This window comes from Nycticebus coucang, chromosome 11, assembly GCF_027406575.1.
Source record: "Nycticebus coucang isolate mNycCou1 chromosome 11, mNycCou1.pri, whole genome shotgun sequence".
Classification (NCBI taxonomy): domain Eukaryota; kingdom Metazoa; phylum Chordata; class Mammalia; order Primates; family Lorisidae; genus Nycticebus; species Nycticebus coucang.
The window spans coordinates 54,162,926-54,234,106 of NC_069790.1; the positions used below are offsets into that span (position 1 = coordinate 54,162,926).

The window sequence follows — 71,181 nt, forward strand, 5'->3', positions numbered from 1 at the left end:
TGAACTAGTGTCTCTGTCCTCAGGCACCTTCTAGAGCCCTTCAGTCGGTGAATTCCCAGCTTTCCTGGCCAGGAAGCCGCTAGGCTGCAAAGGGGGTAGGGGTAGAAAGAAGAAAGAATCAAGCAGCCTCAGTGGCATTTGCGTAATAAAGGAGGTTAGTTGTTGGACATTTTGGTAAGCGCGCGGGCTTGGTGCGAGTGGGAGTGGAAGCCTGCCTCCAATACTCAGTCGAGTTAGGTCTGGGGTCTGCCGCGAAGTAGCGTGGTGCGGGTGCCCGGAGCGCGCCGGGTGGGGGTAGGGGGTTGGGGAGCTGCAGCCCGCCTGGGAAGAGCTAGCCGAGAGCTTTGCGGTTTATCCAAGGCATTTCCAAAAACAAAAAGCCATTTAAAGGTAGAGAAGGGTTGCTGAGAGGTCGCGTTGTAGGAGAATTCTTTTTTCCTTTCTCTATGGGTGCCTAAAATGTGTCTTCCCCCTCCCCCCTCCTCCTTTTTAGTCCATCTTGAAACTTACTTGGACTGTTTAAGAGGTTTAGTGAACTTGGGCGGTATGAGAGAGGCATGAGGTCAGGTTTGATCTCTTCCCACTAGCACATTAATAATCCTGCTAATATTAGCATCCCCTCCTCTGGCAGACCACAGTGCTCATCCTCCACCCTTCTTCTCCCAGAAGCTCAACACACATACATGCGTACACACACCCTGGAGGCGTTCTCTACCCAGTCCTGGTATGTGGTACTTGGAGGGGGGGGACTTGTGGCCCCAGGACATGTTTGTAAAACAAGCCTTCAGAAACTCTCCGCCCCATCCCTCCCCCACACCCCTACTCGAGACAGTAAGAAATTCGTCCTGTCTTGCCACCCCTTTCCTACGAAAACACCCCACTGCCACTGATTCCTTTTCAATGTGTAACTCTCGATGAATTTTGAAAGAGAGCCCGGGGGTGGGGTGTATTCGTTTCTTTCACTGTCTCTGCATTTCGTGCATAAGTGGAAGATTTTTTTCTTTTGGCCAAGAACATATTAAGTCTATTTGCAAAAGAAACCAGACACATCTGTGCCCTCGCAGATCTGCAGCGAGATTATGGGGGCTGCATAATCGGCCCTCTGTCTGCGGCCGCCGCGACCGCTTGCTGCTGAAGTGAAGGAGCATAGTTTGCTTGTGGGTCTTTGAACTTTGGAGACCTCGGTTAACGTCTTCCCTGCCCATGCGTCTGGTCTCTGCGGGCGCCCGAACAGACGCCGACAGAAGCGGGGTCACGGCCTGGGGCCTCCCCCTGGAAGCCCCGGGAGAGGTTGGCTGTTCTTGTGTCCTAGAAATGCCAAGAGCACAGAGTGGGCCTAAAAACAAGTCCAGGATAAGTTGGAACGCCCGCAAGTTCTGAATCTCGGACACTGAGATGAAAACTGTGTTATAGGAAGGGCTTTGCACAAATTTACCTGAATGAACAGAGTGGGAATTCAATAACCACCCGCTTTTCCATGCTTCTGGGGAGGGGACATATAGCTCTGGGTCTTGAAAAGCAAAGGTGACAATATGGAGAAAGTGTGAAGACTGCATGTTAAGAAACTCAAGGATTGTATTTGAGACCTTTCTGCAAAAGGGCCATTGTCTGATTACAAGCTCTAACCAAGTCTGTTTCGATTATTTAGAGAAAGAAGTGGCTGAGCCCGAGGTGAGGATGGTGAATGGCAAACCAAAGAAAGTTCGTAAACCCAGGACTATTTATTCCAGCTTTCAGCTGGCTGCATTACAGAGAAGGTTTCAGAAGACTCAGTACCTCGCCCTTCCAGAACGAGCCGAGCTGGCCGCCTCGCTGGGACTGACACAAACACAGGTAAATCCAGCCGCGGCAGTGCACGGGTCCCGCCTAGGCTGCAAGCCTGGCTGGGCTGGGGTTTGGTCCCGACTGCCTGGTGCCGATTCGTTAGTACCCAAGAGAAACTAACAGTCACTAGCCTCTGCGCCCTTTTTTTCATGAGTCAGGCCTTGTGTCGCTGTCATGTGACTGTGACAGTGGAAATGGGATTCATCGTTTGTCTGCAGATGTTCCCACATCGGGCCTCCGGGGGCGGGGTGCTAGTATGTAAGGTTGGAAACAAGGGGAGGCTCATTTCTAGAATGGTCTCGCAGCCTTAAGAAAAGTATCTGGATCCCTTCACAATGCGCAGCCTCCCCGTGGAGAACATGGCCGGGAGGCCTAGAAGCGGTCCTAGGTCAGCAAAGGCTGAACACGTTGCCTCAGCCCGGAGAAACTGTAGGGTAGTGCCCTAGGCCTTCGGGAGTTTCGGGCCCCAGCAGCCTGAGGGTCGCGAGGTGAGGGGCGCTGGTGTATGGGGCAATCTTCCCGGATTGTTCCTTTACTCCTCCAACCCAGCCGGGCCTATAGTAGCATAAAGAATGTACTAGTCACCGCCCTGAGCTTCAGGGGAAATTTGGCCTCACAGAGCTGGGGAAGGAGTGAGTGGAGTCGTGAAGAAGGTTGGGGTCTCTCTTTTTCCTGATCCCCACGCCCCCTCCCCGCCAGGCTCCGGCCATTGTTTTGGAGACCGTCATTGCGCCGAGTTCTGAGCGCCCTGCACAGGCCTACATGTGCTCATAGGCCGCCGCCGACCCTCGGGCTCCCACTTACCGCGCTCACGCCTCCCTCCCCCAAACCCAACAAAAGACAAAAGCTTTGGGGTCATGCCCTTGCAGTAGCCGGTGGGCACAGAGCTGGGCAGGGCGCCCTGTGAGGCCAGCACTCTACCGTTTGCCTCGGGCCCAGCTTGTTGGCCGCAGGGCCAGGCTGCCTGGGGGCCCGAGGATGCTTCCAGTAGCCACCCCAGGGAGGCGCGGGCGACCTCTGAGTGTCCCGGTAACATGTGCCTTTGTTCCCCCACCCAGGTGAAAATTTGGTTTCAGAACAAAAGATCCAAGATCAAGAAGATCATGAAAAACGGGGAGATGCCCCCGGAGCACAGTCCCAGCTCCAGCGACCCAATGGCGTGTAACTCGCCGCAGTCTCCGGCTGTGTGGGAGCCCCAGGGCTCGTCCCGCTCGCTCAGCCACCACCCTCATGCCCACCCTCCGACCTCCAATCAGTCCCCCGCATCCAGCTACCTGGAGAACTCCGCTTCCTGGTACCCAAGCACAGCCAGCTCAATCAATTCCCATCTGCCACCGCCCGGCTCCTTACAGCACCCGCTGGCGCTGGCCTCCGGGACACTCTATTAGATGGGCCGCTCTCTCTTGCTCACTTTTTTGGGACTACTGTGTTTTGCTGTTTTAGAATATCATAAAGAAAGGAATTCATAAGGGGAAGTTTGGAAAACGGAAACAAAAAAGATTCATGTGTAAAGCTTTTTTGCATGTAAGTTATTGCATTTCAAAGGACTCTCTCCTCCCCCCCCCTTTTTTACAGATGAACTTTTTTGCGCAACTGTGGACACTATCAATGGTGCCTTGAAATCTATGACCTCAACTTTTCAAAAGACTTTTTTCAATGTTATTTTAACCATGTAAATAAGTGTAGATAGAGGAATTAAACTGTATATTCTGGATAAATAAAATTATTTCAACCATGACAGCAGAATGTTTCTGAAAAATACTTCTTTTTGCCCCCCGATAACTAGCTAGTAAAGTTTTATGGAGGCAATTAAAGAAAGACAAGCTCTTCAGAGATCTAACAAGGCAAAAGAAAACAGAAGTCAGGAGCTATACGCATGCAGACCAAGTATGTGTACGTATTGGATGCTGTATTTGTGTGTCTATATACATATGTAGAATGTTTATAGTACTGCTGTATCATATATATATTTAGGTGGTTTTCAGCCTAGCCACACACACAAAAACAACAACACAAAACTTTAGATAATTTTAGTTTAAATTCAAATTGTTTCAGGTAGAAAGTAATGCTGAAAGTAATCAAAATACCTCCCTCCCACTCTGTGTGTCTGTGAGAAGGCAGCAGAAATCCCTCAATAACTCCTCTGAATTCTAAGCTCAAAGCAATTATCTTGGAGAACTGCCCCCCACCCCCACCCCTTCAGCCTCTGCATAGTGCCAGAACAATTAGACAAATTACCCTTCAAAGGGTTCGTCCAGAGATGAAAAAATAAAAAGAAAGGGAAAAAAATAATCTTCCCTCATTCCTATTATATTTTTTTAAAAATCTGAAATGTTTGGGGCTGGTAAATGGTATAGCCTTGAACTCCTTAAGGGCATGATTATACATTTGTCTGAGGTCTTTCAGAGAGAGGAAAATGTCCTGGAGACTGAGAACAATGACAGACCTAAATCAGTAGGCCACGCAGGGCATGTGATGGTGGTGGTAGAAGGGCATTATTTCTCTCTTCAAGAGAAGAAATCGGCAAGAAAGTGAACCTAGGGGGTGAGGAGGGGAGGAAGAAGTTGTGGTGCCTTATTAATTTCATTTGCATAAGGTAATATTCTTAATATAAATGTTTTTCTTCCATCCTCTTAGCTACTATAGCTTTTTCAGGAAGGAGCTTCCTCTGTTTTGCTTTTACATAAAACAGTGAGAAAGCAAGTTCCAAACAATGAGAAATGGAATCTGTTTCTAGGAGATTCCTCCTTTGTGAAGCCTCCTTTGGGGCAGAGAGGATGCACTTGCAGAAACAGTGCCCTGTGACCCTTCCTTCTTCTTGCACTCCTGCGTGAAATTACCAACAGTGTGACCAGAGCTACACCTAGGCCTGACTTGTAGGTGTCTTTTCTGGTTGTCTGCCCTTTGGTCCACCTGACTTTATTTTCTTAGGATACCAAGGGAAATCCTGTGTTGGAAATTACAAGATGTGTGTGAAATATTTTACAGCAAGGAAGTCAGCAGCAATAAATGTGACAAAAGAGCTTTCTTAAAGGAGGGGGGGATTAGAGCGTAAAATTATATCCTGTCATCTGAGGATTTCTGAGAAGACTCTTCCAGGGTTGGTAGACTAAACCTGAAAAGGCATGCTGTGTGCCCTGAGGGGAATTTACCAGAGCTTCTCTCCTTCACCTGCTCTCTCCTGCCCTCCCAGCTGCCCGTCTTCTCCATCCCTCCGATTTTTCTTTCTCTTCCTTCTTTCTTTCCAGAAGTGATACCAGGCTCCAGTTTGGAATGGCTTGGGCCTTAGAGGATTCAAGGGTTTGACGCATAGTTAGACATAGCCCTGCCTGGCCACGGAGCAGCACACCGCAGCCTTCTGAGCTGTGGACCTCTCCTGCTCGGCTCCGACACCCCGAAGCCAAGCAGTGCACCTCACAGTTCTCCTTCCTGCCCTTTCTTTCTCCTGCCGACCCTTCTCCGAAGAAGCGTTGGATGGGATGGGGGTTCGGCAGGCAAATGTTGTTCCAGTTTGCTTTCTGTGCTCACGGAGAATAGGGGGGTGGGGGAAGAAATGGAGGTATCTACTTCCTGCTTTACTTTATTTGCTAGTAAGGATTTGGGGAGTTTCCATTACACGAAAAGCTAATATTTTATTTCTAGCGACACTGGCTGGGAGAAACCCGCGGCCACGCTTTGCCAAGGGCGCCTGGCTTTCCCTGCAAGGGCGCCTCTCCCTGCCCGGGGGTGCTGGCTTGGGAAGAGGGGCGCACCAGTATACTCCTCTAACGTTTCCTACCTATTGGCTGCTTGAAAGTGGCAAGAATGCGCTTGGAATATGTTTTTTCTCTTTCTGCACATTATGAGGGCCGATATTTTTTCCCGTGTCTCGTCATACCCCACCCCCATTGCAGGTGTGAAAAAAAAGAGGAATCCTTTTATCACCCCCCAATCAGTAGTCAAGGTCACGCAGAGGGAAGGGTGGATTCGGACTCTTCTAGAGAAAAAAGAGGGAAGTTCTTTTTTAAATAATTACTCCTCCACTCCTAGATTTGACGCTGCTTGTTGTTAAGGACATTAAAGCCTCATTGCGAGGTGGCCAGGCCCAATGCCTGGGGTGGGGGGTGGATACACACTTGGTTTTAAGATTCCTCCCCTTGTGCTAACCTCACTTCTTCCACTAGCAATGGTCTCTTCTCTCGCGCGTTTTTTTTTTTTCTTTTTAACTTGGTCAGGGAGCCATGGACAAAAATATTCTGGTAAACCAGTCTGCAGCGGGCTTTCCCTGGCACCATAGGGATTCTCCCCGGGGAATTTAACTCCCTGCAGTCCCGCGCCCAAAGATAAAAATAACAGATCCTCAGCAAAGTCTAAAAATATCTATGTGATGTTTCTCTCCCTCACGCCTCTTCCACCTTCCTCTCTATTGTTTATTCCTGCGTCTAATATAAACGTATACCATTCCCCAGCCTATTCTGGGACAGAGACCCCACACTCCGGGAGTTTGCGCTGCCTGTCCGTTCTCCCGGCCCCTTCCGGTCCCCAGTTGCCTAGCTCTCTCAGTCTAGGGCTCCCAAGACGAATCAAGCCCATCTCAAGATTAATTTTCTTTTCTGTGGGTCTCTCTCTCTCTCACACACACACACACAGAAATGCTTCCAATCCTTTGCCCCCATCTTTAGAGTTTCTCACAAAGCCCCGGAGGCTTGGGGCATGCCGGCAGGGCCAGTGCCGTCCCTCAGTGCCCTGCCAGCCTCCTGGTCCCTCCTGTAAGAGATCAGTAAAATTGGCCTTTGTTTGAAGCTCGGGTTGGGCTAGGCGGATTTCTGCCCTTTCCCCCCCTTTTTCCTGGCGGCCACCTCCATGTGGGACAAGGAGCGGCCTGGGGATCCGAGAGAAGCCGCATTCCTGTGGGTGCCAGGCGGCTCCAGTGCTGAGCCACAGGGCCTGAGACACACACACACACAGAGGAACCCACAGACCTCACTGCCCTTGATCTCTCTTCTCTCTCTCCCTCTCTCTCTCCCCTTCCCGTCGGGGCATCCACCCGGGAGCCTGTCCAGCCACACTTGGATCCACCCAGGACTCTGCCTCGGGCTGCAGCGCGATGACCCGCACAAAGACACGCGCACACAGCCCCTCCCGGTGACACAGGCCAGGCCAGGATCCCCGCCCATGCCAGTCCTCTCTCTCCCGCCCCTTATCCCACAATCCCAGACGCGCCGGCTGGCCTCCTCTGGCTCCTTTGATCCCACCGGACGCCCCACGGCTCGCGGCGTCCTGGCCGCGCCGTCCTGGGAGTCACCCACAGTGCGCCAAAGCCAGGCCGCTGTCGCCTCCTCCCAGCCTGCCCTATAGCTCACTTCGGCCTTGACACCGCTCAGTCTCCTGAGCCCCGGCCCGAAGCACAGGAGATGCCTGCTAGAACACTGCTCCCGCCTCTCGGCTACTCCGCCTCGGCGCTCCACTGTATTAGGGAAGAGGGATCTTTAGGGCTACCCCACCACCTCCTCCTCCTCTTCCCATCTCCGCAACCCCTGGGATCGCACGCCTCCCACTGGCCGCTGGGATCTCGCCAACCAAGCGTTCTCCAGCCCTCCCCGGAGGCACACCCTGAGGGCAGACGCCCTCGGGCACCTCCGGGAAGCGCGCCACGCCGGCAGATCCGCCTGCGGTCACCGCTCCTCTCCGCCCTGAAGCACCCCCTCCCACAAAAGCTGGGTGGAGGAGGCTCTCGCCGCCCAGGACTTGGGGAGGGGGCGCTGCTGCGGCTGCTTTCGCCGGCTCGCGTTCCCAGGTTGCCCGCGGTCTTTACAAACAGTACTTAGTGTTTTTTCAACCCTGGCCCAGTCACAGAGAACTCTGGGCCTCAAATAGCCAAAATAGTGGCGGCATATGTCGGATTTGTTAAATACTTTTTTACGCAGCCAGACTCTTCCCCCCACCCTCAGCGTTTTCTTTTGCATGTGACAGGTTTAGATTTCTCAGTGGTGCAAGGTAAAAAGTGTACACGATATCTACTGCAGCGGCCGAGAGTGTTGGGTGGCGGGAGGAGGGGACCAGAGGGGAGAGGCTTGCCTTTCAATCATCCAGAGCTGCCGGCAGTAATGTAATAACCTGTTTTATAGGTCGAGCTCTAACCGTGAAGATAGGAACTAGGGGAATTTACATGAATCTCTCTTTAAAGGAGATGAGAGTCCTGTTTTGCTGCAATTAAGTGTTTCTGCTCTTTTGTTCGCTTGGACTTATTTACTTCGGATTTATGGGGGTCTGAAGGAGACTCTTTGCCAAAAGCGCATGTATTATTGAGTCTGTTCCACATCCTAAACCAAGATTTATATAAAACCATGAAATACCACACATTACGACCTTTCACCACAGGAAGGGAAAAAATGGCTTCATAACACCATTACACACACACACTCCATCCCTCCTTCCCAGTTTCAGTAAGGATTCTCTGTAGAATCTTCACCGGCATAAGCAATCAAGAGTAATTTTTTCTAAAGAAGTGTGTGGGGGTGAAGGGCAGTAAATAGTTTCCAAGCTACGATTATTTTAACGTTTTTTTTTTTTTTCCGGGCTAGGCTAGAAGACAGAAATCTGCCACTGGAAGCTTATTGTCATCCAAGGACTATTTCTGCCGCTTGTCTTTTGCAAGGTGGGGAAAGAGGGGCGTGGAGGAAGAGGCTGGATATGGACTCAGCTTTCATCTATAAACAGGGGTCACTAAACAGGGGATATTTCATTATTGCCCTTAAATTCCCAGGAGCTAGGAAGCCAGTTTGCCACCATGCACGGTGGCCTTGGCTGGGCATCTCCTGGGTCTGTGAAGTGGTGGAAGGAGGGGACAGTCAACTCACACTGGCCTAGAGGCTGAAAAAGATGCCATGGAAATTCTCTGTGCTCATAGTGGAAAAATGGAGCTCCTGGATGTAAGGGCTTTAGATATCCTTGACTGACAGGTTCCCACCAAGAACCAATAGGGACTCCAGAATCCTCAACCAGGGCAGGGTTCATCCTCCTGGAAGCAACAGCTTGAACCCCCAGAGAGATTTGACTCTGTGACCTGCACAGTCCCTCCGTCTCTCTCCAGCCTCTCTTGCTCTAACTTCTCCAACCCCCTCTCTCTTTTGTCTTCCCTTATTTTAAGGAGACTGACTTTGCTCATTTTGGCGTATCAGTGATGTGACAAAAGCAGCAGCTGGACTGGTTATTTGGGGGGGGTGTTAATTAATAAAAGATAATGATGGGATTAAAACCAAAAGCTAGATGAGCTGACTGGAGAAGACAGTTTCCCAGCTAGCTATATTTAATTAGCAGCAATTAATACACTTTGGGCGTATATCCAGTAGGACTCTTAATGATTTAGTTCAATATGAAAGAGAATGGAGACAGAGCACTGGAACACCACTTACAAGTGTCCAGGGTATATTGCTCTGGTAACAAGAGAAATCGCAAATTCATTTAAGAAAATGATCACAAACCAGTGACTGGCATACTCTGAGGCCACTTTGGAGGAAATATTGGTGAAACACAGTTCTGTGTGTGTGTTGAGGAAGAGGTGCTTTTTTTAAAAAAAAAAAGCAGAGACACACATTAGGTAAAAAGAAAAACAAATAGAAGGTTGAAAAGAAAAAAAGATACTTCAGACCCCAGGCAGCAGCAGACACAGCAGCCCTTACAAACACATCAGCCCTGCACTATTGAAGATTTGGACACATAATGCTTCAGGCCACTGATTTGCTATTTTCTTAATTCCTGCTCTTCTTTTTCCATATGAATCAAACAGTCTTTTGTCCTTCAGGGTTTGATTTGATCGCTACTGTTCACATTTCACTTTTGTATTTTCCTCTTCCTATACCATTACTCATTGAGTGCCCCGTGAAATTACAATCGTACATTTTCAACTCAGCAACCCATTTGCAGTGCAAAAATAGGGTCTAAATAATGGCTGAATTAGCCCTACTGGACAGTTTCAGATGTAACACTCTGTAATAATTATATTGCAGGCTGGATTAGGATGCTATTATCATAATCTGGACGTTTACAATTATCTGTAATTTGCAAAGATGCGCCAGGTCTTGATTACAGCAGTTTTTTTTTTTTTTGTATCACGCTAACCATCACTAAACAGTGACAGTAATAACAGCTAATTTTGCTGGCAATATAAGAGGTGCTGGGGTGTGCAAACAATTTCACACCTGGATGTGCTCACTCAACCAAGAATATAGAGAAAGAGCTTCTGCCCTGAGACTCAGAAAAATATTCTCCTCTGCTTCGGTTCAGTATAGATTTCTAGACCCTGATCATTGCTTAAGAGATATTCACTGGGGGTAAGTTTTTATTTCTTAAATACTTCAAGGCACAACTCATGTTTCTCTGCTTACACTTCCAACCTATATGTGTTGCTGTTGTAATTTATCATGGGCTACAACTTTGCTGTATAGGTTTTTCAATTCTGACCTTTTATCCCCCTTTAACAGTAAAGGGGTTGGTTGTTCTGGTCAGTAAAAGGATTTGGGTGAGTGTGGAATACTTAAGAACTGGACTTGTCTTTCTTGCTTTCTATGTTGTTAATGTATGTATTTGGTGTAACTAGAGATTGCAGAAAGGACCAGTTTTCTAGAAGGTGTGGAGGGAGCTAGTTGGAGAATCCAAGATGAAATCTATGAAAATTGTTACAGCTAATCTAACTGAATCCATTGAGGTCTTTACATGTGGGCATGACAAGGTTTTGAGGCATCAAGAAGTCTAACGGAGCTGGTGATGGGGCTCCGTTAGAATCACAGGTATGCGGACATTTGCAAGGACAGGTGCAGACTGAATCTATCGCTTGTGCAGCCCTTTCTAACTGGCCTCTGAAACCGTTCAAGGCTGCTTTTCGTGGCCTTCTCCTCGAGTCAGTGTTTTGGGCGGTGAGGGAAGGGTAGGATAAGGCGGATCTCGGAGCTATTGCCCGCGGAGCCCAAATGCTGAGACCTTGGGGTTGGAAGGGCGAGATTGTTTGAGGCACAGCACGGAGCTGCGGTTTAGGAAAGCACCAACACTCCAACAAGAAGCAGTGCTATTCTATCTATAGATGACGCTGTTTCCTGACCTTGTAGACTTTATAAGCAACTGGAGATGTTAAGTGCAAGACCCTGAGAAATCTTTGGCTTCCCCACTCCAGAACATAAAGGGCTTTCTCTGGTGGTGGAAGCCTTCTGGCTAAGTTGTGTCAAAAGATGAGATGCTTTTTAGCGCAAAAGAGAAATGGTCCTGGTCAATCCCCCCATTGTGTTCTCCCTCTCTCTGTCTCTCAAATAGGAATATGGTCAGAACTAGGCTCAAGAACTCGAACTCTACAACCTCTGGGGAAGTTTGAACGTGGGGAGGCGTAGTAGTCACTGCCACTAGGCGAAGCTTTCGCTCACGCCCCTCCTACCAATCCCTCCCTCAGGAATAGGCTTACTATGGGGTCAATAAATTCTAAGGAGTGAAAATATTAACCCTTGAGGTTCAAAGAATCCAAAGGAAGCCCAGTTCCAAGGAAAGTCTGGGGGTACTCCCTGGCAGAATTCAATTAATCTGATGTTAAGTGGCAAAAAATTGATATAAGATGCATCATGACTGCACTTCTGATATATTAACATGCATTTGCTGGGTTTCAATATTCCTTGCACTCACAGTGGTTTGGCATGTATCTGGTGAATTTTTTTTTAAAGAAAAATTAGTGTTGGTTTCGATGTATGGTAGCTTTCTAACGTAATTTGAATAATTCAGCAAAGCCCCACTACCAGCTGTACTTCTGCAGCCTCTTCCATTCTTTTCAGCATTATAATTTTGGTTAATTTTCAATTTTAGGTCCTACGTCTCTGCAATTTGTGTATGAATAACAGAATAATTTCCCTCTTTTGTTTCGCCTTTCCTGTTCCTGAATCTAAATAAAGATGGCTTTTTAGTATTAAAAGTGGAAGAAAATTACAGGTAATTATCTTTGACGGTAAAAACGCTGTAATCAGCGGGCTACATGAAAAATTACTCTAATTATGGCTGCATTTAAGAGAATGGAAAAAAACCTTCTTGTGGATAAAAACCTTAAATTGTCCCCAATGTCTGCTTCAAATTGGATGGCACTGCAGCTGGAGGCTTTGTTCAGAATTGATCCTGGGGAGCTACGAACCCAAAGTTTCACAGTAGGAAGGGGGAAAAAAGAAAAGAAAACATTTTTCCTAATGTAACAATGCGAATGCTAGAAAATGACAAGACTGATCAGTTTTAAACCATTCTGAAGACTGACTGAGAGTGGAAGTTGCTCAACAAAAAAAGGAACGGGTATATTGGTAAGTAGTCTTTGCTTTGTGTCTAATTATAGTGACTGTCCTTTTGCACAACTGTATGTCGCTGTCATTATATGGAGCACTCTGAGTATCTCTATTGACTTCTGATAAATGGCTCAGTGGTTTCAAGGTTCATAATTTGAAGGATGCCCAGGTCTGTAGCCATTAATTCTCCCAGTATGGGGCTTCCTGCTTCTATGACGAAAGGACTTTTCATTTTCATTATTTCTGTGCTTTCCCCAAGATCGGAAGGATGTATTTTATCCAGGATAGTGCTTTTCCTACCTAGCTAACTGGCAATGGGTCTTGAACATTAAGTAGGCATAATTGTGCATTCTACTTTCTGGGATTTTTTTCTTTTATTCTTGCTTCTTTTTGTTAAAACAAACAAAAAAAAAAACAAAAAAAACCTGCTTCCAAACAAAGACAAATATGCCTGTATTTTTTTCAGCTGGGAAAAGGGAAAGGAGAATACTCAGTTTCAGCATTAGAAACTACTGGAGGTTTAGAGGTTAACTTGAGGATGGGGCATTCTAATGTTTAAAAAAATAAATGTGTAGAGATTACAATAAAAACTGAATACGTAAAGAAAGCTGAGGAAACGTCTGTGGTTAAAGTACTTAAGACAAAGGCTGGTGGTGCAAAGTGACATCTCTGCAAGCACTTGATATTTATATATAGGACTTCCCATATTAGGAAATAGAAATTCTTTTAAGAGTAATAGAAAATATAATGGGAGGGAGAGGAAGAGATGGGGGGGAAGGAAGAGAGAGACAGAGGCACACAGAGAGAAATACGCAAGACACTCTCAGCGTTTCGTGGCTTTTACTCCATATATGAAAGAAGACAAAAACATACAAAGTATATGTACAACTAAAATTCAACAATATATACAGAAATGTTTCTTGATATAAACGTCCCTATTAGCTTAGTGAATGCCACCAATTCACTTAGTAAAGGTGTCAAAGCAATAGAATGGTGATTTTGGTTGTTTCCTCTTTCCTTATTCCAGTTCAGGGTTTGTGGGTGGGGTGGGGAAAGAGCGGTTTTTTTGTTTGTTTGTTTTAATCAATCATCATTCCTGGTCATTTCATTTTGATAAAACATGCAGCGTTTCCTTTGATGCAATGTTCTAATCTTACAGCCGATTTTTCCTTTTTCTTTAGAAAAAAGACTTATGTGAGGGTTTTTCTTTTTCTTTCTTTCTTTCCTTTTTTTTTTTTTTTTTTTGTCAGTCTGGGATTGGTAAATAAAAATGCAGGAGTCCAAAATGCTTCCCTTTCATCATGTAATGTCTTAAGCTTATTAAACAAGTAAAAACGCTGCCATGTTTGTGCAGATTCTTCTGGTGGTGGTGGGGAAATGTCCATTAAAAAAGTCATTTTGATGCATACTCCCAAAGAGAAGAGAAGGCTCAAAGCCTGGATCCCAAGGGGTAAAGGAAAATATCCTTACAGTAAGGGGTTTCAGGAGTGATGCCATAGAAACCAGTCTCCCCTCCTCTCTCTCTCTCTGACATACAGTATCAATTACTGAGGTTGCTCAAGGGAGAAGGCAAATGAGAAGAAAAAAAGAAAGAGAAAAAGGAAAAAATGATAGAAAGGAAAAGGAAGGATGAAAATAAAAGAGAGGGAAGAAGAGCTGAAAAGAAAGGAAGGAGAAAGAGGGCGAGGGGGAGGGTAATGGGGGAAGAGAGAGAGAGAGACACACACACACAATTGCCCAGGTGGCTTCTAGCCACACATACAAAGTTCTCTCGAGCCTGCTCCTTTGGCTCGGTTTGGCAGATGCAAGCAGGTCCCAGATCCTTCTTGCCTTATTCAGATGTTTCCCTAGGGTGTTCCCTTGGACAACTCACATCATCTGTGGTCTCTGCATCGTGTCCTGGTGTGGAGAGGAGTACCAGTGCGAATAGCCAGGCATGTAGCTGTTGGGGGGCATACTGACACCCTTGGCTGAGGCTGAAACGTCCCACACTGGAGGCAGTGCCGGAGAGCGTGGCGACAGGGCTGCTGAGCCAGGGAGGGGGTCACTCTCATGAGGGTTACTGCCTTGCTTCAGCAGTTTCTTAAACTTAGAGCGTTTGTTCTGAAACCATATCTTCACCTGCAAGAAATTCAGCAATCATTAGGCCTGATAAATATTGAACTAGTACATCTAGTGTCACTCCAGGCTTTGGAAGCAATATTTAAAAAACAAAAATAAAATCAGAAAACCACTCCTGCAAAAGCCAACAAGACAAGTCCCCAACTTCCCCCGCCTCTTTCTAGCCTCTTCCATTCGCTCTTCTTCCAACCTACTAGGTATCTTGTCTGGATACCTAAAATAATTCTTGAGTTGGATGTTAGCTCGGGTTTAAAAAGACAGCATAAATAAGAATAAAATAAAAAATAAAGTGAATGAGATGAACAAATTCAAAGTCTAAAGAAGGATTTTAAAAGGAGCACTTTTTGGGGTGGCGCCTGTGGCTCAAGGAGTAGGGCGCCGGTCCCATATGCCGGAGGCGGCGGGTTCAAACCCAGCTCCGGCCAAAAAAAAAAAAAAAAAAAAAAGGAGCACTTTTTGGATCAAAACCATACAATCGAACGCATCTCCTCTGACAGTCTATGTTTGTATATTTGCTAGCCTCCAAAACCAGTATTCTATGAATATACAGGGAGCATATGATTGTAAAATGATCAGACCCTATACATTTAAAACTAAATGCCCTGAAGGTATCTTTGCATATCTTGCACATGACATAGACTATGCATGGAGCATCTTTCTCCAGAGGTACAAATATATATCCTCATAATCCTGCAGGGATTAAGGATTGCATCTCTCTCATCTCCTACTTTGCATGTTGTTTGGTCAAATTGTAGTCGACAATCATCACATGATCATTAGTGTAGTAACTAAAAATCGGGGCTTCCAAAAATTAAATGTGAATCAGGAATGTGGGATGGTATCTATCCTGACCAATGTTCTGGATTTACTGTATTTGAAGAAAAAAATTCTACTGTGGTTTCCTTTACCTTTAAAATTCCTTAGTCACAGGTATCTGCTTTTCCAAGAGGAATATGTGTCACTGAGTAGCTAGAATCCCTTCATATGAAACTCCAAATATTTTCAGTGGCAATATGGCAAGAGAAAACAGGCTAAATTGGAAAGAAGAGCTTAAGGACTATCTATTTTAAGGCCATGCACAATGAGTCCCCAGCAATGGTCTCATTAAAGATTATTTACCTTTAATTATTTACCCTTGTTAAAGATTATTTACCTCCAGTGAGGCCTACCACTCTATGCAGCTAAGTTTATCAGCAAGGACAAAAACTGCAGGTGATTGCAGCCTGGCTTCATGACCTGAGTCCTCCTATACTCAACTTAAGCTTCTTCTTGTTATATCTGAAATGCCCCAGATGTCTTTCAATTAGTAGGACAAAAGAACTTAAGTAAATGAACATAACTGTGGCTCCACCTGTTATCATTTGCACAATACTTCTCTCTAATCTCTAACTCTGCCACGGTACACCCGTCCTATGCTCCAAGAAGGTAGCTCAGACTGCACCAGCCACATCACCTAGGATGACTTAACCACTAAGTTAGGGAAATCTTCTGAAAAACTCATCCAGTCTGCATGTTTGTGCCTTTACTAAACTACATTGGAGCCTATGTCTTACCTGTCTTTTTTTTTTTCTTTTCCTATTTCATTTTATAATTCTTCTGTATTAATAAGTTAAAATTCTTGTTAGCTCCCAGGGCCTACAAAAGGATCCTTAAGAAAGGTGAACCTTATTCTGTCACCTGGTCTGTTTACCATTTTTTCCTAAATGTTTGTTCTCTTTCATGTCATTCTGCTCTGGAATAAGACTCAATTGAATTATTAGTTTGGTCATCAAAGGATGCTAGGCTGGGGTGGGGTCGCAGAGGGCTAGGAGGATGCGCAAATCCAATCCAGTATTCAATACCAGGTCATTCATTCCGAACTGTGTTGTCCCAGGAAAGTGGATAACTGGAGCAAAGGCATTTGTCATTAAGCTCCTTCCATCCTTAGTTGACTAGGCCAAGAATTCCTCCTGACGTTTTCCCTGCCCCATCTGCAAGCAGGGCCAGCATTTCAGGGATACTCAGGCTTCTCGGGAATTACCTGTGTTTGTGTCAGTCCTAAGGAAGCTGCCAGTTCAGCTCTCTCAGGAAGGGCCAGGTATTGAGTTTGCTGAAAGCGATGGTTTAAAGCCTGGAGCTGTAGGCTGGAATAAATGGTCCGAGGCTTCCGAATCTTTTTCCCTTTTCCATTGAACCTGATTTCCCCATTTTCAATCACTGTAGTTTTTTGTTGATCTGCAAGCAAATGACACAGAGAAATGGTTACTGTGAGGCCACTGCTGCTGTCTCCCTGCACGTGGCCTGGTCTGCCCCAGGTCTCCCCCAAAGCCCAATAAGGTATTTCCTAGAAGAGTTCCCACAAAGCCCTGGCCTCTCTGAGTCTAGGTGCCCATGTGCTCCCAGTGGGTTGCAGAAGTTTCTCCCTGAGACTGTCTCTGGCCCAAACTACGTGGTGGCTGGGTTGAGGGTGAGCCCAAGGCCCTCAGGAAAACAGAGGGCTCTGCCTCCCCGGAGGCAGCGCTGGCCCTAAGTGGCACAAGGCGTAGCTCTACTACGCTGCTGCAGCTCTACTTGGCTGCTACTCTACAGGCGGAGCCAAGGCCCTCGGCCTTTACAGTGCCCGAAGCTGTGCTTGAACTACGCAGGGGTTTTTGCAGCCAGTTGTGTGGATGTCACCAGCTCCAAGCCCGGTGCATCAACCCCCCTCGGCATGTCCGAGATGATTCTTCTAAGAGGGGCCAAAACCCCGAACAAAACACAACGAACCGCTCAGACCTGCCCGCGAGCAACCTGCACCTCTCACGGCAACTCCGTCCCTTTTTGATGCTGAGAACCATCAGCCTGAGATCCTCCTCTCCTTAGCCTCCAGGAACAAAGAAGCAGCCAATATTTTACCAAAAAACCAGAGGGAGGGGGCTAAGTCCGAGATGGAGGTGGGGGACACCTAAAAGTCTACAGGAAAGAGCCCAACTGTCACTAGTTTAACCACAGCCAAAGGCCACGCCAGCTTCCCACCGAGTCACTGAGACGCACGGGGCGCCCCACGCAAAGTAGGCCACTGCCTGCCCAGCATGGGCTGCGATGAAAAACAGGACCCCCAGTTCCGGCCCAGAAATGTCCCCAGTTCTGGCAAAGGTGGGTTACAGCTCGGAGAGACGAAGCAATGGAAAAGGGCGCACAGACCCAGTGGGCTGGAGAGCGTAGAGAGGACCAACTTGTCGAGCGATGCCTGCAGCGAACCCGGGGCGCAGCCCAAGCTGCTCGCGGGAGGCGAGGGAGCGAGGAGGGCCGCGCTGCAAGGAAGCCGGGGGTCCGCGGCGGCGGGAAGGGGCCCAGCTGGGAGAGGCCGGCAGGCAGGCGCCAAGCAAGCGGGCGCACGCGGGGCCAGGCGGAGGGCGCGCCGGGCCGCCTGGGGGAGGGGGCCGGCGGAGGCCCCGGCGTTGAGGAAGTGAGCGGGGCGGGCGGGGTAGGGGGCAGTCGGGAGGCGGGAGAAGCGAGCTGCCCCGGCGGCCTCTCACCTGTGTCGTCCCCTCGTGTCTGGGCGGCCGCGCTGCTGTTGTGGTAGGACTGGAGGTAAGGGCTGTGCTGCGAGTGGCTCATGTAGGGGTAGGCGGCGAGCGAGCGGTGGTTGTAGGAGTTGCCTCCGCCTGACGCGTAGGGCGAGCCGTGGTGGTGGTGCTGGTGGTGGTGGTGATGGTGAGAGCCGGCCGCCGCCGCCGCCGCCGCCGAGTGCAGGCAGTGCAGAGGGTAGTGCGCGCCTGCCATGGCCGGGGAGCTCTGCTGTGAGTGCGGCTGCGGCGGCGGCGGCGGCGGCGGCGGTGGCTGCTGTTGCTGCTGCTGCTGCTGCTGTTGCTGCTGCTGCTGCTGCTGCTGCCCGAACTCCATGAAAGCAGATTTGGACGAGTCCTGGCCTTCCAAGCCGTCAGCCATCGTAGTCATGGTCATCATCAAAACTTTGGGGGCTGGAGAAAGCCTTCTCCCGGGTTTCCTCCACCCTCCCCCACTTGGCTCGCGCCGCTCTCCCCTCTGCAGCCACCTTAGCTCTTTGGATCCTTGCAAAAAATTTAAAAAAAAATTTTAAAAGAGGGGGCGGAGGTGGTTCTCCCTCTCCCTCGCTCTTCTCTAATATATATATTTTTAATATAAAGAGATATAGTGAGCGGGGCCTTGTTAACTCAAAGGGAGGAGGAAGGGGGAGGGATGGGAGAGGAGAGGGGGAGGGGGGAATCTGCTCTCCCCCCCTACTTTCCCCCCTTGGATTTTTTGGGGGCTGGTGCAGTTTAAGGCAGAGATTTTAAGGTGGATTCTGCGAAAGTTGCGCGTCTGCTTTCAGACTTGATGCAGACGCCACGAGTCGAATGGTTTGTCTCCAAAGGGCAGCGCGTTCCCATTGGTCAGTCGCCCCCTGACGTCACAGGCGCACGGCTTCTACTGGCGTGTGAGCCGCTCGCCGAGTTCTTCTGCCTACCTAAACGCAAACTCCAATCCCAGTCCGGAGCTGCAGCCGGGGGCCGCTCCGCGCGGTGCCCGGGACCGCCGCGGAGGGAGGCGCCTCCGCCCGGCCGGACGCCGATGCTCCTCGCTGCCCCGCGTGTCCCAAATTCCGTTGTCGCAGTTCTTAGTGTCTCAGCTCTGAAACAGCCTGGCCGGGGGGTTCCTCTCGGCACCCTTGCAGGCTGCCTGTGCGCAGAAGCAGTGCCCCCTGCATTTAAATCCAGGCCCCCTCCCTTGACCTCCCTCCTACCCCAGTCCCACTACACTCCCGAGGGAGCGCCCTGTCATCGTGGATTTTTCTAGACGTACTTTATTGAAACTACAGAGGGAAGAAGAACCCCCACACCTGGGCTCCACTCCATGGGGGGTTGGTAAAGAAAATGAAAAATTAGACCGTGTTCTGGCGAGGTTCCTGCTTGTTTCAGGCCATATTTTCTATATATTGGACCAGAAGGAGGGCGGGGGTCCTTTTCTTTTTCCCCCAGAACGCAGCAGCCTTTTCGGAAAACGAATCGTTGGAGGGCTGACAGTAATGCATTTTTTCCTATTGAAAACAGAAGCTACTGTAATGCTTTCAAATATATGCAAATGATACATGCGGTTAGTGGTTTGGCAAATCTTGATTACAATATAAACTACCCAAGTAAAAGTGCCTTCGTCCTAAATTTGTCTCTCGATTACAATTCCAATTGATTTTATTTTATTGTCAACATTGTTAATGATAAAAATAGAGTCGTTTTACAGTTATTTTTACTTTCTGGAAGGAGGCAATTAGAGTTCTAATCAGGAATACACAAAAATCTCCCATGATTAACTGCAGTACTTTGTTCAAATTGCTGCTATAAAATTCTGAACAATTTGCCTGTAATGATTATGGACTGGGTTTATTTTGGGAGGTGGAATAAAAGTGGATATAGCATAAATTATCCTCTAATTATACACCAGTGTCGCCTCAATTATCCTCTTATCAAAATGGTTGTCTAACTGCCGCATTTAGTTTCAATTCTCTCCTTTTTTTCTATAAAAAGAACTTCATACCTTGTTATTATTAATCCATTTATTATTTGCAAGGGGATTTATATCCGCACATCCAGGTGGTAGAACCACTTCTCTTTCAAAGATGGACTGGGGAAAGACATTAAGTTCGGAGCAGCCCAAGAATGTGGATCTAGCCTTTCTCCCTCCGGTCTCCAGACCCACTCTGGTCCAGGCATCGGAGCAGAGACAGCGGAACCCTGGCTCGCAGTCCAGGCCCGAGCACCAGGTAGGAAGGCCGGACCCAGGACCCAGGACCAGGCTCCGAGGGCAGGTCGGGCCACGCCAAGGTTCTGAGTCCAGAGACTGCGGGAAGGCCCCGTGAGCCGGTGTTGACAGAGTATTGAGACTGGGTGGGCAAGACCTGCAGACAGACCCCCTCCGTCTCTGCGTCCACTTTTCCGTCTGCGCAGAGACCTAAGCTTTGAGCCTTTGGCAACACGGAGAATTGTACAATATAACAACTCTGTGTTACCCTGTCCGGAATTTGAGGGCACAAGTCTGTCTTGTTTTGGGAAAGCCATTGGGAACTTCTTTGCACCCTACTTCGCTTGGACCCCATAAATTATAGGACCCAAGGAAACCGAGAAATGGAGAAATTTTGCTGCTTGCCCATGTAACTCCATAAAAAGGTGGCTGCGTGACGGACCTGAGCGGACCCTACACGTTGCGGGAAGCTGGCCACCAGCGGTTTATGCTAATTGATATTCCCAGCTCCCAGCCGGGGGTCTCCAGGCATCTCTTGGCCAGTTTGCCTTTTTCTTTTTCTTTTTTTCCTTCCTTTTATATATAAGAAGACCTGAAGCTCTCACCCGGCAGCCCGCAGCCCGCAGGTTTTCTTCAGAGTTCCCAGGTCAGCAGCGTTTGCTCTCCTCGCCCCCTCCTTTCCCATCCGTGCTGAACTTCTGGAGTCTCGGGAGCCGGTTCAGGAACTTTGAATTCATTTTTAAGCTGCGTGCCTAGTTCCCCTCCTTTTAATAAGAGGTGCACTTTAGCACGCGAACCAGTAACCCGATCCACACGTTTACAAATCTGCAGTGAATTAAAACAACAAAAAAGCTTCAAGGAAAATGAAAGGTGGACTGGGTAAGGGGTAAATGCTGGGGGTGGGGGGAGGCACAAAAGGGGAGATCAGGGAAAGGTCCCGCACTCCTTTCACCCCACAACCCTAGGGCGCTCTCAAATGCACCCGGGCTGCGCGCCGAGACTGTTTGTAATGTCCTCCAAGCCAGCAGGTAGACGTGGCAGTTTTATTGTTTTATGCCCTGCAGCTTGCTGTTAACACGGTGAAGGTGTTTCGCCCCCTATGCTTGTGTGTTTCTCCCTTTAAGCTCGCAGGTGCATTGCTTTTCTAGATAGCTTCCCGCGACTCTGGCCGCACCCCGAGCAAGGTGGGTCGGGTCGTGGGGGGCCAGGGAAGGACCGTGCACTTGAGCACCAGACGAACAGTGCAGCTGCCTCTATTTGCAAAGGGATTTTTTTTTTTTTTCTGGTTTGGTGCTTGAGGAAGCTCAGCGGGCTGGGATTGTCTTAAGTGTAGCTTAGCGGCTCGCAGCACTCTCCATTATGCAGTGGATAAAATCCTTTCATTTCACTGTTCCAGTGGAGCAAGTGTGCAACTGCACCGAGAAGGCAATTGTTGCGTGTGGTAAAGGTTCTGCTGAGACCTACTAGGAGATGCAGGCTGGGCTTAGAGGGTCAGGGGCTGGCGAGTGGAGCCATCCGGTTCGGTCCCTTCTGGCTTGATAGTGCTTTCTCTGTGCATTTGAGGGATAGAATCTAAAATGCAAGCCTGACCGTACGACTTTCCTGATAGTTCTGAAAATAGAAAGCCAGAGAACTAATATTGCCCGCACACAACGCGCCAAGGTGACGCGCCGCGAGTGGCCTCTGCCACCAGGCACTGCCGGTACATTTCGCCGGGCAGAGTCGGTTTCACAGCGGGAGCCTCTCGGGGCGGTCATTCCCCTGTAATTTCTCTCCGCCGATCTGCTTCCCAGTCCTTCCCTCAGTTTCTTTGGCGGCAATAAAGACCCGAAGCTCGGAGATTGGAGTCATCCTTAGCTTGCCCTAGTCCAGCCCGCAACTCCCGTCTGTCTTCGAGAGGTAAAAACTCTAGTCTTTCGGGGCCTTGTTGGAAGGCGCACACCTCAGGGGCTCCAGGCTCCTCGGCGCCAGCGAGAGTCCTGGCTCCTACCGCTTTGTCTCGCCCGCAGGGAACCCGGACTAACCCTTGTGGATGGGAGGAGGAAAAGAGCAGACGGGGCCAGTGAAGCCTTTATCATTCAAAAATAAAAGTAAACTCTGCTATCTGGCCTGGGAGGCCTGAGGCTCTTTTAGGGTTTGTACTAAATTAGGGTCACATTCACTTAGAAGTTTAAGAGGCAGGATTTGAGGCCTAAGCTGCTTTTTGCTTCTTAAGGTGTTGAGGTATTAGAACTTGTATTGCAAGTGTCCATGTTATTTAGCGAGAAATACTTGCATGTTGCCAACATGAGACCTCCTGGGTCCACTGAAGGCCACTGTTGGAGCAAGGCCTCCAGCTGTTCCGACTCTGAACTGGTGTTTGCCCACGCATGTAGTCCTGGGAATGCATTCAGTGTCCAAGGTGGTTTTGCAGCCTCCTCTGGCTGTAGAAGTACATTCAAGCCAGTCAGGGCCTGGCTGGGTTTTGTTGCTAAGTTGAGCTCAGTTATCACGTAATTCTAAAGAAATTAGACCTGGATAAATAGCTTTTGAATTCAAAGAAATAACTTGGTATTGATTTACACAGCCATGGGATTGTGGATAAAATCCCTTCACTCTGTTCCAGTGAACCCCCTTCTCAACAGGAGACATTGGTGGAAAAAAAAATTCCTGCTAGTCTTTTCCTCATTCAGAGTACTGTAAAATTCTGTTTGTGCATGTGTGTACAGAAAGGGTGCCTGATATCCTGAAATCCAGAACACCTTTCTCCCCTCCCCCAACATGCACACCTGTGAAAGCTCCCGGGCACATGGGAGCTGCCTCTTTCCTTTTCTTAGACCAGGCCAGTGGTGGTATCTTCAGTAGCCAAAAGTATCAGCCTATGCAGAGAAAGCAAGAAAACACTGAGAGTTTGGTGTTATTTTCTCTATTGATAAAGCTGTAATGTTCATATTAACACCTTTCTCTCTCAGATTCCTCAAAATCCAACTAAGAATCGGGCTGTTTATTCCACGCCCAAAAGGAGCTTCACTGAAGTTTTGGGGACAACATTTCCCTCATCTCTCCAGTCCTTGGTATCAAGAACAGGCAGCTGGTAAACTCCAACATGTTACATCCTACCCTGGGAGAGGGAGCATCACAGATTTTTTCAGGATTGAATTTGGAGAATATTAACTATGCATGCCCCAATCTAGAAGCTCCTTTACAGGCTTTTAACCTAGAATCCAATGGAGTTATGAAAACAAAGTGAACTAGTCCTCAAAATGAATACCATTTGCCTCCTGACTCCATTCCCAGGTATGTGAGCACCCAAAAATTTCTATATTGGACCTGAATTGATTCAGGGAAAAAGCAACACATGTTTCTACATTCCCTAATTTTGGGATTGCATATGAAGGATGTCTGCCTGTTTGCAGTCTTCTCTTTCTCTTTTCGCAAGTGTAGGACTCCACTCTCTACTACACAAGCATTCTTCTTTTTCCAAGCCCAGAAAAAAAGAACTCCACAATGTTTAAACACTTAGATTAAATCAAGATAAATGTCAATGTTTGTCTTTTTAATCTGTAGGCTAAGCCAAGGCTGAGCACCCACTTCCATATTTGCCCCGCTGGTAAATATATTAGGGCAAAGGGAGAAAGAAAGGAGTGTTAGTGAGTTTTAATCAAACCAGTCTTTGGAAAACAGGACCCCCCTGACCATTGCAGGATAAATGCAGCCCTGGAGTAGGAGGGGAAAAGTATCAACAGGAAACAGCGGACTATTTTTAGGCATAATAAGGAGTTAATATAGCTGTCCAAGCATCTTCCTAAATGCCTTGAACAAGCGTCTTCCTAAATGCCTTGAAGCATCTTCTGTTTAATTCCTTCATCCCTTCATCAGCAGTAACAATAACAAAGTCACAGCAAATGCCTCAACATTAAGGGACAGTTAGGTTTGGGACAGCTCTTCAGGAAAACCTGGTATGGAAAACATCCTCTTGCTATCATGTGAACTTTTAGATGGTTCTCTTGTTACAACAGAAAAATAAATGGAAACCACTTGGGGGTGGGAGGGTGAGTGAGAGAATTGTTTTGTATCTGACTACCCTTGTGATGTAAATGAACTGGTGGTTTTCATATTCATATGTTCATGGCTACTTCTTTATTTTAGAAGAAATGAGAAGGTAATTTATTAGTTTTTTTAGCAAAACTTTTCTTAGAGAACAACAGATTTGAGAGTCCTTAGAAGCAGGTGTGGGGGGGTGTTGTTTTTCTTTTTCTTTCTTTTTTCTTTTGTTGTTTTTCTTAAGCCCATTCTTTAAACTGTGCCCTTTCTCTTTTCTTTTATTCAGAAAAATGTCTTTTTTTTAAGCATAAACCTAGAAAAAAGGAAGCCACCTCCATCCATCTTACCCTGAGAATGAAATAGTTTGCTGTATTTTTTTTCTGCAGGTTTCACTAATTTTGTTTAGAGAGCAAAAATGGTTCTCATCCTTTTCACTCTGCAAGCAGGGCCCTTCCTTCACAGAGGCTTGAATTCTGTCAATACTCATTGAAAGGTTGTGCCCATTTGTCTGGCTCATCTTTGGGTTCACCATTTTTCCCTCCACATACTTTGTGGAGAGGGAAGGAGAGAGTGGAAAAAGAACAGGAGGTATACAGGGAATGGAAGTTAGAAAAAGAATGGGGCAGAAGAGAATGAATGTGAATCTGCTGCATTATGAGAGTGCCAGTCTTTAAATTTTCTTCCCCATCCTGTTCGCTAGGTACCATTCTCCCACAAAGTATACTACAAGTAAACACAACTAACGCTGATAAAAGTGGTCCTGTTTGTCTGCGGATCCGCGCCCTGCACATTTCCTTCTGGAGCTGGTGGGATGGAGTGGGGGAGGTAGACCTCCAATTCGCACTTCATCTTCCAGTCTCCTACCTCTGACTCCTCTCCTCCCTGTTTCTTAGCCTGTTTTTCCCTCAAACAGCCAGGGCATCACATTGCCAGCTCTAACAGCAGCGAAGTCGAAGCAGGACGACTGGTTGAAAAACTACAAGGGGGTCACCTTCCCTGGAGAAAATGAACCATTTTAAGAATGAGGCTTGGGAGTCTCAAATGTCTTGAACCCAAGAGTCAAGCGAGCGTAGCGTTTCGGGATGTCACTGCAGCGATCCCAAACAGACAGGCAGGCGTCCCAGGCTCTCCAAAGCCTGGGGTAAAGGAAGGGGCGAGGGGCAGGAGACAGGAGGGACAGCAGCAGCAGAGGGCGACAGGAACGCCCGCGCCCGCAGCTGGCTCCCTCGCGCCGCCGTCTGCGGGGAACTAGGGGCCCGATAATGGGATTCAGGAGGCAGAGATCCTCCAAGAGCCAGCCACTGTCTTGTACAGATTTGTAGAGAAACCCTCACTGTAATTAAAACCGTACAGTCAGATTAATTCAATGTGTTGCTCGGCAGCGATTTTAATAGTAAAAATCCGCTTTAAAATTGAATTAGGGTCGAAGAAAATTTCTGCTAGACTCGCCGGATTTGTCAGCTTTCATTGAAGCCAGCCTGGGTTGGACTTAGGCGGTGGCTGCACAGTGTGGCTCTTCCCCAACCCCCAGCTCCAGACTGGGGAAGGTGAAGCAGGGGGGTGGCTGATCAACAGAAGATGCCGGTTCGGTCTGTAGGATGGGCGCAGGGCTGGGGTTAACACTTCTGGTCTCACAGTTAGAACTATGCACAGATTTTTGACATCCTGGACTTCCCTTTCCTTGCCATCCTCTCTGTGAAGTTCTCAGCACGGGAAAGGTGGGGGTAGGGAAAGAATAAATCCCTACTGTATCTTGAAGCAATTTCTCATTGTGTGTTCCCCCATATGACAGAGGCTGGAGTCCTCTCGGTCCTCTCTGGCCGCTTGAATTACAGGAGAAAGTTGCGGTTCTTTCAACGCTCCCCCCCCCTTGAAAATCTTACCAAAATTAAAAGCAGTATTTCAAGCGCCCTGTCAAACTGTCTCCCAAGCTTTGATTTGGCCGCTCCCCATTTTCCTCCCCTCCTCGAATCCTTTGCATTTCTCTTGACTGTGAAATAAAAGTTGGTACTATTGTGTTTTTCCCCTTTAAGGTCAGACACCTGGGAGCTGAAAACTTGCTCCAGAGTTCTTAAATGGCGACTGAGCACTAATAGAGGGGCTCTCGCTTGAGACAGGCTGGAGGTGGGGTGGGGGGATAGGATGAACAGCGGGGCTAGGCTCTTTCTCAAAGCCAACCAGGTTTCTAGGGGTCCAGAAATGGTCGTAGGCTCCCTCTTCCCCACGGATTCGGCCACTGCTCGTAGATTGCTGAATGCGCGCGCGCGCGCACACACACACAGTCACACAACCTGGGACGCAAATTCCCCAACGAGTTAGTCACATCATCAGGCCTGGGAAAACAAAAACCGCTGTGGGTCCCTGTTCCTCCGGCAACAGCGCGCAGACGCTTTAATTGCCGCAAATTGTCATTGTGTCCCCTTTTCATTTGCTCATTCCTTCGTTTATTTTTAGTACACTTCAAATGCCTACACACTTCCCTAGTAAGGAGAGAGCCGAGCAATTATTGCCTTTGCCTTCAGGGCCTGCTTTGCCAATCACTGAATGGGGATGGAGTAAACAGGTCGAAAAGCTAGGCGCGTTATTGGTCTTGCTTATTTCAGGTGCAGGGCGGTAAATAACTCTCCCTACTGCGCCACCCTCTTCTCGTTGCTTGACTCCCAATTACCTGGAAGAAAGGAGATGCACCCCCTCCTCCCTCCTGCTCCCCATCACACCCCACCCCATGCGCCAAGTTTTACTCAATCCAGCAAATCCCGTCAGAATTGGCGGGTTCCTCAGAGAGCAGTTAGGAAGAGAATTCCATAGGGACATGGCTCTTAATTCTGTATTGAATAGAAAGGCGCACGGTGCGCAGACACCTTCCCTGCCCCCACGCAGGAAAATAGAGCCCTTTTTGTCTGAGGGCTGCGGGGGAGACAGACGCCCAAGGCAGGTTATAGAGAGCCCCCAGGGGCTCCTTTTCGGTCAGGGCAAGCTTTCAGATAGGATTGGAGCAGTTCGGACGTTCTGTTAGGACGGCTCTCGCTATTGATTGACGCTGCTGTTGTTCTAAATATTAGCCAGGAATTCTTAAAGGAGAACTTTAAATTTTGTGAATGCTGCTAGGTGCATTCTGCACCTTGCTGTCTCTTTTCTGTCTTTCACGGGACAAGTGCAGCAGTACAGGATAGGGAGCGAGGCAGGTGTTTGCAGCAGCCACGAGGGGGGTATCCGGCGTCCTGCAGATGGATCCGAAACAAATCCCTGTGGGATTAACTTGTCTGTCTGCTGAATTGTCTCCAACTGCAAAAGCAGTGTGGGCCTCGCTTGATGGAGCTGGTTCGGGTTGCTTGCTTGTTCTGGACGCTCGGTCCCGTCCCTCCCTTGGCTGGGGCTGGCAGGCCAGCCGGGGACCTGTCGAGAGCCGGGGACCTGTCGAGCGCCGGGGACGGCTGTCTGGACTTTTTAAAGGAACGAAGCAAATATGACTGCTGCATTCTCACACACGCACCTCTCTCCTATTTCTTTTTTATGCAAACATTTACAGGGAACCTAATTTCAGATCCCGTGGAAGTAAATTTCATGCTAGGATATATTTTACAAAACATGTAATCTTTTGAGGCCAGAAGACGTTTAATTAAAACCATACTTTGACAAGTTGAGTTTCAAAAGGAAGTCACACCAGCTCAGAAGGCTAATTCATATTCAAGATGTAGCCTGTAATTCAAGTTGTTTGAGAATGCCAGCAGGGTAACTGGAGGCTAGCCTGGTTTGCTACCTGCCTAAGGGACCCTGGACTCCAAAGAGTTCTACGTTTGGACCAGAGTCCTGCCACCCCCACGCTCAGGTGCCCTCCTGTGGACTGGCTAGGGTTAGCTCCCTGGTTTATAGAGAGGGAGGAAAGCTCCCTCCAGCACCTTCAGTGTCCTTACATAACTTCATGGCAGTCAGAGGATCCTAGGCACACAGGACCCCCTGAAGAGCAGGAGGGACCCAGGGAAGACAAGGTACCTCCTGGAGGTTCAGTGGAACTGATGAGGGTCTCAACGTGCTCCAGCTGCCTTCTTGCCTCCTGGCTGAACTATGCTAAAGGAAAGGGAGTCCCTGGAAGTTACCCCCTTAACTGAGGACACAAAACGTTAAGGGGAAATTGTTCACTGCAGCTGACTTATGAGATAGCCCTCAGAGTCCTCAAGGAAGAGGACTCCCAAAAGTCTCCACACTGTGGACTGCATTTTTGCAGTAATGGTCCTCAGTAATTTCCTTCTTTAATCTCCTTTGCTGTTTCCTCATAATTTGACCAGTCTCAACTTAAATCAGAAGGGTTTAAGTCAGAAGGCAAGACTCCCAGCTCTCTCTTTTTTAACCAACTAGTCATGCTGACCCAGGGTGCTAATGACTAGCCATACCAGCTAGGGATGAGAAGGAGCCAGTAGGTACCCGCAATGGGCACAAATGTAAAACAAAGAGACTTTGCAAAGCAGTCTGAATTGGAGCTGACTGTGCCCGTAAATAGCAGCTCCAGTCTGAATGTGGCTAATGTTGGTTACCCAGTCATGGTTCTGAGCCTACACTGCAGTGTCCCTCTCCAGACCCCCAGCCTGCTGGTCTTTTCTTCTTTCAGAGATGAAAATGAATTGTTATCAAAGTTAGCCTCATAGATGATCTGAAATTTGTCTTACAAAGAGGCTTATATTGGTTCAGTTTTACCCAAAATTCTCAAGAAGAAAAGCCTCTTCACTTTCCACAGCTACCCACAAGACAGGGAAGGAGAATGTTGCTTCAATTGGAGGTTGTAAAAATTATTGATTGACTGAAGGACATTTTTTTTTAGGTCTATGCTTTCTTTCAAACACACTATTATTATCCTATTCCTTAAATCACAAAGATAAGTCTATTAAAAGCCTAAAATCCAAAGTGTTCAAGAAGTATTTTAAACCACATGGCTATCTCAGTGTGAAGCTGTACATGACTGAAGTCAACACTCTAATTTTATTGGGCTAATTTAGGAGAAAGTTTAACTTTTGAAAAGACAATCCAAAAAAAACAATTATGAGAAAGTTTGTTGTTCTATACAAAGACTATCTACCAGCTGGCATTTCTGAAAGTTCAGTAAGTATCTCCTTTTTTGAAAATAGACATGGTATTGAAAGCTATGTCCTTAAACAGTATGCCAGCTTATTACTTACTGGTCAAATAATAATGATTTTTAGATCACTTTTCAGGGTCTCACATTTTGGAGGGCTATTGTAAGTCTCTGGTTCACACTCTAAAAAGGAAGAAAGGAATGAAGGAGGGAAAGAAGGAAGTAAGGAGGAAAGAAAGAAAAGAAGGAAGGCAAAAAGAAAAGGGGGGGAATGTTATAACCATAAGTCTGGAAGGTAAGAAAGACCTAGAGGCAAATAGAGGCACTGCCAGGATGGTTTTAAGTATCATATCCCTCGAGTGTAACTTTAAAATGCATGTACCTGACCAAATGCATTTGAAGCCTAATCTTACATTGGAGACTTTTGAATTACACAAAAGGGAAGAGGAGCTGCAAACAATAATCCCCACCTGTTTTATTTCAGTAATAAGAACAAGCAGTTTTCTTGTCACAGGGTATGAGCACTCTCAGACAGGGGTGCTGGAGGCCCATTTGTGGGCAATAACTCTGGCTGAGATACATGGCCAGAAGAGTACAAGGTTGATGGCAATGGTCAGAATGATGCTGCATGGAGGGTGGGCAGCAGCCGTGGTATGTAGAAGGGGCAGCCGGGTAATATTTCCCAGATGGCCCACCCCTTATGTAGCCCAAGAGAATCAACCTCATCTTTTCAGCTTCAGAGCTTGGATGGAGGCAAGAGAGGGTCAGAGTTGATGGAGATTCATGGCAATTCTCTACCTTTCTTATTTCCTCTGCCTTTCTGTAATTAGCCCCATTTTGCAGATACAAGAGTTAACACATGGACTTCACCTTAAAAACAGCTAGATGTTCTAGCTTCTTATCTCCCTGGCAACCATGTGTGTCTGGGGATGCGGTGGGGAAAGAGCTGGGTTTGGTGGTGTTTTCCCAAGCCAGGCTTGTACAGGTAATGTTTCTGCTTTTGAGGCTTATTTGGTCAATGAAGTAGCTGCGATTTTCATGTAAGAGTTAAGTCTCAAAGAGTCAGCCTTGTCCTGACTTAGGGGTCTAAAAGCAGCAGTTCCAGGATTCCTCGACTTCCCGCCCGTGCTCTTTAAACAGTTGCCTCTCTCATGCCTTCTACCTTTCTCTTAGATTCTGAATATTTTAACTCTTGCTTGTAGTAAATGTATTTGTAGTTCTAAAATGTGTCTATTTCCCGTAGAAAATCTTCAGTGTCTAGGTGAGATCAATACTATAACACTCTTTTTATTTTTAAAGTGGGTTTTAAAGGCCTATTGTTGGGGGAACTGAGACATCAATGTGACCCAGAGACGCAGCAAGAACGGGATTCTATTGGCAGCCGCGGCCCTGCGGGGGCCGCGCCAGAGTTGGCTCACGTGTGTCTTATCATGCAAAGCCTACAGCTCGGGCATGCGCACTGATGCCTCCGGCACTCGCCTTCCTCTGTAGTAGGGACTAAGACTTCCAGATGCGCAATAATTAGGTTTCCTCATTAAACAAAGGTTTCCCCATCATCCCCCTCTTCCCACCGTTCTCAGCCACTGGAGCTCCAAGCCATACCAAGCTTACCCATCTCCCCCTCCCCCGCCCTTCCCCCTCCTACCGCCCAGTCTCTTTTTTTCCAGACTTAGGGCCACCACTCCCATTTCATCTTAGGGTCCTCTGCATTTCTCATCGTTTTTCTTTTGATCTCCTTTAAAGAATATTAAAATCTATTCTTCTCTTTGTTTTAGGTCCCCTTCCTCATCTGACCCTCCCAATGAAATAAAAAAAAAAAATCCCCCACTGATCTACCCGAGGGAAAGAGGGTGTCACCTCCGCAGCTCCCATTTTGCGCTTGGCTTGGACCCCTTCCCAGCCCTCCCCCAGGGGAGGTTTCACGCCTAAGCCCTGGACTCCGATGGTCCAAGAACTCGACGGGTACTAGAGCCAGTCACCCACCAACCCTCTCATCCCCAGGAATCAGCCCAGGCCGCTGAGAAGCCCAAGCCGGGCATTTGTAGAGCACCCGGGCGTGTGGGGCGCTGCTCTTCACGTCTCAGCTTCCACGTGGTGGGAGAAGCACACGACTCTGGGAACGCCTCCGGGGATATCGTCTAAGCCCCTCCAGGACCCCCTGTGCGGGCATGGGGTCCTCAGGGATCCATCTCCTCGGAGCAGGAGAATAGTCTTTTTCGGAAAGGGATCTCAGTAGGTGAGAAATAGCCACCATTATGTTCAAAGCCTCCCGCGGGAAAGCGCGGTGGTAACGCTCAGAGTTCAGCATGACCCGAGCTCTTCGCCACAAGGACCGCGCCCACAGGCGTTCTCCAAATCGCAGTTAGCTGGTTCTCTCTGGTAGAAACAGGTATAGCTCCTCTGGCTTTCAATTACTCTCCGTTTACCTGCAGGGCGAACGGATTTGTATTTTTCCATCAGAAACCTCCATCCCTGATACCACCGAAGTCTCCCCTCCCCCATCCCACTTTAATCGGGAGAAAAGGGCGAAATAGGGACTTGATTCTCTGATATGACACGGATAATTGTTGCATCATGTAACTTCCTACATCTTGGTTTTAATTTTCAGTGAACCAAACAAAGATATTTGCAATTTTAAAATAAGCACTCGACTTAATAAATGGGAACATTGTGCAGGGAAGACTGTGCCACCCCCCCCTCACCCCCTTCAGAAGATGTTATTAGCTCTGACAGCATGCCGCTCAGGTTCGCAGAAAGGATTTTGTAAAGGGATGACAGACAAGAAGGCCAGCAATCATGGGCTCCTTGGGCTGAGCTTTTTTTCCCCCTTTCTTTCTTTTCCTTTTTTTTTTCTTCTTCTTCGTCTTTTTTTTTTTTTTATCAGAATGTTCTGTTCGATGCCATTTATCCTTGATGATAGAAAATTGCGCTGTTGCCAGGACGCTGCTGCTGCCGCCGCTGAAATAGAGGGCAGGAGCCACATTTCCATTTTCCGGCTTGAAAGCTATTCAAATGAATTTGCAGAGTGGGGGGGAAAGTCTAGCGATAAACAAATGAGAATAAATCGAGTTCCCCTTTCCATTCTTTCCTTTAAATGGGTAGCTCTTCATTTCTGATATAAAGATTTTTGTTCATCAGTGTTTAGGAATACCTGGAAGATAGTGTAAGCCAACGCACAATTTATTTTGATGCTCTTAAAGTGACTAACCACATAAACATTTAAAAAGAAGTGTATGTCTAAATATATATAAAGTATAAGAATTATATATACATAGATCATGTACATACATATCCTCACACAATTCTGCACTACAATGGAAGATAAACTCTTTCAGCACCATTTCAATTGAGTATAATTTCCAAGCAATGCTGGCTGTTGACAGTTATGGCTTTCTTACTAAAGGTGTATATATAAGCATTACTAGATGATATAATTTTTAAAGCCCTTATTATGTATATACACCATATAATTTAATTACTCTGTAGGTCTTGCTAATCAAAAAACACTCCTCTCCAAAAAAAAATATAATAGATAAAAGTCATCTATTATGTGTTTCTTTCAAGTTAATTTTACAAATTTACCTTTAAAGTTTCTAAGTTAGGAAATACAAGTCCAAAGACTTGGTACTCAGTGCCAGTAAAAGATGTGAAATAAAGAGAGACTGAAGCCTTGCTTCCCCCTTTTAAAATTTAGATTCTTTGCTAGTTTAAGAAGATCATGTTTTGGAACTCAAAGGATCCAAAATATGACATTTAAGGAATAAGAACTTAAAAACTACACCTCATACGATTCTCTCTGTGTATATAATATTTACATGTATATATACTATAATGACACATCAGCAATGTTTTGAAAAAGCTATACAACTTTTAGGGCCACCACTGTGTTTTAATTAAGTTTTATTAAATTCCAATTCTAATGTTTTGTTGCAAAGTCATACAGGCATTTAGGAAGTTTTCAGTAATGCAAAGCCCTTTAAATTACAGCAACTAATTGTATTTGAGATTTCAGCTAGTACTTTAAGCTTAAAAAAAAAAATCCCCAAACACCAGACAACATTTTAAAACTTCACATTTTTTAAACGAATTGTGGGTCAACTACTGTGTTTTTAGCTACATTGCTGAGTGATAGGCCCCCGCTGGGCAAACCAGGGCGGCACAGAGAATAGTAGCACAAAGTCAAAAAGAGAAGAGCAGAAGTGGGTTGCTATTGGCGTTCCGAACTTTTCCAGTAGAATTCTTGCCTGTACTTCTTGCAGGCAGCCTTGATTCCTAGTTATTGATTCCCGAGAAATCCTAGTTCAGCGGAAAATTTCCTTTTTAAGAAATTAGCATAATAATAAGAAAACAATTAAGACAGACGAGCTAAAAAAGCAAGGGATCAGCCCAAGTAAAGTCCAATTTCCTTGTGTTTGTTGTAAAAATAATTGGGGGCGAGCTTAAAGTGTTTGGGCACTGAGATTCCCTCTTTTATTCTTAGCCCTTAGCCCTGGGAATTGTAATTTGGACCAAAAGCTTCACTATCCCGCTCCTTTTCCAGTTGAGGCAACTCACGGGGTTCTTGGGCAAATTTCCCCTGCAGGTACAAGCTTGGGGCGGGCAGCGGGAGTCCGGCGCCGCCAGGACGCCAAGGTGAAGGCATAGGCGCTCTCAGGCTGGGTTGCCGGGCTCCAGAGTTTGGGACCCCCCCCCACCCCGCCCCACTCCCGCACGCCTTGCTGGGGTGGGGGGAAGAGTCTGACTCCAAGCTCCCCCACCCCACACCCAGTCCTGCCGCTTCCAGTGGGACTAGAATAAGGGGCATTAGGCAGAAGTGGATGGAGCCTTCCTTGAGTGCCAAGGCGGGGTACACGCTGGTCCCCCGGTGCCAGGGCGTGGTGAGCCCTCTCTCCCTGGTCTACTTTAATGTGTCTTCAATTCGGGTCACTTCCTGGGCTTTGGCTGCGGCAGCTTAGTGTAGATGAGTGTGGAGTGTGGCCTCCAGACAGGGGCTGGAGGGGCTGTGAGAGAAAAGATAGGGGTTTCTTTAGGTTAAGTTAATATGATTTTTTTTACTGCTTACGTTCCACATCTCAAAAATTTGCAGTCTGGTTTAACCTAAAGGTAGTGAACAGAGAGAAAGTAAAGTTGTCCTCAGGAATTGTGTACCTTGTGAAAATCCGGTTCCTCTGGTTGAATGGGATGTAGGTGTTGGGACTTCTTGTTGTAAGGGTGTCTTTGTGTGGCTGGGTGTGCAGAGTTGTGGAAAAGTTGAGCTTTGGGTGGAATTGTATAAGCCAGGAGTGGAGACGATGGAGTCACATCCTGGGCTGAGAGAACCTCCACCCCACCCCCATGATCCTGTTCTCCCAGGGAGTACTGAGTTCATCTAAAACTGTGTGTTGATTTACACTGTGGCACGCCCTTTTCTAGGTAATACTCCTAAAAGCACAGTGGGTTTGGAGGGGGGAGCTCCCCCCACACCAAGAAATGTGTTCACTGAGCATTAAAAATGAAAGCGGTTTTTCTTCACCTTCTGAGATCTCAGAAATGGGGGACTTGCCTTTTTCTTTGACAAAAGAGCAAGTCATTCTGAAAGGCCTCAGAAACACTCACCCATTAGGAATTCCAGGATACAGGAATGTCACTTGCAGCTGAAACACAAAAGCTCAACGTTTTGATATTTTAAAAGATTTTTTTCCTCTTGTAAGTCCTTGTAAATGTCTGGTTGTAGCAACTCAAAAAGTGCATTCCTGTGAAAACATTCGGCAGGGTTTCCTTCCCTTTTCATATGTACTAGCAGCTGCAAAACATTCCAAATGAGCTAGAAGGTCATTATGGAGACTATTAATGAAATGACATTCAGTGCTGGCCTCATCAACCAGCCAAAAGCCTTGCCCCAGAAAATGAGAAGGGAGAAAGCAACTGTGCTTACAAATACAAAATACTCTAAATTCTATACTGCCTCCCAAATAGCAAACAACTTTTCACAGGTAGCTAGCCCTTGCTGTAACTCACCTCACTCATGCTCAGTTTCCCCTGTGTTTAAGGGCTGGATTTGCAGTTATTTCTTAAGTCTCCGGAGCTTTGAGATGTGCCATGCAAACAGTAAAGAATCACATTAATCCTGCTTTGATGTTGGAAGGGAGATCATAGCAGAAATCAGGTCACCACACAGATAGGTGCTGCTGTGAAAATGAGCCATGCCCCCTCCTTTTTTCCTTGTACCTATCTCCCTTGGTTTCAGGGTATTCATTGCCAGTTGGCAAACTGGAAAGTTGTCAATATGAACTATTAATATCTTGTGATTTAAAAGCAGGGCAATTAAGCTTCTTAGAGCCATTTTTTGTCTCATAGATTGAGACACAGGAGTTAGGGACTCGCCTTGTCTACCTGTTTATTTACATAAATACATTGGACCACGTTCCAGATACATTCCCCAAACACAACCTCCATGCAATTTAATTGCCTAGAAAAAAAAAAAAAGTTGTGTTTCCTCTGCTGTCTTTTACCCCTGAGTCTTGTAGCATAGAATGATAATAATTAATCTGCTTAGATAATTTAAGACTTAAAGATTAGAAGGCCTATATTGACAATTTCAAATTCAAGTCTGAGTGCTTTGGCTAAGCAAAGCTTAGGAGATGACAGATGTGATAAAAGAACTGCCAAAAACTAGACTTTATTAAAACTAAAAAGTGTGATGTTTTTGTGGCTTTGAAAGAAATGATTGTTAGAATGCTCACTCAATTCAAATGTGTCCCTAAACAAACAACTACAGATGTACTTTATTTTATGCTACCTGATATTTATATGCACGATGTATTTCTCCTTTGCATATACACATACTGATGAATTTTATAGTGCTTTTCAATCCACTCCCATATATATACATATATATATATGCACTACATAAATACTATCAGTTAGTATAGTTAATAGAGCTGAGCTACATATGCAACACAAGTGACATGTGTATAATCACAAGTATTTGTGCCATATACACACCCTCATTTCCCAATTTGCTGTCATAGCATCAACATTATGTTGCAGGAGGCTGCTTATGAAGCTGTAGCTGCCACCTAGTTTTCTTCAGAATTTGTAGAATGGAAAGAACACACTCAGATATCTGAATTTGTTAAAAATGCTCTTCTATTTCAAATAATCCCTATTAAATTTGATTTTCATTTAACCTCAGTGGGCAGTCTTGATGACAGCCCAAATCGCACTGACACCAAGGCTACTCAAATGCTTTTACGTGTAGGACACAGTACATTAAGCTGCTTTGTATCAAATAAGTCCCTTTAAAGTGATTTTTATACCCCTGGTTTGGGAGCACAGCTTGGGAGGAGGTCTAAAGTAGAAAGAAGTTCAGAGAGAAAGAAAGCCAAGCGAGAAAGAAGGTGAAGGAAAGAGAACCATGTGAATGGTTATTTAGGCGGAGAAATCATTTGTGGGCATAGATTGTGTCTTGTGAATTGTTGAGGATATTTTCAGAGTCACTGTCTGCTTTCACCTTACTGATTCCCCTCCCCCCCAATCCATTCCTCTAAATCTGCTACCATTAAAATCAGGTTCTAGAGACTTTGTAGTAGAAGCTACCAAAGTATTTCTTTATAGGATATTGGGGGCATTGCATTGGTTACAGATACATAAAACATTGCACTAAGTAGTCCAGGAATGCTCATTTTGCTAATATTTTGCCAAACAGTGTATTGTGTTCATACGAGCTGACTTGTGCATTGTCTTACTTGTTACTTAATCTGGCTCTACACTTCATTTTAGAAGCTAATTTCACCCTTATTTTGAAGTCCTACATACTTTCTCCGTGGAAAAGCAAGAAACGATGGTTACTTTATGGTTCTTAAAGATGGGAACACACATTCCATCTTAATTATATTTAGGGTTTTGTTAAAAATTATAATCTTTTCAATCTGCTCTTTCTTTTACCAGTATCCCAAGAGCCTAGCATGTCGCAAGTGTGGAAGGAGAGAGAATAGACCTCCTTGTCTTTTTAATTAAAGTTTATGCAGCTTGTAGAAAGTAGTAATTTTCTAGAAAATTAGATCATTTTAGATCACTATAGTTCCACTTTTCTCTTTTTAACATGGTTCTAAGCAAATCTTGCCCTTTAAAAACCATCAATTATAAAGCAAAGATTGCTGGAGAGGTATTCTGGATTTAAAGTACTTGGATTTAGAAATCTGACCTTGCTTCTATGAGAGTATATATGAATTTTGAATCCGACCATGTATGCACAGTGTGACAGCCCACATTAGTTTCTGTATGGCATATCAGAGTGACACATGACAGTTCTCATTCCTGCTTGTTGGAAACAGTATCATTGTTACTTCTTTCTTCATTCTGGGTGTTATGGTTCACATGCACAGAAAGTCCTTCTTAAATCACTGTTTCTTTTCTAAACAAGGTGGGAACCAAATTTAATAAGGAAGTAATCATGGTATGGAGCCAAAGGATTAAAAAAAAATTGACAGAGAAATGGGAGTCACTTTTCATAAAAAGTTGTTATGCTTACTTTTAAGAGATTCACCTAAAATTCTATGGTGGCTCCCCCTTGTCTGTACAGGAAAACACAAGCTCCCATTGTGGCATACCTGGGGAGACAGTGGAGTCTAATGGTGAACATAAGGTTAGAGTCAAATCCTGGATAATCTTGAATAGGTTATTTTACTTCTCAGAGCCTCAGTTTCCTTCCGTTACAATTGGAATAATAATAGAACTGATATATTCATTCATTCATTCATTTTCTTATTTATATTTTGAGACAAGGTATTACTGTGTCACCTGTGTAGTGGTGTCATCATACCTCACTGCAACCTCAAACTCCTGGGCTCCAGTGATTCTCCCACCTCAGTCTCCCAAATAGCTGGACTATAGGTACATGTCACCAGGCCCAGCTCGTTTTTAAATATTTGTAGTAACAAAGTCTTGCTATGTTGTTCAGGAATCCTCACACCTTAGCTTCCCAAAGTGGTAGGATTATAAGCATGAAACTCTGTGCTGGATCGTAGAATTGATTTAAATGGTGATGGTAAAACTAAATGAGATAAATACCTATAAAGTACTTACCAAGGTTCCTTGTGAAAAGTAAATGTTCAAAGAATACTAGTTAATGCCTAACATTAATATTAATAGAATGCTTAACAAGGCCTTTTAGTTTCTGCTTCTGCTTATCACCCGTTTGGCTAACTTCTCACCCTTCAACTCAGCTCAAGTGACCACTCTTGGGAAACCTTCCAGAGAAGTATTCCATCAAAATGCTTGAAATTAGGTGCCTGCTTTTATGCCTCTCTAGTACCCACTATTTATTTCTTTTATAGCATTTTGCAGGTTTTATTGCAAGTGTTCTTTTGCTTATCTGTCTGCTTAGTTAGACTGTATTAATAAGTTATAGCAAGAATGATGTAGTATTTATCTTTTTCAAAGCAATTGAGCCTAATGTATAGCAAAGACTCAGTGTGTAATATGTATGCTGAATGAATAAATATTCATTTGTTTTCTTTCTCTCTTGCTTGCATTTATAAATAAGTTGTAATTGGATGTATTCTTCTACTTTTGGTTTTCTCTACTTAGCATTTCTCAAGGAGCGTGCTAAGAGGAACTTATGATTCCCATGAGTAATAATGAAGAGTTTTGATTGTGGGTCCTGTAATGAATTGTTGACACATTCAGGACAAACTATCTATGGTGAGTTTCTTGTTTTAAATGAAGAACTCATGGACAAGTTGTGGGACTTGACTATAGTCAACCAATCCTTAGTTGACCATACTATTCAATATAAGGCTTATACATACTCCTTCAATGTTGATTTGGATTATCTATGTGAGTATTAATAATTAGGTTTCAACTACCCCAATTTGCTGGCCAAGTGGACTTCCAATGAATCTAATTATGTTATTGGTTTAAAGGTCATATGCAAATGACGTAGTTAATATGATTAGAAGAGTCATAACCATTTCAAAAAACCTTTTACATTTGCTTCACTGGCATCTTGGGTTTGTACAACTCTTACACAGAAATATGGGGAAATCTTGACTCTGGCAGGCAAACTCAAGGGAAGACCAGTAAAAACTATTTCAGAATTATAGAATATTGTGATCTACTTTATAGTACATATTTATAGAAGCCAAGGACCAATACTCTGTGGCCAAGACTCATGATTGGATCTGCTTTAATGAGTAGGCCAGAATTCTTTGTAATTATTTCATTAATCGACAGAAACAGTTGTTACTAGAGTGTCTGAAAGCCGTTTGTTTTCTTAAGAAGATTAATCACCCCCTGCAAAGAGTATTTAATTGAATCTGTAAACTCTGTTCTACTAAAGAAAAAGTTAAGCCAATTTCCCTTCTTGGAATTATTAACTGTTTTGATGGCACAGGTCTAAATTGACTAGATTTCCCTGGAATAACAATAAATATACAATTTGAATGATAATAATGATGATTCCTGCTGTTCCACTCATGTAAACCATAATTAATGTTTATAACCTTTCTCCTAGCCCCTTCAAAAATATTATAATACAGCAATACAAAATTACAAAAAAGCAAAGAAAAGAAAAGAAATTCCTTTGTGAGAACAATAGAATTTTCGTTGATGATGAAGGGTTCTGAAAATGAAAAATGAAGTAAATATTTTGATTTGGTTTCAGGTCCAGAGAATGAGCCTTGCAGAAAGCTGTAAAAGGGAATTGGGGAGGGTCATGCAGTCTGTTTTCTTGCATCCTCCCACGGTACTGCTGCTAAGCCATCACAGAGCCAGCACTGCTTAATGCCTACGACAACACTAACCCCACACTCCGTGAAGCATTTCAGTTGCCTGCTCAGAAAATGGAGATCAATGAAAGGGAACATACGGAGAGACAAGAATTGTATTCTGCACTGGGTATAATATGGTATGAGATATGGAATCCTAAGATTAGGAAATGGTAAATTACTAGGAAGGAAAATGGTAAGGTTTGCCTTGTGAATGAATCTTACTGTTTCTGCCATTTCTTTTGCGGCACTTTGTATTTATTTATGCCCCACATATTTCCATGAAAGATTTGAAGTGGCTTTAATAACTGACATATAAGACAAAACAAATATTCTACTCTGCCCACTCTCATTTTAGATTCAAGCTTTGGAGTTGCTCGCAGCAGGCTGACCAAGAAATTTCTACCAATGGAACTAATCATTAACTGGTTTTATTATTAACACAATGACGTGCATAAAAAAAAACCCTTTGCTTTCTTTTTCTTTGTAGATAATTCCGGTCCCAGAAAAGACAACCTCTTTTCCACCTTTCAAATATCAAAATCAGTTTTTGTCATGGATATAGAGCCTAATTAACCATATTTAACCATATGGATATAGAGCCTAATTAACCATATTTAAAAGGTATTCAAACAAGAGCCTACAACTTCTCTTCGAAGTCTATTCTTTGTGGTTGCAGAAAGGATAGTGTGAAAACTTTATTGTTTCAGATTAGACCTCCCAAGCCTGACTGAATTTTTATGCTTGGGCACCTAAAAACTCCAAGAAAAACATAGCTCAAACCACCACATTTTGCTTGCCTTCACGTTCAAATCCTATAAAACCACCACATTTTGTATGGTTTCCACCTCAAACCGTAAGTTGGCACGGGATCTTGCTGGATGCTCTGCACGGGTCTAATTGAAATGTTCACCCACCTTGACGGCATTTTTGGCTAGCTTGTCATTTATTTGGAATGCAGGTGAAAGAAGCTGAGTTCTCAGCAATAGTTTCTTCATTTTGATTTCTTTGCCTTACCCCTGCCATCAGCTAGGGACATGGAGCCATTTTGTTGTCCTCACTCAATCATTGTTACTTGCTCTGTGACATTCTGCTTCTGTGGGAGACAAAATGCTTGCCTTGCTTGGGGCCTTTGTTGGAAAGGCCTCTTTTCTTTCCCTCAAACTTACCTCTTGTATTATCATTCCCTCAGGTTGTGCGCTCTCAGCTAATCAGACAAATCAGTTTTTGCAAAGGTATTAACAGATGTCAGAGTTCTTGGGAAATGCATAAGGCACTAGATCATAAGTTCCTATGGGCAGGCATGCTCTCTTGCTGACAATTTAGAGTTGCCAGATAAACTACAGGATTTTTATTTACTGAATCTGGCAACCCTATGACCACTGCATTTTTATTTTCTAGTAACCTCCTTACATCAAATGCTCAATAACTATTGCTTGAAGATGAATAAATGAAAGTAGTAGGGAATATTTATCTTTGAATCTTTTGGTTGTCTCTAAATTGTATTGCATAGGGAACTGGCTCACCCTAGAGGACTATTCATATAATCTTACACTGCAGAGTCTTTTTTTTTTTCTTCCTTTGGAGACAGGGTCTTGCTCTGTCCCCCAGGCTACAGTACCAAGGTACACTCATAGCTCACTGTAATCTCAAATTCCTGGGCTCAAGAGATCCTCTCTAGTAGCTTGGGCTACAGGCAGTGGCTGCCATGCTTGACTAGTTTTTAATTTTTTAACTTTGTGGCGGGGAGGGTAGAGATGGGATCTTACTATGTGGCCAAAGCTGGACTTGAACTCATAGCCTCAAGTGGTCCTCCTGCCTTGGCCTCCCCCAGTGCTGGAATTACTTATAGGTGTGAGCCACTGAGCACAGCCTCAGTCTTGCTTTAGATGAAGATTGAGAAAAGCCTAGTCTTTTACTTTCTTCATTCTGTTGTTTTCTTGTGGCCATTCTTCTAAAAGAGCACCCTTCTCCCTCCAGCAAGCCTGTAGGATAGAATGGGGGAAGGGAAGAAACACCTGCTGTCATCTCATAGCTCACTTAGGGAAGAACAATCTGGACAATTGATTTGGGGGGCGTTGAGAGAATGGTTGTATCCTACTGTCATTCTTTCCCCACCAGGAGTAGGAGGTCCCTTGATAACTACAAATAGGAGACTCTTGGGAGTCCATGGGTGCTGAGAGGGGGAGTCATAATAGCAGTTTGGGCTGAGTAGAATTTTTCATAAAGAGTCCTTATGTCCCAAAAGTCATCATCATGAGGATTCTTAAGGCCTCTGTGGAAAGGGGAAAACTGTCTCAACGTGTTTATTTTGTAATTATGTTAAATTATCAATTACATTTATTATCACAATTGCTATAAAATCTTAAGTGTGCACTTTAAGAGCTAGAAGCCATTGGACATAAAGGTAGTGTTGACTTTGTCTTCATTTATTGCCTGTATTGTTTTCTTCAGGAAGTTCCTGGAACTTTTCCAGGAACTTGGCCTGGGTCAGTCAGTGTCTCTTAGAAAAATGAGACCTGGAAAATTAAGAACTTGGTGGGTAAAGAGCTTACACTTCAAGGACCTGCTGCATATATTGTATGTTGGCATGTTGTCTATTTATTTAGAGCTCTGACTGACGTTCACAGTGGATATCTTTGCATATATTGGCTGCTCCTGAAAGACAAGGGAAATATTTTAACCTTGAGACAGCAGCTCTGAGCCAGACTGAGTCCAGAATGTGAACTCCCACCCACACACTCCCGCAAATTTTGTTTTGTGAGTGGATTATCTCTGTCGCTTGTTTATCTGATTTCTAGAATCTACTGCTGGCCTCAGGCACATGGACAGATAGAGGAAAACTATGTAGTGTCGTTGCTACTGGATTCTCTTCCTCTAACAAAACAAGGTCAAAGTTCCTTAAAGGTTCATTGAGGAAGAATGTTTTCAAAAGTGGGGGATTTTAATTTTTTATAGATGATGGTTAAAAATGTGGACTTCGGAGTCAGTTTTAACTGGAATGGAATTCTGGATCTATCTCTTTAATAGATGGAGGCAAGTTATTGTACCTTTATTAAGCTCCAGTTTTCCAGCACATGAAGAGGAGGTAATTACAGTATAGGATTGTTGTTAGAATTAAATGATTATTGTGTGTTGAGTCTAGCCCATACCTAGTAAGTGCTCAACAAATGACAGTCATTATTGTTCAAAGTCTGGAGCAGAAGATTTGCCTTTTTAACAGAATCTCAGAATGCTTTTGTCCAACAAATATACCTGTGTGGCCTGAATCCTGCTTGTGGGCCATGCTGGGAACTGTGGCAGTAATGTCCCTGCACCTGGCTGTCCACATTCCTGGCCCCTCCCCTGAATGTCCAGCTTCTGGTTTAACTGGAAGTTGAGAGGCAGGATTAGGACACTCTTGCACCCTCTGCAATAGCCAGTGTTGGGACTTAGTGGAAAGTGGGTGAGGCCTCTCGGATGCTAACCCAAATTGCCTCTGACTTGCCTACCTGTCCTCCAATCCAACTTTCCAATGGCTATTTTGGTGGCAGTGCATTCCCAGAGCTACAGAGGTGCTGGCTGGGCCCACTGCATGGGCTCTGCTGGGTTTCTGGCCCTGTTCCCAAACTTCCAGTGCTCTTCTGGCTCAACCAGAAGTTCAGGTGTGAGGTGTCCTGGTGGTGTGTGTCGGCCTAGGAGAGGGTGGGGTGCAGTGAAGAGCAGCACTTGAGCAATTTATCTAGAGGCCCTAGGGAAGTTTTGTTTTGTTTTGATGAGTGGAATTTTGTTTCATGCCAATTCTTCCTTTTACCTACTCTGAGATTTCAGTGGGTTCAATTCTACTAGGAGCATAAAGACCACTGCAGATGTGTCTTGGAAAGAAGAGGGGAGAGGAAGAAGGCAGGACTTGAGATGGGCCCCTCCAACATCCTCTCTCCTCCTAGCTCTTCTTCCTTTTAGTCTTTCTTAAATATACGTCTGTTTCTAGGCATTACAGAAAGAGAATCTGTACTTGAAAGATTTGGGAGCTTTAAAATTCTTGTTTTTTCATCTTTAACTCACCCTTCCAACACTGCCTTCTATTCTTTCTGCTATTCTTCTTTTTTAGAGCATAGGAAAGGGGAGCTTTTAAATTAATACTCAAAACATGGAAAAAAGAGAACTTCAGAAGAAAATAAAGAAGAAGATGAGGCTGGTAAAGTAAGGAAGATGGAGAGGAGGAGGCAGAGGAGGAGAGGGAGGAAGGCTTAGTCCCAAACCCCAAGTTAAGAAACTGTTTCAAGTTAATACGGAGCAGGTGAGGCCTCTTGTTTTACTTAAACGTCTGAAAAAGATTCACTGAAACATGATAAAAATGGAAAGAAAAATCCTAGGGGAGAAAAATCTTTCAAATAGTGATAATATTGAATAACTCAAAGCACTGAAGAAATCTGACCCATGCAGACAGACCAAAAGGGTTAGAATTATCTCTTGGTATTGGTACTAATTCTTGGTATCTGGCTACTACTGGTAATTTAAAATTTTAGAAACAATTTTTTTTTATGACAGCTATGATGTATTATATATAAGATAAAAATTACATCTATAGGCTCACTGTAATAGGTTTTATTTTTTATGCATCATTAATTTAGCTTAAATTTACTCATTTGATTTTTACCACATTTGAAACATTCACTAATTCTAGGCTAGTCATTACAAAGTAGGAAGATGATCTCTGTATGTATGGAAGCTATAAATGAAGGAGGAGACTCCCAAACTATGAAAAAGCCAACCGACTTAAATCATAACTATTAAACATGAGCCAGTATTTTCCTTTTATAGGACGATGTTATATATATGGATTTGTACAATTGACTTTCTAAATGCTTGGCAATGGGAGAAGATTCTGCTTTGAAAGGATCCCAGGTGTTTTTGTATCTCCTCCAGAGGAGCAGCCACCCAGCCAGGCAGTAGCCACCATCCTTTTTGTGTCTTCAGCACTGGTTCAGAGCTGGGCACAGAGAGTCCCCAATGTTTCTCAAGCCACACCAAACCGTGGTGGAAAATAATGGAGGGAAAAATCTGAGGAAAAGTTGTTTGTTTGTTTGTTTGTTTGGTTATGTTAGCATCCTTGTTGCCTTGGTGGTAATCTGGTTTAGAAACCTGTTCCCGGGTTGGGCGTGGTGGCTGTCACCTGTAATCCTAGCACTCTGGGAGGCGGAGGTAAGTAGATTGCCCGAGTTTAGGAGTTTGAGACCAGCCTGAGCTAGAGTGAGACCTGTCTCTACTAAAAATAGAAAAACTAGCTGGGCATAGCGGTCGGTGCCTATAGTCCTAGCTACTTGGGAGGCTAAGGTGAGAGGATCCCTTGAGCCCAAAAGTTTGAGGTTGCTTTGAGCTATCATAATTAATGATCATGGCATTCTACCTAGGGCAACCGAGTGAGACTTTGTTTCACACACACAAAAGGGAAACCTGTTCTGATTTTTTTTTTCCTGAGACTAAGTGCCCAGAATATGTTAATAAAAAAAAAATGTTTGCCTCTGTTTGTTGCACAGTTATCACATGTCAGGCCGTTAAATATCCTAAGTACTCAGGACTCCTCATTTGAGATTACTTAATGCTCACACAGGCCAGTAACATGGGAGACCTGACTGTCTCCCTCATTGCCAGGGCTCAATGCATCATAAACAATAGCAGCAACAGCTGTGAGAGGAATCCAAGTACCAATTTGTTGAAATAAAGCAAAACAGGGCTTTACCATATGGGAGATATATCTAAGATGGGTTTATTAGATGTAGGATGATTTTTCTTATAGCCTCAGGGCTTTCTGGAGGGAACCTGAAATCTTTTCACTGTGCTCACATCATTGCCAGATGTGGATATGATGAAACAGACCTCATCCTGTGTGTGTCTCAGTGTGTGTGTATGTGTGTAAAAGTGGCAAATTCTGGCTCACATACCAAGTTTCAGTTTATCTCACACTCATTTTCTTGTGCAAAATTTCTTCATGAACCTTCTAAATATGCAGCAAGACTCTCCCCCCTCCCTATTCTAGGTCCAAATAAATCCATGCTCACCAATATGTAAAACCAGTGGCAGTAAAATAATGATAAAATATGGTTGTTTCATAAAGAGCTTGTTAGTTTTGTACTCTCATAGTAGAATATAATAGAGCACTCCACAAAAACCTAAAAATTCATAATGATTATTGACATCATTAATCAGAATTTGCCATGTGAACAGCTCAGGGATCTGTTGTATTAAGCTGTCATATGGTTGCAATCATACCTTTTTAACTGCCATCAGAGGTAACTGTCAGCAACACCATATCTTCTCTCCAGTCTATTATGGCTTCAGTTCCCCAGGGTTCCAGCCTGAGTCCAGGGCGATTTGTATGGTACACTAATGACCTGCTGATTGTCTGCACAAAAGCGAAATCATACGCTGTTCAGGCAACACAGTGATTCCACACAAAAGCAAAGGACTGTCTGGTGTCAAAATAATACCGTACTCTAACTTTGATAAAGGTTTTTTAAACTGACTACAAGGTACTATTTGGTGCTAAAGTGTGTGGCAGAAATAATATTTATTCAAATAACTAACAAACTGGCAGTGGGTAAATTTCAGGAGTGTGTGTAGGCAAGGGATGCTATTTAGGTAGCTATTTCTGTTTAGACATTTGGTCCTAATTTTGAAAGACATAGAAACTAGCCAAATATCTTTGTTTCAGTTAGTTATTTGTTGGTGATTATTCTTCTTTCATTCTTTCTTTTCTTTTTCTTTCTTTTTTTTTTAAACAAAGTCTTACTCTGTTGCCCTGGATAGAGTGCCCTGGTATCATTATAGCTGACAGGAGCCTTAAACTCTTGGGCTTGAGTAATCCTCTTGCCTCAGCCTCCCGAGTAGCTGGGACTACAGGTGCCCACCCTATACCCAGCTAGTTTTTCTATTTTTAGTAAAGACAGAGTCTTACTCTTGCTCAGGCTGGTCTTGAAGTCCTGAGCTCAAGAAATTTACCTGCCTTGGTCTCCCAGAGTACTAAGGTTACAGGTCTGAGCCACTGCACCCAAGCCCAATTTTATATACATTTTAAATAATATGTCACCAGAGAGTTTTCTTAATAGTTTTTGAAAACATGTGGTGAACACTATATTGATCTATCTACCCGTTCACCTATTGCTCTATCTCTGTAGCTGAGCCTCAGTGAGCAAGTTTGGGGTTATAAGGGTCGGTTGAAACCACATCAATATTCTATGTAGAAATGCCCCACAGTGTCTCCCTCTGAACCTGAGGACACAGGAGAGAAGATGGGCTGGGACTGGAAAACCTTGTAAAATCCTATCCTACCCCTCGTTTCCCTGTCCCCATACTCCACTGGTTGTGCAGTCTGGTGTGTGTGTGCACGCTAATGGGCTTATTTTCTCTAGGGGACTTGTCACTGAGTCATTTATCTGTTCAGCGATAGAGAAGAATTCCAGCTGAGACTGACCCAGATTCCAAAGCTTTATTCCAAGACTTGACTTGTATGCTTGTTGGTTTGTTCATTTGTTTATTCTTTCATTCATGCAGTGACTATTTTTTTTTTCTGAACAATTTTATCTTTAAAAAAAAAAAAAAAAGAAAGAAAGAAAGGAAGAAAAAGAAAACATCCCACAAGGGGGACATGCAGTGACTATTTTAAGCCTGTTGCTATATACTCACCACTATGCTAGGTGCTGGGATGATGATGATGACCAACATTCAGTCTCAACTCTCAAGCCCTAAAGTCTTGTAGGAGCAAGTAATGGGTCCACTGGCGGTTACCAAATATTTAACAAACTACCAAGGATCCCTTGTGTGCTCAATCCTGTGAATTGTATCATTCTGGCAACATGAAGGCTCCTCCACTAGACTGTGAGCTGGTTTAGGACAAGAACCAAGTCTTGTTGGTGAAATTATTCATAGATCTGAGCACAGGAAGAACATAGAGCATAAATTCCATAAATTGTTGTTAGATTTTTTGAAATGTCTTAAAAATCTTTAGGGATGGGCAATAAATTACAGACATCAAGAGTAAGGGCTTTGGTGTCATGATAGGCCTCTACTGATAGATTGACTGAGTAATCCTTGGCAGCCTTGCCCATCAAATTTATTTTCAATTTAAAAACGTATGTATTTAGCACCTATGATATGTTAGGGCATGTGTTAGTTATTGTGGATCCAAAGGTGAACTAGATAGAAACAGGATCTTTCTTCATGTAGCTTGCAGTAGAAGGGATATGGGACTATCAGAGCAGGTAGAGAGAGAAGGGCTGTTGTTGCCTAGAATGCTGAAAGGGAAAGATTAGGAGGACAAGGGGAAGAGTGCCTCAGGCATAAGGGACAAAGTATGCAAAGGCCTGGAGGTGAGAATGAACATAGTGCATTCCAGGGACTTTAATATATTCAGAGTCATTGCATCATTACCTGCAACAGAGGGGCTTGAGATGCAGCTGGGAAGGTGAGCAGGGCCAGATCCAGGACCTGGTAGGGAACACTAAGCAGTTTGGACTCCATCGAATGATCAAGGGAAACCTCTTGACAGGATTTGAACAGGATAGCGCTGGGATGAAATCTGCTTACATCTTGAATGGGGGATTGGAGAGAGTAAGCGAGATATCAGTTAGGAAGGCTTCTGCAGTAATCCAGATTGAAGGCAGCTCCTAGTCCAACCTTGTGGTGTAGTGGAAAAATGCATGAGCTTGAGAATCCAACAAGACTTGGATCTTAAACTCACTATCTATGTCGCTTTTAGCAAGTAACCAATTTTACATAGCCTCCACATATTTTTCTCCTGCAAAATGGAGTAACTTTACCTATCTGATGTGGGACTTAAGTGGAATACTGTGTGTCGGATGCCAGGCATTACACAACACACTCGTAAATGACAGTCCCTTCCTGTTGCTGTCAGTGATGCTGCCTCCTCCAACCACCTTGTATTTCTTCCCTTTTAATGTACAACTTGATGCTTCTAAATGGGATATTTTGTTACCGTTCTTGTTGGTCCTTTTCAGCCCTGGGCCATGTGTGTGGCGAAGGCTCCTCCATTCTGCTCCTGCCTTTTGCCTCCTGCAGTCCTCCCAGAATGTTCCACGCCATCACAACGTTACCTCTGGAAAAGTCCGTTCTGTCAAACACTTTATTCCGGTTTGGATGATGTTATAACCAATGAAAACCAAGCTTGGCGAGGACTGAAATCCTCACTCCTTCCCTGTGGGGACTTTCTGCTAGCTGTGTTCTCCTCCTCATGCCCTCGGAATGTAGCTTTGGTGTTATCTTTGGCTCTCCACAGGGCTGCTTTTTAAGCACTTATGGAGAGAGAATTTTGTATTTTTTACAGATTAGAACTTATTTTCACTCTGAGAATATTCCAGAATCCTGTCATATTTTCCTTTCTGACATCTCTAAGACTCATCTTTTCCTGTTGGTCTCTGATCACTAAAATCCTTCCTCATAGTTTGGCCCTCTTTTTCTTTTGCTCCTTTGAAATACCCCCACAGTGGCCTCTGTTCTTGAGTCCTGTCTCTGTTAAAGCAATCTCTTGGTGCCTTCATGACAACATCTTTTTAAAATGCCTGCGCTGAGATCTCTTGTGTGCATGCATCTAAACTGTAGGGACCTACACTGTTCTTCATTGCCTCATTGTTTTTCCCTGCTGGTTCCCCAAATTTCTTCTTAATTTTTAATGCCTGCTCTCTTTACATATGTTCTTTTTCTTTCCCTCATTCACTTTTGTTTTCCTACATAGTTTTAAAGCTGTCTCCTCCCCAGCCAAGAACATTTTCTTTTCCTTTTATATGGCAAGACCAACCTCAGTCAAGTTGTATCCGGAAACCTCAATTTCTCTCCTAGCTCTCCTCATCACAGTAGCTAATGTTTCCCTCTTCATGATGATAATCTTTTTCAAGGTCAAATACTGTCGTAGCTATTTAGTAGAGTGCATGTAAATACCCTTTTGATGTAAGCAGATCTCATTTATCAGGGAAGATCCTCCATTGCCACTGCCTTGATAGGAGGCTGACAAATGCACTTACTTCCCATTTGGTTGCCTGTTTCAACTGTCTTTCCCAGCTATTCTACCTTCACATCACCCCGAATGATGTCTTTGTGGTCTGGTCCTTTTCCCTTCTTCAATAAAACAAAACAAAGCTTGGCTTTCCCTGGCCTACAAAGTGAAGTTTCCCTTCCCCCCACAGGGGAGTGTTCCTGATTCCCCCTGTCCCTTTTTACCTCAAATCCCAAATCTCATCACACAGAGCTGCTCAAGGAGGCCATTTACTATGTGTTGAAAGTGGGCTGCTCTAGGCCATGTAGAGTCTCTAGAATTCTTTGCCATCTTTTAAAAACTGAAAGATTTCATGCAAAAATCTAGTTTTCCAGCTTCGTCTCAGAAAACACGGCAGCACTATTCCATACACCTAGCTGGCAGCAGGGGGTTGGAGATGAATGGCAGCCGCCCCTTTGGGTGAGGCAGCCTGTCTCCACTTCGTCCATTCCTGCACCCTCTATTATATTCCCAGCATCGAGTCAAAGTGTCATTTCCCATTTATTATTGCTCTGGTGCTTTGTTTCATCTTCTAGTACTAGCAGAAAATTGGCACCATGTCTTTATAGGTGAATGAAAGATGAGCGGATTTGTATATCAAGAAATACTACACAGGGGCCACTTTACCCTTTGGTTGTCCTGTCCTTTGCAGCATCTCATCTCTGACTAAGTAGTAGCTTAGCTTAGCATGAAGGATCTGTTTTCAAATTCTGACTCTATCACTTGCCTTCTGGCTCTATCACTTGCCTTCTGGCTCTATCACTTGCCATCTGTGTAGCTTTGGTCAAGTTACTTAAACATTCTCTACCCCAGTTTAAACATCTACAAGTTGGGGATGGCAAAAGTATACTTCACAGAGTTTTTGTGACAATTGCGTAAGATAATCTATGTAGAGAATTTAGCAGAGGGTTTAAACATGGAAAGCACTCTGTAAATCTTAGCAACATTGTTGTCATCATTATTATTATTCTAAATTTCACAAATCTAATGGCAGGAATATCCCATTCATGGGGTCGTGACATAGGGGAGAGGGTCACTTGGTGCTTATTAAGCCCTACCTCCTAGCTATCAGTTTTGCCCATTACTAGCTGTGGATTTGGTCAAGTTATTTAAACTCACCATGCCTTCATGTTATCATCTTTGAAATGTTAGTAATAATAGTATGATAATAAAACCATCTACATCTTTGGTTATGATGTCTCATCTGATATAACCATGTGCTGAAACAACCATGTACTGTGTGTAATGTGTGTCTGTGACATAACAAGTACACAATAAATAGTAGCTATTATTGTCATCACCTGCCCTGCCTCTAGCTCTGGGGACATCACCTAATAGTCATGAGGATCTAGGGAACCAGGTGGCCTACCTGTGTGTTTTATGTGGTGCCCACATTTCTACATGGGCTTTTCAAAAATTGAGATGCAGTTCACAGACCATAAAATTCACCCTCAAAGTGGATAATCTAGATGGTGTTAGTAGAATCACAAAAGTCATGTAATCATTACCACTATCTAATTCTAGGATGTCTTCATCATCTCTAAAAAGAAACTCCATGTCCATTAGCAGTTGTTCCCCTATTCCACCCTTGACCCTGCCCTTGGCACTAATTTACTTTCTGTCCCTGTGGGTTTGCCTATTGTAGACATTTCATGTAAACAGAATCATACAATATGTGGCTGTATAGAGGCTTCTGCCTGTGTGTTTCCTGAAGAATAAAGCTGAGCCCTTTTCCAGAAAACAGATTCCTAATGGCTACATGCAGAAGGTCTTGAGTAGGAAGCTGTAAAAGTGGGAAGATAGAATAGGCCAACATTGACCTAAGAGGAATAAAACTAAACAGACCTGGGTTCTACAGGCTAGTTTGAGTAGGTTAAAAATTTTGAGAAGCAGCAAACCCTTAGTATAAAGAAATAACCAACCTAGATTCCCTTGGATTCTTCATAGCCTGGTCCTTAACATACTATAACGATCTCAAATGCCCATTTGCCAACTGGCTGAATGGGACTCATCTCATAGCTGGTTAAAAATACAGATTATGAACTCTTTCCAGGCTCATTGAATCATAAATCCCTGAGGTGGAGGTTTAGGAATTGCCACAGATAATTCTGCCAGGAATTGGGGTTGAGAATCATTAAGTTACAAGAGACATGCTGATATGGCACCAATCTGTGTTGTTGTGTTTATCCTCAACTACACGCTCTGTAATGTTGATGTCTTTTAAAATGAATGTGTCTGATCTTCTTAATAGATTATTTACAACTAGGATTTACTATTCTTTGCCCATCTCAGCCCCCCTGCACACAGTCTTACACAAAGTAGGGGCTCAGCACATGTTGGAAGTTTGGTTATCTGAGAATCTTGAAGGTATCACTGGGATATTGCCAGCCACAAAGTCATTGAGGTCAACAGGTCTAAGAGGAGACCTTTCTGGCTCATTCTAAGCATTCCTAGTTTGAGATTTCAAGGCTGGTGTTTGTTATCAGGGCTCTGACTTGTGACCCAGTGGTCAGGAGCCTTTTGGTGTTTGTGCTTGAGAGGATGTCCCCAGAGCAGTCCCTTCAGGGGGACCTTCCAGCCCTCTGAATGGTGCTGATAGGCAGCGAGGTGACCAAGTGTAGGTATTGTTCCTGTACCTAGAAGACAGAGTCCCCCAGGGAGCTTGTTATCACACAGATTCTTCTGCCTCACTCCAGACCCACTGAACCAAATTGTTGTGAAGGAAGGGGAAATGACTGTCCACATACAAACAAAACACTACTCCAGACTTCAAGAAGTAGGATCTTCCTGCCTGTGTCTGAAGCAAAAACAACATTCTGTGTTCATGGGAATTTACCTAGGCAGGTTAGTGCACTGGGACTGGACTTAGGCTTGGGCTTAGTCCTGGCCCAAACATGTAGTTAGTCCCTGTGTGACACGGGGTTAGTCATTCACTTTTCAGTTTTCTTATTTGCAAAGTGAAGGACTAGAGTGGGAACTGGGAAGGCAGACATAATTATTGATATGTGGAAGGAGCTTCTTTAGAGGTCTGGAAGTCAGTTCTAAAGGATCTACCTTTTCTGTGTGCTCTGAGGACAGGACTGTTTTTCTTAGCTGTCCAGTATCACTGGAGGCAAAGTTGCTGGAGCCCAGTGTTTGGAAATTTGGTGGCTGATGTAGGATGATGATGACATTCAACGAGAAGCGTGTCAAGCCTCTCCACATTTTTTGCTTACATGCCCTCCTTATCTCTTCTTCCCACATTCTAGTAATTAAGAGTTTCATATATACAAACTCCATTTATAAATTGCAAGTACTTCATACTAAAGTCACCACTTGTTAATACTCTATGAAGACTTTCTGTTTAACTGCTGTCTGTCACAGTAAAGAAATTAGAGTGGGTAGATAACAGTACATGGACACCAGGCTTCTGAAGCCTGGGGAGGAGGACAGAGGAGTCCAGCTAGGGAGAGGATGGCAGCCAAAGACAGTTATTGACTTGGCAGCTTTCCCCAGTTCCTTGGAAGTGGCGCTATAATACATCACTTTGATGCTTTTGATAGAAATGTCCTAAGATCGTGATGTTTCATAGGCCATCTTTGGGTGAGATTATTACCATTCTGTCTTATTTTGCTAAAGACTCTGGAAATCAATCATATCGATTGCCCAGGAGCTGCATAAGCCTTGGGTTACTATGCTTCTAACTTTTCATAGAATCTTAGATCCAAGTTTCTCCCTAAATATTCAGCTCTCACTCAGGTCACATAATCACTGTCATTCAGGTCAGCCCTGTGGAATACTATGAAGCAGCAGCAACTGTTTTTGAATTCTTTGAGTTCTCTTTCCTTTTCTCTCATTTTATCCCTTCCTAGACCTCTTCTTAGCTTTATGCACAAAGATACACTTGTATTAAATTTCCATGATAATTTTTCTTTTTTCTTTGGTATAGGAAAATTATGAAGGACAGGGAATTCTTAGGCATAAAAGTTGTGTATTCCTGTACTCCCTACCCCATTGTCTGGAAAACCACAGGCTTTGCTTAGACACCAATGAATCCATCATCAAGCTTGTTTAAGCTCTGTATTTAGCAAGATCCTCACTTGAGCAGTGGCTTAACTATTTAATCTTTGACTTACAATTTTACAGTTGCTGAGACAGAAGGAAAACCCACTCCTTTGGAGGAACACAGCCTTTTCCTACATTGCTTCCCACCACTGCTGTTGAACTCCTTGAACTTTGGACCCTGCACACCACCAACAAGAAGATGTTATGGATGGGCTGTCCACCACCTGCGAGAAGAGAAAGATCAACTGCAGTTTCTCATGAGATTGCCTCCTTCATTTCAAGGAATGACTGTTATCAGGGTCAGATTAAAGACAAGCCAGCTAAACAACTGTTTGGGACTAACTATCAGGGCACTAAAATGTCAATAGCGTGCTAACAAATTCACAGAAATTCAAGGAGAGGAAAATATATTTACCAGACCTTCTTCCCAGAGAGAATTCTGTGGGTATGGGAAGATATGGTTCAATAAATTCCTTAGGGGTGGAAAGTAGGGGAGTAATCAGAGTATAGAGGAGTAGAGGGTTTTTGCACTGCAGGGTTCCTGTTTTTTTCTACAAGGATATATAAATTGGGTGCTCCAACTGGGTAGTTTATGACTGCAGAGGATAGGTTGAGTACCCCAGTAGTCCTCCTGCTTAGTTTTTACCCATGTGGAGCTCATCCTTTCTTCTAGTAAAGACTGAACAAGCAGTAGTTTGAGGGAGACACCAATTCATTAGCCTTCTTGTCCCTTCTCTGTACTCCAGGTCTTGACAATAAAGACATTGGCATAGATATCTATAGTCCAGTTCTAGAATGTGAACCATTAGGGTACTTTGTTCACTGGGGTAAGGGTCATTGTTAACAGACTACTTTGAGTCAAATAGAACTTGAACTCTTTGCCTATTTGCCTAGTGGTTAGACCCTGTCTGTGATGAGTTAATTAGACCACTGGAAATACCAAGTGGAGCTGAGAACTTCAAAGGTATTTGGCTGAAGGGTGATATTGCTGGTTATAGATGAAGCAATCATGACATATGGAACTGGTGGTCATGTTTAATAACTCAACAAATAGTTAAGTCCTTACTAGATACCGTGGAAACTTAGGAGCAAGACAGACATGGTTCCTACCCCCATGAAGCTTATACTCAAACTTTCTGTTAGATATAAAGAGTAGTGGCTACAGATAACAAATGGCCACAGAGATATTCTTGAGACAATTTTCTAATTATTAGGCTAATTTTTTTTCTTGAGACAGAATCTCACCTTGTCGCCCTTGGTAGAGTGCCATGGCATCACACAGCTGACAGCAACCTCCAACTCCTGGGCTTAGGCGGTTCTCTTGCCTCAGCCTCCCGAGTAGCTGGGACTACAGGTGCCCTCCTATTAGGCTAATTTCTATTGCCCTAATCATGCCTAGTGACCATGCTCTATAGCCTGCATTCTATAAATGCACTACGAACACGGGCTGTTTGCCCCAGTGAGCTGCACAAACTCCTGTGGTGCCAAGAGAAGGTGTTAGGTGGGTAGAACTGCTGGGAGGGAAATAATGAAGCGATTTGAGTTAGCAGATAGGAAGGGATGGGATTCAGGAATGAGCATTGATTCTAATCTAAGTAGGAAACTGCTGTGTGAAATTTCTTGGGCTGGGACCTTTGAGACCAGGGATTTACTGAGAATTAAAACCAGGGTATTAAAACAAATCCCCTCCCCACAAAATGCCAGTTAAGTCAAATAGATCTTCAGTAGTTGCTTGACTGGCATTTTGTGGGGGAGGGGATTTGTTTTAATAACCTTTTGGGATACAATGAATCTGCATCTCCCCTTAAAGTTAAGAAGGATCAAGCAACCAACCCTACAGAGCTTACAGAGACTTTTCCTCCTTCTTTCCCACCTTTCTCTCTATCCTTCTTCACATTTCTTTCTTTCCTTTTTTTTTTTTTTATTGTTGGGGATTCATTGAGGGTACAATAAGCCAGGTTACACTGATTGCAATTGTTAGGTAAAGTCCCTCTTGCAATCATGTCTTGCCCCCATAAAGTGTGACACACACCAAGGCCCCACCCCCCTCCCTCCGTCCCTCTTTCTGCTCCCCCCCCATAACCTTAATTGTCATTAATTGTCCTCATATCAAAATTGAGTACATAGGATTCATGCTTCTCCATTCTTGTGATGCTTTACTAAGAATAATGTCTTCCACTTCCATCCAGGTTAATACGAAGGATGTAAAGTCTCCATTTTTTTTAATGGCTGAATAGCATTCCATGGTGTACATATACCACAGCTTGTTAATCCATTCCTGGGTTGGTGGGCATTTAGGCTGTTTCCACATTTTGGCAATTGTAAATAGAGCTGCAATAAACAGTCTAGTACAAGTGTCCTTATGATAAAAGGATTTCTTTCCTTCTGGGTAGATGCCCAGTAATGGGATTGCAGGATCAAATGGGAGGTCTAGCTTGAGTGCTTTGAGGTTTCTCCATACTTCCTTCCAGAACGGTTGTACTAGTTTGCAGTCCCACCAGCAGTGTAAAAGTGTTCCCTTCTCTACACATCCACGCCAGCATCTGCAGTTTTGAGATTTTGTGATGTGGGCCATTCTCACTGGGGTTAGATGATATCTCAGGGTTGTTTTGATTTGCATTTCTCTAATATATAGAGACGATGAACATTTCTTCATGTGTTTGTTAGCCATTCGTCTGTCATCTTTAGAGAAAGTTCTATTCATGTCTCTTGCCCATTGATATATGGGATTGTTGGCTTTTTTCATGTGGATTAATTTGAGTTCTCTATAGATCCTAGTTATCAAGCTTTTGTCTGATTGAAAATATGCAAATATCCTTTCCCATTGTGTAGGTTGTCTCTTTGCTTTGGTTACTGTCTCCTTAGCTGTACAGAAGCTTTTCAGTTTAATGAAGTCCCATTTGTTTATTTTTGTTGTTGTTGCAATTGCCATGGCAGTTTTCTTCATGAAGTCTTTCCCCAGGCCAATATCTTTCAGTGTTTTTCCTATGCTTTCTTGGAGGATTTTTATTGTTTCATGCCTTAAATTTAAGTCCTTTATCCATCTTGAATCAATTTTTGTGAGTGGTGAAAGGTGTGGGTCCAGTTTCAGTCTTTTACATGTAGACATCCAGTTCTCCCAACACCATTTATTGAATAGGGAGTCTTTCCCCCAAGGTATGTTCTTGTTTGGTTTCTCAAAGATTAGGTGGTTGTAAGATGTTAGTTTCATTTCTTGGTTTTCGATTCGATTCCAAGTGTTTATGTCTCTGTTTTTGTGCCAGTGCCATGCTGCCTTGAGCACTATGGCTTTGTAGTACAGACTAAAATCTGGTATGCTGATGCCCCCAGCTTTATTTTTATTACTAAGAACTGCCTTAGCTATATGGGTTTTTTTCCGGTTCCATACAAAACGCAGAATCATTTTTTCCAAATCTTGAAAGTACGATGTTGGTACATTTTTTCCAAATCTTGAAAGTACGATGTTAGTATTTTGATAGGAATGGCATTCAATAGGTAGATTGCTTTGGGAAGTATAGACATTTTAACAATTTTGATTCTTCCCATCCATGAGCATGGTATGTTCTTCCATTTGTTAATATCCTCTGCTATTTCCTTTCTGAGGAGTTCATAGTTTTCTTTATAGAGGTCCTTCACCTCCTTCATTAGGTATATTCCTAGGTATTTCATTTTCTTTGAAACGATGGTGAAGGGAGTTGTGTCCTTAATTAGCTTCTCCTCTTCACTATTATTGGTGTATACAAAGGCTACTGACTTGTGGACATTGATTTTATATCCTGAAACATTACTGTATTTTTTGATGACTTCTAGGAGTCTTGCGGTTGAGTCTTTGGGGTTCTCTAAGTATAAGATCATGTCGTCAGCAAAGAGGGAGAGTTTGACCTCCTCTGCTCCCATTTGGATTCCCTTTATTTCCTTGTCTTGCCTAATTGTATTGGCTAGAACTGCCAGCATTATGTTGAATAGTAAAGGTGACAAAGGACAACCTTGTCTGGTTCCAGTTCTAAGAGGAAAAGCTTTCAGTTTTACTCCGTTCAGTAAAATATTGGCTGTGGGTTTGTCATAGATAGCTTCAATCAGTTTTAGAAATGTGCCGCCTATGCCTATACTCTTCAGTGTTCTAATTAGAAAAGGATGCTGGATTTTATCAAATGCTTTTTCTGTATCTATTGAGAGGATCATGTGATCTTTATTTTTGCCTCTGTTAATATGGTGGATAACGTTTATGGACTTGCATATGTTAAACCAGCCTTCCATCCCTGGGATGAAGCCTACTTGATCATGATAAATGACTTTTTTGATGCTAAGCTGTAATCTATACGCTAGGATTTTGTTGAGAATTTTTGCGTCTATATTCATGAGTGAGATTGGTCTGAAATTCTCCTTTTTGTTTGGGTCTTTTCCTGGTTTTGGTAGCAGGGTGATGTTTGCTTCATAGAATGTGTTGGGGAAGATTCCTTCCTCCAATTTTTTGGAATAATTTCTGCAGTACAGGAATAAGCTCTTCCTTGAAGGTTTGATAGAATTCTGGAGTGAAGCCATCTGGACCAGGGCATTTTTTGGTTGGAAGATTTTTTATTATTTCTTTGATCTCAGTGCTTGAAATTGGATCTGTTCAGCAGCTCTATTTCTTCCTGGCTGAGTCTAGGGAGAGGGTGTGATTCCAAATATTGACCATTTCCTTCACATTGTCAAATTTCTGGGCATAGAGTTTCCGGTGGTATTCAGAGATGATCTCTTGTATCTCTGTGGGATCAGTTATTATTTCCCCTTTATCATTTCTGATTGAGGTTACTAGAGATTTTACTTTTCTAAAGTAAAATCGTTAGTCTGGCCAATGGTTTATCTATTTTATTTATTTTTTCAAAAAACGAACTCCTTGTTTCATTAATTTTCTGAATGAGTCTTTTGTTTTCAATTTCATTGATCTCTGATTTGATTTTGGATATTTCTTTTCTTCTACTGAGTTTAGGCTTCGATTGTTCTTCTTTTTCCAATTCTGTAAGATCTCTTGTGAGATTGTTGATGTGCTCTCTTCCTGTTTTTCGAATGTAGACATCTAAAGCGATGAATTTTCCTCTCAAAACTGCTTTTGCAGTATCCCACAAGTTTTGGTAGCTTGTGTCTTCATTGTTGTTATGCTCAAGGAAGTTAATGATTTCCTGTTTTATTTCTTCCTTCACCCATCTGTTATTCAACAGAAGATTGTTTAATTTCCATGCCTTTGTGTGGGGTTGAGCATTTTTGTTAGAATTGAGTTCCACCTTTAGTGCCTTATGGTCTGAGAAGATACAAGGTAAAATTTCAATTCTGTTGATATTTGTTTTGTGTCCCAGGATATGATCAATTTTGGAGAATGTTCCATGGGGTGATGAGAAGAATGTATATTCTTTATCTTTGGGATGGAGTGTTCTATATGCGTCTATCAAGCACAGTTGTTCTAAGGTCTTATTTAGATCTCTTATATCTTTGTTTAATTTCTGTTTCGAGGATCTGTCCAGTTCTGTAAGAGGAGTGCTAAAGTCCCCTGTTATTATGGTATTATCAGATATCATATTGCTCAGACTGAGTAAGGTCTGTTTCAGGAATCTGGGAGCATTTAAATTGGGTGCATAAATATTTAGAATTGAAACATCTTCTTGTATTTTTCCCTTGACCAATATAAAGTGACTATCTTTGTTTTTTTGACTTTAGTTGCTTTAAATCCACATGTATCTGAAAATAAGATTGCAACTCCTCTTTTCTTTTCTTTTTTTTTTTGGCCGGGGCTGGGTTTGAACCCGCCACCTCTGGCATATGGGACCAGCGCCCTACTCCTTGAGCCACAGGCACCGCCCTGCAACTCCTCTTTTCTTCTGAATTCCATTTGCCTGAAAAATTGTCTTCCAACCCTTGACTTGGAGCTTTAATTTGTCTTTTGAAGCCAGGTGTGTTTCTTGCAGACAGCAAATAGATGGCTTGTGTTTTTTAATCCAGTCAGCCAATCTATGTCTCTTCAGTGGGCAATTCAAGCCATTAACATTTATTGAGATAATTGATAAGTGTGGTAGTATTCTATTCATCTTATTTTGTGAGAGTCCATTGCTTAGTTTTATCTTTTGCATCAGTGTGGAGGTTAGGTTCTGTCCTTTAATTTCTGAGTTCTGACTTTGCTGCTGATCCATTGTGGTGGTCAGTGTGCAGAACAGGTTGAAGTATTTCCTGTAGAGCTGGTCTTGTTGTGGCGAATTTCCTCAATGTTTGTGTATCCGTAAATGATTTGATTTCTCCGTCAATTTTTAAGCTTAGCTTAGCAGGGTACAGAATTGTGGGCTGGAAATTGTTCTGTTTAAGTAGATTAAAGGTAGATGACCATTGTCTTCTTGCTTGGAAAGTTTCATTAGAGAAGTCTGCGGTCACTCTGATGGATTTGCCCCTGTAGGTCAACTGGCTCTTACTCCTGGCAGCTTGCAGAATCTTTTCTTTTGTCTTGACTTTGGACAGGTTCATCACAATGTGTCTTGGAGAAGCTCGGTTAGAGTTGAGGCGACCTGGGGTCCGATAGCCCTCTGAAAGCAGTGTGTCAGAATCTTTGGTGATATTTGGGAAATTTTCTTTTATAATATTCTCTAGTATGGCTTCCATTCCTCTGGGGCATTCTTCTTCCCCTTCTGGAATGCCTATAACTCGTATGTTGGAACGCTTCATAAAGTCCCATAATTCTGACAGTGAATGTTCTGCTTTCTCTCTCTTCTTTTCTGCCTCTTTTACTATCTGAGTTATCTCAAGAACTTTGTCTTCTACCTCTGAAATTCTTTCTTCTGCATGGTCTAACATGTTGCTGATACTTTCCATTGCATCTTTAAGTTCCCTAATTGACTGTTTCATTTCCTTAAGCTCTGCTATATCCTTTTTATATTCTTCATATCGTTCATCTCTGATTTGATTCTGTTTTTGGATTTCCTTTTGGTTATTTTCCACTTTATTAGCAGTTTCCTTCATTGTTTCCATCATTTCTTTCATTGTTTTCAACATGTGTATTCTAAATTCCCTTTCTGTCATTCCTAACATTTCTGTATAGGTGGAATCCTCTGCAGTAGCTACCTCATGGTCCCTTGGCGGGGTCGTTCTGGACTGGTTCTTCATGTTGCCTGGAGTTTTCTGCTGATTCTTCCTCATGAGTGATTTCTTTTATCTGTTTCCTTGCCGTAATTTTCCTTTCACTTCCTCTTGCTCTTTAAGTTCTTGTGCCTGTGGACTAAGGGTTACAGGACCAGCAGGGTGAGAAGGTTGAAGAGCAAAAAAGGGATGAAAGAAAGGAGGTCCGAGTGATAAGAAAAAAAAAGAAAAATAGAGAAAGGAGAGGGGTTGGGTAAAAGGAATATTGACAAAAAGAAGAGAGGCACAGAAAGAGGGAGACAGAGCAATATAGGTATATAGTAGCGTACTTTGACACAACCTTAAAGAAACCCCACCTTCTGGGGGTACCCAGTTGGGTGGTTCCCTTGTGGTCAGCAGCTCTTTTCTAACCTGATCACAGTACCCCACCTCCACCAAGTAGAGAGGAAGGACAAAAATGCTATAAATCAAACCAAAACAAGCAAACAGAAAACTTTACAGGATAAAGTTGGGTGAAAAACCAAATAATAGTGGTAGAAACAGTAGCAAAAATGAAGTTCTAGTTATTGAAAATGGCAGCAATGGGAAATTATAATTAAACTAGAAAAATTGAGGAAGAAAAAAGATCTGTATGGAAAAGGTTGAAATTAAAAAACAAAACAACATCAAAATAAAAATACAACCAATCCAAAAAACAAAAAAAAACACAACCCAAAACAAAGCAGTATGTATATGTTATTGAATATTGTCTGGGCAACACGTGGTCTTCTGGGATATGAGATGTTAATCACAGTCCTGATATGACTGGAGGCTGCTGATTTCTCAAACCCCAGCAGGTAGACACCCTAAATCTCTCTTCAGCCCACTTAAAAGGCACTTTGAACTTGTAAACTTGCTGAGCAGAAGCTTTCCCAGGAAAGTGCTTGTTGCTGGAATCACTGCTGAAGTGGCTATTCACTTACCCAGTGTGCCAAAACCGGTCTCACTCTGCCCCTCAGGGTTAGGGCTGCAAGGCGGCTCAGACCCCACACTTAGGCTACTTGGTCACTGGGTTACCAGCTCCCACCCAATTCTAGCTCTGTGACCCTGAGGGCAGAGCTTGCTGGGGCAGATCGCTCACAATGGCTCCCTGTGACCCACACCCAAACCCTATTAGCTCTGTCTAGCTCAGCAGCTCAGACTGGGGCCCTAGACAACGGCCAAAGTTCTCCACACTCCTGCTCAGGCTCTCCCCAAGGCAGTTCAACTGAGTGCCAAGTCCAAAGACACCAAAACAGTTCACAGGTAAGGCCTTTCTGGTTTGCAGTCTCGCTGCTACTGAACTTATAGTTGCGGGCGGGTTTAGATGGATTGAACACACGCGACCACTTGCCATTTTTCCACTGTTTTAGTCCTCCTCTTGGGGTCCAGAAGTCTCTCGCTGACTCCCTGTATCCTCACAGGGGTGATGATAGGCAGATCCCACCAGTCAGAGAAGCCTGGAGTCCTATCTCCCCAGACTCACAGTGCCCAGATGCAAGGAAGCTGTTACTCAGCCGCCATCTTGCTTCGCCTCCTCCTTCTTCACATTTCTATTAGGCGTATGCCATGTGCCACCTCCAAGCAGTGTGCCAGGTTTGGAGATACAAGGCAGACCTGCCTTGGGGGGGAAACTCCATTTTCCAGAAATTTTCACAGGGGAGGGGACAAAACCCTCTTTCATCTGCTGTCTTTTACTTTGGAGAAAATCAGCCACATACTGGGGAATGTGCACATGTCCCACTGTAACCAACTAAAGAGTGATGCTCCGTTCTGCTCAAACAATTTTGGAATGTCCTGAGATGCACGTCAGGTGATCATTTAGGCCCAGAGTCACCATGAAAAGCACTCTCCTCAGGTATAAGAAAGAAGCCTTCTCTTATTTGTTGGGATAAAGCTGTAGAGCAGTGGTCCTCAACCTTCCCAACTCTGCAACCCTTTAATACAGTTCCTCATGTTGTGGTGACCCCTAACCATAAAATTATTTTCATTGCTAGTAGCAATGACATGAGGAACTGTATTAAAGGGTCGCAGCATTAGGAAGGTTGAGAAATATTGCAGAAGGACAACTTTCCATGTGGTGAAGACCACTAACTACTTAACCTTCTGCAACTTATCCCTACTCTAGTAGGGTAAATCTAGGTGACTACTTCCTAAACTTAAAAAAATACCTCTCAACAAGTACATATCTTTTATATATACTGTGCTTCATACAGTCCCTAAAACTGGTGACCTCTTCAGAAAGGTGAACACAATTAGAAAGGTGTTGCTGTGAATTCTTACCTTATTGTAAATTCCATATAAGAAACTCCTCATCTTTGTTTCTCCCATCTTTAGGGAATCTGTTTGCTATGTATCTCTTAGTGTAGAAAATATTTTATAGAAATTTAAATCCATGGGATTCAAATTCAAAATTACACAAACTATTTGGTTTGAGATATTTATCCTGGGAAACATCTTTAGAGATTTCAATTTCTGGCTTAAATGGTGGAATTAATTACTCTTGATTCTCAATTTGTCTTCTGAGTTGAGGTCAAGGACAAAAAGACACTGCCAGTTAACGTTTATACTGCTCCATGGCCAAGAGCTTTAATTTTCTCTCTTGCCTTCATTTTTGCAGATGTAAACCATTACTAAACAGATTGACTGGTGTTTCATTCCCTCTCCTTCTCCTTACTTTCCTCTGGAAATATATATTAAAACAGCATAAGATTCATAAGATAGAATGGCTAGAAGGTCTCAGAAGAGAAACAAAGGGCCAGATAACTTATCTCAGTGGGAAATTGACCTGGGAATAATTGACAACATATATGTAGTGTGTTTTACTCCCATGAAGGAGAAGTAAAATCTGTAGATCTACATGACTCTAAACATTCTAATGAAAAGGGGAAGGAACATTATGTCAGTCATCTCACATTTTCAAATATTTGGGTATTGGCCATTGTGAAGACAAAACACACAGATGATGGACTGTCTTTCTACTTCTTGTTTGTGTGACTTGGGGACATGGGGCTTCTGCCATTGGCTCTAAGGCAATTTACATTTGTTTCCTTTGTCCCTCTTGAGAGAAAACAAAAATCTTACTTTTCCAAGCGATTAAAACTCTTCTGCCTCAGCTATGATGAAAGAATTCTGTCTCCTTGTATATAATTGGATGTTTCATCTTTATTTTAATGATTGACAGAAAACTGATAAACTGAGATATCTCTGAATCGGGGTTGAATGTACTCTCTTGGTGGCCTCTTTGCTAATTTGTTTGACTGTTTTGCAGGATTTATTACTCTGTAATGGAAAGCTTTATTAAATATGAGGGGTGCAAAGCTTTCTGAATGCTAATGAACTTATTTGCCAAAATTTAAATGTTCTTCTTGTCAGTGAATGCCTGTCTCACTTAACAGGATCCAAATTGAATAATGAAGAAAATTAGACTGTATTGTACCCTCAAGAGAAATCATGTATGAATCGTAGTAGAATACTGAGGGGGAAAGGGGTCACATTTGAGGGAAAAAAATAGATAATTTGGATTACTTAAAAAAAGGATTAATTCAGGAAAACCCAATTCTTTTCAAAGAAACAGTTATTCAAGGAGCAGGATTTCCCACTGCACAGACAATCTATATCTTTGGGCAGTTTAGAATGAGTGTAAAGTCATAATCATATGGAAATGCATGCTCTGTTATATGGGAATTCCCTTAATATGCCTGTGCTGAAATGGAAAATCAATAAGCTTGAAAAATAAACACTGTTTTTTAGATAAATTTAACAAGGATTCAGAGTTTGGGAAATTGCCCCAATTCTTCCTTTAAGCATAATGTAATGAGGCTATCCCTTAGTCAGTGCTTTTATTCCATTGCCTTGGTGTTATCTCCAAGGAAGTGGATGATCATGATGCCTTTCCCTTGCCAGATGGTGGTCCTCTTGACTAATAAGACAGGCTGTGGGAGCTCCAGTAGCCACACAAATTTCCAAACATATTAAGGTCCAGAAATAACGTATGTGTGAGACAAAATAAAGTGACAGAGGAGCAGTGAGGAAGAATATAAAGGTGAGAGTGTGAAAAGAAATTCATCCCTATCATAAGCTTGAAATAAGGACCCTGAGGTAGAGAAAATAAAGGGAAGAACAAATATCTCCAGTATTTGTTAAAATAATTCTCCTGAGATTTCAGGACAAGGAAAGGAAGATCAAGAGAAAGGGGAAATGGCCCCAAAGCCTGTGAAAGTTCAAAAACAAAACGTGAAAAAGTTTGAAAACTAAAATTAATGCTCTTCTAGGAAAAGAGACTGGATGCTAACAGAAAGTGTTCTAATAGCAGAATTTGCATTTTGGTAATTCCTTAAGATCCCTAAGCGAAAAGGTTTATATGACATTGATCCATAAGGTATCAATGTGTCTTTTAGCTATGATGCCCAGTTTCGTTTTCAAAGGAGAAAACGTATGGTCTACACATCTCAGATTAACACCAACCAACTGTGCCATATTTCATTTGAAGGATGCATTTCCTTGTATCCACTTGTGTATTTAATTGCTTCTGTGGGAAGGATTGAGGACTATAAACCTAGATTTATCTCTTGGAATGATAATTGAATTTTAAAAATGAAGTAAATAAATGGAAGGAGATTAAGATTCCCTTCCACCCTTTCAAATCATGACCTGCACCTTGGGAAACAAAAAGGAACTTCAAAATGGGAAGGTGAGGTGGATGAGCAAGAAGGATGCAAACCAAACCAGACAATTTTTAAGAAAATTGAGTGAACTATTGAGTCTGAAGGAAAGGCGGGTCATGAGAACTGTGAGATAGAAAGATATTTAAAAATAGGAAAGTGTTGGGAAAGTTGGGATGACTGCTGAATTACATGGGAGATGATTAAAGGATTGGGGAAAGTGAGGAAGGGAGGGGATAATTGACATGGGAAATAAAACAAGACTAATGGCTGGAAAAGGGTAAGTTTCAACTCTTGTTGGCACATTCCCCAAACTGCAGAGAATGAGCATGACCTAGAAATAAAGGAGAAAAAAATGAAAAGAGTTCACGGTTAACAGGAAATCATTGGGACAATAGAGGAAGCAATAAGCATGATTAGGCTTCAGGAATGAAAGCATTTCTAGGGAAATGTATTAGTCTATAGTCTCCACTCATTTATGAGTAGAATAGTCTTCATTTACTTTTACAAAAGTTTCGTTTATGAAATGAATACTATTGAAGGAAAGAAAAGCTAAGCATTATCAGGGAAGTTGAAGGCAAGGTTGCATGAAGTAGGGAATGAGCAAACCTGTTCACACCCTTTTATATAAAATTTTGAAATTCAGCATCTTAATGAAAGCACTGGAGATGCTTTATCCAAATAGAGAGGTGGGTAGTGATGAGGGAGGATATTTGAACTGTTGTAAATATTTTAGAATGGATTCTTCCACAACTTCTTCCCCCCCCTCCAAATCAAGGAAGACAAAGTTTAATAGCTTCTGTGTATTGCTTTAAATACTTTGGAAGAGAGGATTTATACAAATGTAAGATTATTCTTAGTAATAGAAATAACATTAATTTTTCAAAAATGTATTGGGAGGGCGGCACCTGTGGCTCAGTTGAATAGGGCATCAGCCCCATATACCGAGGGTAGTGGGTTCAAATCCGGCCCTGACCAAACTGCACAAAAAGTAGCCAGGCATTGTGGTGGGCACCTGTAGTCCCAGCTAGTCGGGAGGCTGAGGTAAGAGAATCACCTAAGCCCAGGAGTTGGAGGTTGCTGTGAACTGTGATGCCGCGGCACTCTACCGAGGGTGACAAAGTTAGACTCTGTCTCAAAAAAATAAAAAATGTATTTGGAGCAGGTCTAGCTGCCTGTGATTATCCTTTTTGCTTTCCTGTGTTTGTGTAGGGGATTCTGTTCTGCCAGACGGTACTAGACCCCCTTCAGAGGGAAGCTGATAAAGTAATTTAGGTGGAAAAGCTTAATGAGATAATGATGCTAAGGCCAGTTAACACCTAATAAGAACATAACCACCAGGGATGATACTGTTGCTTATTAATTATAATGATGATGTAGAGGAAAGAGACAAGGTGGCACTCATTTAGCAGAGAGTACTCATGAGTGAGGCTGCTTTCCCCAAGGAGAAGTGTTGTAGGCAGTTAGAAGTAGGTCAACATTTAGCAGAATTTGAAATTTACAACTGCTGGGTTATCCTGGTGACCACAGGACAGAGGGCCAAGCAGGAGGTAACAGATGCCTTCCTGACGGTGGCCAGGGCCAGAGTGGAGACTGTTGCGGTTGCTGGGCCATGCTCAGAGGCAGGGACTCTAGGCCGAGTTTTGAAGGCAGTTTGCTGGCCTTAGATCCCACAGTGGTCATGGGTGGGCAGACAGGCAGGTGTCCAGAACCGGACTGGGTGTGCTTCCAGTTCTGTGACCTTCCACTCCACTCCTCTGGGTCCAGTGAGTCAGACCCACGTGTAGCCTTTCTTTTTTTTTTTGGCCAGGGCTGGGTTTGAACCCGCCACCTCCGGCATATGGGATCAAGGTTGGCACCCTGCTTTGTTGAGGGACCAGAAGATCCTTTGGTGCTGTTTCTAGAGGCACAAATGTAGATATTATCTGTTGACTTGCATTTAAAGGTTTCTTGGTGTTAGTCATTGCCCTAACTCTGCTTCCTGAATTCATTTATGCGTCTGAATTCATGTTTTCCCAGGACAGGAGAATTGTAGTGCAAATTTATTGCAGATGAACTAATGTCTGTATTAGTCATGTGGGCACGAGTAGAGAATTTGAGGAAGAAGCAGCCATGTGGAAAAACCTGAAGATTTTAGAAATCTTATGACTCTTCAAGAAGCTTGAAACATAGGACTGGGAAGGACTAGAGAAGCTGCTTTGGGCCCAGTGAAATAGGAAACTCTCCATAGTCACCATCTCTTCCCTTACAATGTGTGTCTTTGGGTCCTGGAGCCTGGGCTACTGCTGACTCCCCTTCTGGGTGTTTGGATGCCCCCTCTGCAACGATGGGGGCGCTTTCTGCATCTTTTTTCTGCCGTTAATTTTTATGCTAGTGCTGCATGAACATCACTTCAAACAGGATTTTTCTCGTCCTGTTTAATGATTTCAGTGAACCCTGCAACAAAAAGGAAATAATGTTCTCATCCTTAGCTTTTTCAGGCAAGTATATTTTATTTTTATTAAATGTGTGGTTTGAGAGAGTCAAAAAGTGCAATATGCTGGGCTAGAAGATGGAAATTATGGTCCAATCCTGACCCTTATACCTATCGGCTCTGTGACCTTGGGCAAGTCTCATGCGTTTCTGAGCCTCAGTTTCCCCATTCATAAAATGAGGGGTTACTGAAGAAAATCTTTATGGTTTTAAAGCCCTTTGTAGCTCTAAAGTTCTCATGTACCCATATATGCTTATACATTGTACAGATTCCACAGCTATTAATCCTTTATGAGAGAAGTAACTGGTAAGCATGTAGGATAACAAATATTGCCTTAAATCTGTGGTTCGGAGTAGACAATTATGTGCAGAGTTAACAAGGAACCAAAGGCGTAACTATTGAGCACTAACTATGTGGCAGTCACACGCCAGCTTTAAAGGCAGATGTTTCACAGGTGAGGAAATGAGAGCTTTCCTAAGGTTAAATAAATAATTCAAGAGCATACATGCATATAATCAATAAGAAGTGGAGTGGACATGCAAACCCAGGTCTCGCTGAAACTACAGCCCATGATCTTAATACCATAGTGTACATCGCCCGCTATTCAGAACCCAACGCTTATATCCATAATGGTTCTTAACTATGATGAGAGGCGGGAGCAAGGGAAGGAGTAGTTTGGAAATCTCCCCTGCTGATTCTGATACACACATCTCTATGCCTCTAAACCAATGATTTTACCTGGTATCTTAGGTGTGCTGTGAAAATTTTTAAATTTAATTATTTATGAAAGAAGTTCAAAGCACAGTAAACATATTCTTTTTTTTACTCTGATTTTGATCAACATAACTTAACTGTACTGCGGAAGTTTAACTATAGGTTCAAGTGTGCTGTGAGATAAAAAAAAAAAAAAGATCGAAAACACTGTTATAAACCCACATGCTCTCTTTGCGGCCTCACTTGGCCAGAGTTATAACATAATTACAGCGAGGGTACCTCACCTAAAACTTCCCCTTATGTGCAGGTTCATATTTCTGTCTCTTCCAGCATGTCTTTGGAGTAGGCAGAGGCATTAAACACAATTATTCCTTTTGTCTTCGAAATGGGAACTGGAGTAAAAAGAACCAAATGATTCAGCTTCGCCCAATTCTGTGTTTCTAGCCAGTTTAGTTAATAATGTATTTTATATAGAAGGAAAGCATCACTATTATTCCCTCCCCCTCCCCCTGGAGATTTCCTGGTAAAGGAATCATTTAATGACATTAATTTTTTCACAATATCTGTAAAACCAGCCTCCCTGAAAAGTATCAACTGCAATGCCATTGAAAAATGCTAGATGGAGGAGCATGGTTTCTGAACCAGGCATTTGTATTAGCAAAAAAGGGACTTTCTAGACATCCATTGACTTGTCCCAACAAAATGCTCCATTGAGATCATCAGAAGGGTTTAAGTGACCACAACAAAGAATAGCTGGTCACTGTATCTTCTCTGAAAATGACAAAAATAATCCATTCTTCTTTAAAAATAAGAATGTCCTTATCACCTAGAAGTTCTCATTTTTTTTTTCCCTAGGCAAGAACTTTAATGAACTGAACAGTTATCAGCATCTGAAACCAATGTAGGAGATACAAAATTATCATCTTATGTCTGAAAATTTCTCACACTGGCAACAGCGTAGATCCTGCTGAATTCCAAGTGACTGGCGTATTACCTCTACCCTGTGAGTGTCCACTGGGTTTCTGGTGAACATGGGAGTATCTCAGCATAAAGTTCCTTTTCCCTGACAACTGTAGGGAAGGAGAGATGAAGGGAGTGTACCCAAAGGGAAGGGGGTGAGTCTAGGGACCCTGTGCAGACAGCACTCGCAGGGGTCCCTGAGCCCAGGGCTCAGAACTTCAGGGGAATGACAGGCCAGTACTTGGGCTGCTTTCTGTCACAGTGCTTGTCAAAGCTCAGCTGCACTGCAGCCTCCATGGCCTGGATCTTGGCAGCGCTGTACCCATGCAAGCATTTCATCTCGGCTTTGTGTGGCTCGCCCAGCCTCTCAGTGGGGGGTTTGACTGACCTGTGGGGGTTGTAGCGTAGGTCATGGTCGGCATTCATGTAGTCATTCAGGCACTGTGCATCCAGCAGCTGCTGCCGCCGTCACTCTTCTCTGTGCCTCTCGGTCTCTGCAAAGTACTGGCCGAGCTCCTCCGTGATTTCCATGTTGCTCAGGTCCCATTCTACCCCTCCGTCTGACTCAGTCTCTACCTCCTCATCTTTGGAGGAAGTTTGGTCTTCTCTTACGGGTCCCTGGAACCTCTTGCTAATGTGTCGTTGCTTCCTAGACCTTCTGAAATGTGAACCCCAGTGGTGGTCCTGCTGGGCTAAGCGATGGTCACTGAAAGACTGAGGATCTCCAGCCTCATCATCACAAGAGCTTTGGGAAGAAACTGCAGAAGGGAGATGCCATGGGAAACTGAAATGGAATTGCACGGCCTTTCTGTAGGCCTTCTGGTGGTTTCGCATCCAAGCCACTGCTCGATGATAATGTTGCCAGTATCTTGCTTACGCTGGGTGAGAATACCAAGACTCAGAAGCTTTCGATGTTGATGCCTGTGCTGCCATCCTTCTTGTGAAAGTCCAAATCGGCACTGAATCTTGCGGGCACATAGCTTGTAGATCCTGGGCGGTGGGCAAGAAGGTGCCTAATTTTCGTGGGAGACACAGAGGGGAAGGGGAATGGGGAGGGGGGTACCGCAGGAGATACTGGACCTCATTGTTTTTTAATAATGTATTTTCATGGTGATGAAGCCTTCGGATGTAATTCACAATTCTTAGACTCTCAAATGCCTTCTCCAGGCCTTCTTTTTATTTCAGTTTCTTCTTCCTTTTGCTGAATAAATTCTAATTTGTTGCTCAGTATGGCTATATTCGGCTAATTGTGGAAAATTAGAACTATCCAGATATATGATTTCATTAAAGATACGGTAGATTTTAGAAATCTTATGACTAATATATTGCTGTTTAAAGGTATATGAGGCAGCTGCATCTATGGAATGATCTCTAAGATACGTAGTTAAATTTTAAAACACA

At 43.7% G+C, this 71,181-nt stretch overlaps 2 protein-coding genes, 1 long non-coding RNA gene and 1 pseudogene across 3 annotated transcripts in view; 2 read left to right on the top strand and 2 right to left on the bottom strand.

Moving 5' to 3' along the window:
- Positions 1-3,562, top strand: part of DLX5 (distal-less homeobox 5) — a 4,470-nt gene extending 908 nt beyond the window's left edge. The window contains exons 2-3 of the mRNA XM_053609337.1: positions 1,649-1,833; positions 2,883-3,562. Coding sequence (XP_053465312.1) covers positions 1,649-1,833; positions 2,883-3,212 — 515 coding nt within the window. The 3' untranslated portion in view covers positions 3,213-3,562. The remainder of the gene's footprint in view (positions 1-1,648; positions 1,834-2,882) is intronic.
- An 8,344-nt stretch (positions 3,563-11,906) lies between these two features.
- Positions 11,907-55,313, top strand: LOC128598700 (uncharacterized). The gene is made up of 4 exons (XR_008383685.1): positions 11,907-12,125; positions 38,605-38,718; positions 39,680-39,922; positions 53,935-55,313. It is a non-coding gene; the product is annotated as an uncharacterized LOC128598700 (long non-coding RNA).
- Positions 13,516-18,521, bottom strand: DLX6 (distal-less homeobox 6). Its single transcript, XM_053609355.1, has 3 exons — positions 17,726-18,521; positions 16,249-16,442; positions 13,516-14,228 (listed from the first exon to the last, which is right to left on the bottom strand). The coding sequence occupies exons 1-3, from the start codon at positions 18,153-18,155 to the stop codon at positions 13,977-13,979; spliced, it is 876 nt and encodes a 291-aa protein (XP_053465330.1). The 5' UTR covers positions 18,156-18,521; the 3' UTR covers positions 13,516-13,976.
- A 9,968-nt stretch (positions 55,314-65,281) lies between the features above and the next one.
- LOC128560424 (gem-associated protein 8-like) overlaps positions 65,282-71,181 on the bottom strand; it is an 8,954-nt pseudogene continuing 3,054 nt past the window's right edge.

What these genes read in the sequence shown, in the direction of transcription:
- DLX6 (XM_053609355.1), bottom strand. Translation starts at nt 18,155, where the DNA reads ATGATGACCATGACTACGATGGCTGACGGCTTGGAAGGCCAGGACTCG. An exon ending in GACACGAGGGGACGACACAG is followed by an intron (nt 16,443 to 17,725) that starts GTGAGAGGCCGC and finishes ATTTGCTTGCAG; the next exon opens with ATCAACAAAAAACTACAGTG. An exon ending in TAGGACTGACACAAACACAG is followed by an intron (nt 14,229 to 16,248) that starts GTAATTCCCGAG and finishes AATTTCTTGCAG; the next exon opens with GTGAAGATATGGTTTCAGAA.